The 66,561-nt window shown below is 40.6% G+C and overlaps 1 protein-coding gene across 1 annotated transcript; it reads right to left on the bottom strand.

Moving 5' to 3' along the window:
* Window positions 1-43,007: 43,007 nt before the first annotated feature.
* Window positions 43,008-64,143, bottom strand: LOC142860334 (sulfotransferase 2A1-like). Its single transcript, XM_075991441.1, has 6 exons — window positions 63,967-64,143; window positions 62,535-62,743; window positions 60,747-60,873; window positions 51,041-51,135; window positions 45,931-46,108; window positions 43,008-43,196 (listed from the first exon to the last, which is right to left on the bottom strand). The coding sequence occupies exons 1-6, from the start codon at window positions 64,097-64,099 to the stop codon at window positions 43,084-43,086; spliced, it is 855 nt and encodes a 284-aa protein (XP_075847556.1). The 5' UTR covers window positions 64,100-64,143; the 3' UTR covers window positions 43,008-43,083.
* Window positions 64,144-66,561: the final 2,418 nt, after the last annotated feature.

Below are 66,561 nucleotides of genomic sequence, written 5' to 3'. Positions count from 1 at the left end.
TGTTTAAATGAATACAGTGTGTGTGTTGTTATTTCTGGTGTAAAGCTAGCCGTGAGGGAGCCAGGCGGGATGAAAAGCAGGCCCGCAGCTCCTCTCAACACCATCTTTCTTTCATGAGTAGAAAGTGCTGATTAGTTTGGAAGCTGAGAAATTAGCAGGGACTGGGACCTGGTTTATTTGTGATACAGCATGAAATAAATTTGAGAATTATGGTCGGAGACCATCTCAGATAACAGTTTTCTATACAGCAAGCGGCACATGGGTAATGCTCATTGCTTCGTATTACTTTGGACTCCTTTCTTTCTGTTGTTTAAATGAGAGTGTGTCTCTATCCATAGTTCTGGCTGCCGTGGACTCACTATATAGACTAAGCTAGCCTCAATCTCAGTGCCTCCTGCGTATGGATTCTTTCTGCTGGAATTAAAAGTTTAGGCCACCCTGCTTAGCTCAGTCAACCCTTTGAGAAAGCCAAGGGCCTGTTCAGTATTCCACCTCTTTCATTGTGGGGATGAATGCAGTATATGAACATGGCACTGGAGGTACGTGTGTCATAGCCCTGTCGTGTAAGCACAGGGCCACAGAACAGAGATGTTGGGAAATGAAGTGTTTCCAGAGTCCTTTAGATCTAAGCCATCTCAAGTGCCCAATATTTTAATTTTTTGATTGTGGTAACACAATATGAAATAGTAAGAGAGACATAAAATTCACTAAAATCAATTTATTGATTTAAAGATAAGGTATGAATAAAACAATAGATTAATACAATCTGCTAATTCAGGAGAGATGCTCATAGGCCAGGTGTATTAGCTCACACTGAGAAACTCACAATTCTATGTGCAGAAAGAGGATAACCAGAATGTCTAGGCATCCTGAGCCATGCAAAGAAATGCTCTTTCACAATATTTGCACAACTTTTACATATTGCATATGCATTATAAACAGTTAACCCCGAACAGAAACAAAAACACTGAACAATTAATACCCTGTGTCCTAATTCTCAGCCTCAAATCGCAGTAACAGAATTGTGGGAACGAAATCAAGCAGTTCTCTGAATATTAAAGGTCAACCTGGGATACATAGAGTTAGAATGTTGTCTCAGCAAAGAGAACTGAACTGGGTGTTGGAAGCTGTGTGTGATCTCCATTCTGTGGTAGTTGAAGGCACTGGTGTAAGCACCATCAGGATCAGGAGTTCTTAGAAGAAGTCAAGCACTGGAAGGTCGTCACATAAGTCAGGTTGTGGCACATGGCCTAGGAGGGCATCCAGTTTACAGAGATTTTCAATAAAGAGTTGATCTGCGTTCTCCTTGTAGCCTTGATCATTCTCGGGGACTGGAGTGGGGTCAGCTGATTCTGTCTCACTTTCTGTTCCAGTGGTCTTTGTGCCTGCCTCTGCAGCTGCTGTGCTGGAAACTGGGGGACAGACTGGGTCTGGATCTTGGGCGGGTGTCAGGTGGGGAGATGTCGCACAATTGGCAGACTGACCGGGGATTCTGCCTTCAGCTGCCGGGGATTGGCCAGCTGGTGCGTACTTCAATGTTTCAGGTAAGAGGCATTCCTTGGTCTGATTGATGGAAAAGGTGCAATCTGGGTCTGGGAAAATACTTGGGCTGAGGGGAGGAGGAAAGCTATCATGGAATGGGCTCCCACACATGGAGAACATGGATTCTGAGTCTGGAGAAATAATGGAGGGGCTGACTTGAGGAGGAAAATCGACACCCATTTGTCTCTGGGATGAGGAATCCTCAAAAACAGAGGCCATGAGGACAGTGCCATCGGGGCTGGCACATTCAGCATGAGAATCCTGGCCTCCCAGCTGTGGGAGTTCTCTAGCCTTCTTCCTCTGCGGCCTCTGCTCCCTGGATCTCTTATTCTTTTTCAAGATCTCCTCACAGGCCCTGTCGATCTTGGAGAAAATGGATACCTGGTCTAGTGAATGGTTCAAAGAACTCAACTGAGGAGGAGGGGTCCCAGGTGATGGTGTCTGGCACATGGAGAAGGTAGGTTCTGAGTGTGGGGCAATATTCAAATGGCTGAGGACAGGAGGAGCACTGACACTCGATTGTGTCTCAGGCCTAGAATCTGAGGGGGCTGATGCATCAGGAAGGATACAATATTCGAGAAGTCCATACCTCCCATGTGATTGGTGGCCTCCCTTCTCAGCTAGTTCTATATCCTTCTGCCTCTGCTGCCTCTCCCTAACTGGGCTCTTCGCGAAGCATTCCTCCTCAAACATCTGATCAGCAGTGGAGAAGTTGGGTTCATGGTCTGAGGAGTTAATTGAGGAGCTAAGGTGAGGAGTAGAGCTGATTCTGCAAGGGCTCTGAGACCGGGAATCTGCACTGGCAGATGGAACAAGAGGAACAAGGCCTGTGGGGCAATCTGTTCTGTCATGAGATCCATAGCCAGGTTTTCCAGGTGGTTCTCGAGCCTTTTTGAGATTCTCTTTAGCTCGCCTGTTCTTAAACCAGATCTGCAGAGACAAAATTAAAAGGAGATCATTAGAGACCAGGTGTCCCATTTAAATCATAAATTTGAAGATGCTGGAAGAAAAGGCTGGACCTCCATCGGAGAACTGTAAGAGTTACAGACACAAAAAAAAATGAAGGCAGGATGAGCTGGACCTAAAACCCAGAGACGAAGAAAGCCTCTAATAGAAGGTGGATTTTTAAAGGGGATACCTGAGGTTAAGGCAACTAAGCCACTATGGGCACAATTATCCTTCTACATCAATTCATGTTACTGTACTAGGGATTTAAAGAGAATGAGAATCCAACCTCGGAAACAGTTTCATCAGCTTTCGACAACATTTTACTCTGCCAAGTAGTCACAGTAATGGAGGGGCACAAGACATGCAGGCATCTGGGGAATTGTGCAGATGGCTTCTGGGGGAGAGACCATCAAACTAGAGAAAAGAGTGTCAGGAGAGAAGTCATACTCTTTCAAGCCTAACATTTCAGAGAGTTCCCTGCATTCCTTTTGGTCCAGGTACATTCCCCTATCAAAGTGTGCTTCTAAGACCAGCTTTTTGCTCCTTGGTGAACACTGTGCGCTTCTGTTGCCTCCTCGCATCATTGGGAGAAATGTGTGTCCTTGGAGGGGCGTGAGAATCTTGTGGATATGGTGAACCTGTGGTACTTGAAGAACCTTGGATGACGGGGTTCACTGCCGTGCTAGAGGATTTGTAACTCTGATGCACATTGGGCTTCCAATCATTTTTAGACCAGGTGCCAATGGAAAATCCTGGGGAACTTGAGATCCTGGGATCATATGAGAATTTGTTTCCAGTGTGAGATCTTTGTAGATTGGAGAACTTGGGACAAAAATCAGAAATCAGAGAAGCCATAGAGTCCCCAGCTTCCACACTCAAGTCTCACCATCAAATGTTCCAGGCTTGTTATACTGCACCGTGCACAGGCCCGTGTTTTGACTGGAGAACACTGCACAAAAGCATTGTGGCTGGGACAGCACTCAGGGTCTCAACTGCACTTGACCCTCACTGCACCAATCTTTGCACTCACTCTTCTGGCTCTCAGTGTTCACATCCACAAGGTAAACAAGCAAACATCTCCTGAATTTTCACAGGTCCTTCAAGCCATCAAACTGGGAATGTGGTGAATTTCAAACTCCAAACAGTCATACAATCTCCAGAGTGTTACCAATGATCTTGCTTCTTCAGCACCCTCTCACCCCATCAAGGCAGCTCTGAACTGACCTATAAACACCCAATTCACCAGGAAATCTATACGTTTTCCACATTGTTCAGATCCCTCTGTTTGAACACCAACTATTCCAAGGACCAGGGCTTCAATAACTTCTCCAAACTCAAGAAGCTCCACCCACTCTATGACTCTTCCACTACCAATGCTCAAGTCCTTTACCTACACCCAGGCTTTGGTGCCACTCAGATTTCATCCACACACCTGAGAACCCTATTGACTCAATCATAATTGTCCTGTTTGTTGTTGTTTCAGGATTACTCTAGTAACCCAGGCTAATCAGGAATCCATTGCGTTAACAAGGCTGTCAGTCCTCAGTCTCATAGAGATTGCATTGCCTTACCCTCCTGAGTGGTACCATTAAAGTTGTGGATAACCTGGACCACGAAGTGTTTAATCATTGTTTTCTGAAAGCTTATCAGTGACAGGTTTGTGTAGAAAATGAAAACTAATACTAAGGCCATGCCCTCTTGGTGCTAAAACAGAAGAAATTGGGGCTTGACATGTTGTTCAGCTTGTTTGCCATTGCAATTAAATGCTGATTCTTTGAAAGGTTATTTATTTTAAGGGCATTTCTTATTTCTACATGCCAGGTTGGGATAACAGGGCTATTTGATCTTGGAGGAGCACAAAGGCAGATCAGGGGTTTAGGACCAGACAAGACAAATTACACAGAATCTCCAAATCCTGCTTATACTACTGGAGATTGTGGCTCACAAGGAAAACAAGCACTAAACAACAACATATTTTCTCCAAGGGTTTCTAGGGATTAAAAGCCAGAATAATCACTAACACTTAATGCTGTCAAGATTACATAAAAGATAGCCTCATCCCACCCCCAACCAACCTATCCTTCTGCAACCTTGGTGAACTCTGAAACACAGCTTGCTCCAATACTGAGGGGACTTAAGAGGTGAGTGAAGAACCACACATCAGGACACTCCACACACTAGGACATCCACAGTGGGACAAAACCCCAGGCCTTCTCCCCCAACTCCTTTGGCTTTTCTAGCCAGCCAGCAGGGAGGTTCCTATGGGTAGGATCCCTCATAACTCAATCCCATCCTCTGGACACCACAAGCTATTATCAACAGCCTGCCTAAGAGCTCAGAGTTTGCTACAATACTGAGGGGTCCAAGGGCTCTCAACAACACCAAGCGGACAAGGAAAAGCACCAAGAGCATTAACCAGGAGAGAAGACCAAGAGAGTAGACGTATAGAGACTTCAGAGGTTTTTTGAGACAGACATTGACAGTATAGTGTAGACCAAGAAAAATTGCCAAACACTAAGCCACTGCAAGGACCAAGATGCAACATACTGCAAGCATCATTTGAAGGAAGAGACGGGTAGGTGCCAATGTAAGAATTCCTCCAACAACCTAAAAAGCAGCATGGGAGATCCTTCCATTTTCTGGTGTCCTCTTCAATTTCTTTCTTCGAAGCCTTAAAGTTCTTGTCAAACAGATCTTTCACTTCCTTGGTTAGTGTTACCCCAAGATACTTTAGGCTATTTGTGGCTATCGTGCCCAGGTTGGCAGCATTTACAATTCATTGACACTGGTGAAGTTTTGTTTTTGTTTTAATAAATAAAGCTTGCCTGAATATCAGAAGGGCAAAGCTAAATCAAAAACGTCAGGAAGTGGTGGCACACACCTTTAATCCCAGGATTTGAGGGACAGACCCAGATGGACCTCTGTGAGTTCAAGACCATGGTGGGCTATACAAGATCAATGCAGAAACAAATCCAGGTGGTTTTGGCTCACACCTTTAATCCCAGTCCCTAGGGAGTCACACACCTTTAATCCCAGCACTAGTGGGAATATAAAATAGGAGGAGAGATTGGCTGTGTCTGTTTAGTTAACATAGTCTACTTAGACTTTTAGACAGCAGTTGCCACAACTTGGTAGAGGTAAGACCTACCTCTACCAAGTGGCTTGGCTGCTTTACTTTTTCTGTTTTAATGTTGAACCTCAATATCTGTCTCTGGGTTTTCATTATTCATGCAGAAATTGCCAGATCTTGAAACAGTTATGGAAATTAAAACCACTATTGCTTCTACATGCCAAGTTGTGACAGAAGCCCTGTTTGTAGTGGCAATGAAGAAAGTAGAATCTGGGTTTGAAACCAGCCTAGACTACATAGTAGCTTCAAAACCAGCCTGGGCTACAGGAGACCTTGTATCAAAAGGAAGAAACTATCAAGCACCAGCAGACAAAATCTCTCCATGAGCTTCCAGGTGTTCAAAGGGGAAGAATTAATCATACACTCTTGATGTCAAGAACTACATAAGAGTAAAAGCCAGATCTGGGGCCATAGATGTGTAATCCCATCTACTTAGGAAACTGCACCAGGAGAAATGCAAGTTCAAGGACAGTATGATCTACAGAGTGACATTGAGATCAGCCACGGATACGTGAAAAGAACTTTTCATTAGAATTAAAAAAACAAAACGGAAAAAAAAACGAAAACAGGTAGCTGGGTAGTGATTGCACATGCCTTTAACCCCAGCATTTGAGAGGCAGAGGCAAGCAGATCTCTGTGAATTCAAGGCCAGCCTGGTTTACAAGAGCTAATTCCAGCAAAGGTTCCCAGGCTACAGAAAAAACCCTGTCTCAAAAAAACAAAAAAGAGCAAAACAAAAGGAATAAACACTGGAAGTTTGTCTGAGTGGGACCGATGCCTCTTTCTGTTTTTACTATGCATAGGATCCTCGTTCAATCTCCAGTTTTTATATTGGAGGAAAGGCAGGAGGAGAGCAGACAGGATATGACTAGGGAAGCTTCAACTACATTGTCTGGGGTTTTACAAGGTTCCCTTATTTCTAGGTCACTGAGACGCTGCCAAAGTGATAGCATGGCTCTGTAGCAGTAACTTTGATTGATAAACAACATAATAAAAAGTTATAGCCATGGCTGCAAAAGGGTTCACCTTACATAACTGTCCCATGCTGCCCTAATCATTGAGGAATCACTGAATGAGCGGATTTTGATAAGTGCACAGCTACCAAAGCTATTCTGACTGCAAGGAACAGAAACAGGAGCAATACAAACCTTAATCTCATACTCAGTCACACCAATCATCTGTGCCAGCTCCATGAGTTTCTGTATGCTTGGGTGCTTGTCCTGATCGAAATGTCTTTGGAGGAGAAACTTTTGTTCCTTGGAATATACGGTGCGCTCTTTCCGTTGCTTCCTTGGAGCTTCATGGTGAAATTGCTGGTCATCACATTTATCTGAAGAAGCAATAGGGACTTGGGAACCCTTACAACCTGAACTCACTGAGGATCTTAAGGGAATCTGGTGTCTAGGGTATGCTGTTCCCGTTTCCAGCAATTGGGGACTCGGTTTCGTTGATGGGTCTGGGGACACATGGGGACGTGGAATTCTTTCATGATCTGAGTGCCTCTGGAGTCTTGATTGCATGAGCACTCCTGGTGGAATTAGGAGACTTTGAGACATTTGCTGACTCAGTTCGCTTACAGTGGATGGGTGGTTTTGGAGCTCAGGGCTCTGGCGCAAGGAATCTGCACTGGCAGAGGTTCCAAGAGGGACAGAACCTTGAGGGCAGGCAAGCCTATCATGAGATCCAGAGCCAGGCTCCCCAGGAAGTTCTTGAGAATTCTTCAGATTCTGTTTAGCTCGTCTGTTCTTGAACCAAATCTGGAGAGACAAAGGAAAGAAAAGGTCAGGATAGGCCAGGTGCTCCATTTATGTCTCAAATCTGTAATTGATGGGTGAAGAGCCTGGACCTTGGTCTCTACCCAGCACCTATTATAGATCTTGAAGGTTCCTAGACCCCAGAAGGAAGGCAGGATAAGCTGGACCAGAAACACACAGACTAAAGGAGCTTCTACTAGAAGGTGGGAGTTTAGAGGGGAAGCCAAATGTCTAGGCAGATAACACATTTATGGATAACATTATCCCTCTGCATCACTCCAGGGTTCTGCATATATAGATTAGGGGCAGTTTGAATCCAACCTTGAATGCACCATTGTTACCCTTCTACAACCTGCTACTGGGCTAAGGACCTCTAATCGTGGAGGGCACTAGAAGTCCAGGAGTCAGGAAAAGTGTACAGGTGTGTTCTGGGGGAGAGGCTGTCTGACTAGAGGAAGAGAGGCATGAAAGGGGACATACCTTGATATGGGACTCCTTCAGGCCAAGTCTTTGAGCCAGTGCCGTGCATTGCTCTTGGCTTGGGTGCATGCATTCATCGAAATGTTCTTGAAGGACCAGCTTTTGTTCCTGGCTAAATACCGTGCGTTTTCTCAGTTGCTTCCTCAGGTCACTGATAGAAGCTTGTGACCTTGGAGGGCCTTGAGAAGTCAGGAGACCTTGTGGACATGGTGGACCTGAGGTACTAGAAGAACCTTGAAAGTCTGGGTTCACTGGAGAACTAGAGCTCTCGTTACTTGGAAGGACACTGTAGTCTCCCATCATTTTCATACCAGGTACCAATGGTAATCACTGGGAAACTTGAGATTCTGCAGTCAGCAGAGGGATTTGTTCTGATTTTTAGATCTCTCCCCACGGGAGAAATTGGGACTAAAAACAGACATAGATCAGAGAATCCCCACAGTCCCTAACTCCATCACTATTTCAGGCTTGTTATCCATCACTGTGCTCTGGCCTGTACCTTTGCTGGAGGACACTGCTAAAAGCATAGTAGCTGGCCCAGCACCCTGTGGTCTCACCAGCACTCTTCCCCTGGCTTCCCCAATCTGTGCACTCATCTGGTTCTCAGTGGTCACATCTATGAGGTAAACTTGTAAGCAGCTCCTGAATTTTCAAAGAAGCCTCTCTCTACCCTTTATGCTGTAAATGTGAGGAACTTCAAACTCTAAGCATATATACCAGCTCTCGGGTGTTACCAAGGCTCTTCCATCTTTAACCCCTTCTCTCCCTCACCAAGGCGGCCCCCAAACCTACAAATCATATACACACTTCCTTGTGACCTCAACTCACCAAGAAATCTGTAGGTGTTGCACCTTGTCAATTCCTGTCTTTGTGTGATCACTACTCCAGAGACCAGTGCTTAAATACCTTCTCCAAGGTCAAAACTTAATAAGCTCCACCCACTCCTTGGGTCCTCCTACCCTGCAGGCCCTCTAATCCCTTACCCACACCCAACGTTTTACATTCCTCAGTATTAGAGCCACCCCATTGGGCCTAATCCTGCTAATTCAATCATAATTGTTTTTGTTTGTTTGTTTGTTTTAAGTCAGTGTCTTTCTATTAGCCCAAGTTATTCTAAAATTCACTATGTTCATCAGGATGTACTCAAACTCACAGACATTACCTTGCTTCATTCTCCTGAGTACTAGCATTAAGGAGTGGGCCAAAAGGTCATTGGTTGGTTTAATGATTGTTTTCCAAATTATTATGGCATGGTAGAGTTCTTTGAAAATTGGAAACTAAGAGGACCTTGCCCTCTTGGTGCTGAAGGCCAGAAAGAATTCAGACTCCCTATGTTGCTTAGTTTGGCAGCATTTATGATTAATTGCAAATAGTGATATTTTCTTTTGTTTTAATACATAAGGCTTGTCTGAATATCAGAAGGGAAAAAATAAGCCAAAAGAGGTCAGGGAGTGACACATGCCTGAAATCCCAAGATTTCGGAGACAGAGGCAGAAGGATCTCTGTCACTTCTTCTTTTTCTGTTTAAACAAAAAAAAGGAAGGCTTTAACTTTAACATAGCAAAATTACATATAACAAAACAGTTATCAAGAAAAAGTTACAATATTTACATCTATTTTATCTTTTTTCATAACTAAGGAAAACTATAACTATCGATCTATTCTTTATCTCCATCAAAGACTCCAGGAGGATATAATATTACCCAAGCAAACAAGAAATCCAAAACTCTAGAAATGACAGAGACATCTCACTGCCTGGACAGTCATCCAAAGTTTCTCTATGCCGTTGGGGCATCCATCTTCCGCCTACAGGCCCATAGTTTTCAGCAGACATTTCCATGAAGCAGGAAATTTCAAAGGCAGTCACTCTCTGCTTGTCCTGAAGAATGTCTTGCAGACTCTTTGATGAATCAGGAACCCCGAAAGATCATCTCACCTTTAGGCAAGTTCAGTAGTCCTCTCTCTGTGCGTTTTCTGTGTCCAGTTTATGCAATAGTCCAGGCAAGAGCAGTTTCTTGCCCAAATGGCTATCAAACTCCATAAGGTGCCTCTTCGATGCCCATCTTCCTCTTGAAGTAGATTGGTGCTTCCAGGAGCAGACATGTCTCATTGTCATGAAAAACCCTAAGTTATTGAAACATTTAAAATGCCGTATTCTATAGTCTTTGAAATATATGAAGACTGTCTATCTAAAATATGTCTATGTACATCTAAAACATCTAACTAACATGACTACAAACTTGACTATTATAGATGATTATCTATTAACAAACTATATACATTACATTATTAAATGAACTACACAACCACAATGCCTTAATCAATATCAGAAATACATATACATATAATAAAATTTACCTTAAATCTCTATCAATAAAGCAAAATCTATACTAATGCAAATTATTCATATCTATATCATATCCCCCTTTAAATGTAAAAGAACATTTATAAACCATATTTGGGAACATGGGCGCAGTTTTTTCTCTCCAAACTGCTTCCTGCTGAATGGGGGCACTGTTAATCATATCTTTCATGGGGTAACCTGTGTGCTAGTTTCATCTCAGTTGGCAGTTGAGTGAAGCAATTTTCTGAAGATGTTCACACCAACCCTTCAGGAAAGCGTGGTCCATCATACCAAATCGGAATAGAAGAAATGAACAGGGTCTCATCCTCTGTGAAAACAAAATAAGAAACTCCTTTCCAAAGCATCATGTCCTTAGATTCAAATTTCAAAGTCAAGGCATTTTCAAAATATCTATGTTGGATTAGTTCAGCAGCATTTATAAACAAATATCTTTTGGCATCCGTTGCTCCTTCCTCAGCATTCAAACAATTCAAAGAGAGCATAATAGCATACAGTATAAAAATTCTCTGTCTATTTTCCATCTTTGTTTTAACCTCTATTTCGTTTATTTTTACCTTTAACTTTTTGCTTTTTGAGACAGGTTCTCTGTATCTTTGACCTAGAATAACTCTGTAGACCAGGCTGTCCTTGAACTCTCAGAGATCCGCCTGTCTCTGCTTCACAGGTATTGGGATTAAAGGTGTACTACCACACATTGAACTCACAGAGATCTGTTTGCCTCTGCCTTCTAGGCACTGGGATTAAAGGCCTATGCCACCACACCTTGAAGTCACATAGGTCAATCTCCCTCTGCCTCCCAAATGGTGGGATTAAAGGTGTGTACTCCCATACCCAACAACTCTCTTTCATTTTTTACTTTTAAGAACTTTTAACTTTTAGCTTGCATATATTTTCACACACTGTAAACCATTTAGAAATTTTCTTTGTCTTTGAATCTCTCTTTACTGTATATCTCTCTTTTTCTGACCACATGAGTCTTTAATTTACCAAGCAATCTCAGTAGGACTAAAGCCGTGGCTTTGCCAACTAGATCCAGCCCATTCCTTAGCTTTCCAGCCTCATGGCTGAGGTACTGGCTGTAGACATGTTTACTGCCATAACTCTATGGCATTTCAAGGTCCCTGCCAGCAAGTAAGTTGCAGCATTATGTCCACAGACAACACACAAGTTCTCTCTCTGTAGTTGGCCCTCCTGCCTCAAACAGTCAGAGTTTGCCCTGGCAGGATGGCCCAGAAAGCCAGCATTTTTAAATGGAGCAGCTTTTTTCCTGCTATGGCTGAAAACCGAAAAGCATGCATTCAGGTTTTTGTCAACACCATTTAAGTGTTTCGTGGCAGGACCTCTTAATGAGCTGCAGGGTTTTGCAGCTAAAGCTGAGTCAGGAAGCCTCTCGTAGATAAGAGTGCTTGCTTGCCTCTAGCAAGCAGAGTAGAGCAGAGAAATTGCCACAAGAAACATGCTTTCCTCTATTCTTTTCCAAGCTTTCTCAGGCTTTCTGTGGACTCAGTTATCCACACGTCTGGGCGCCATTTGTAGTAATTGGAGCAGCGGGTCTGCGTCCCTGGCTGCCCACATGGCTAGCTTATGCTCCGAAATAACAACACACAAACTGTATTCATTTACACACTGCTTGGCCCGTTTCTATATAGCCTCTTCTAGGATAATTCTCACATATTAATTTAGACCATTTCTAATCATCTGTGTGTAGCACCCCAAGGTGCGCTTACCATGAAGATTCTAGCCTGTGTCCATCCCGGGTCAGAGCTGAATCGTGTCTGCCCAGGAGAGAGGAGCCTGGCATCTCTGAGCTCACTTCCTCTTCCTCCCAGCGTTCTGTTCTGTTTACTCCACCCACCTGTGTTTTAACCTATGAGGGCCAGCCAAGCAGTTTATTTATTTAACCAATGACCTTCCTCCATCAGGTGATATGCAAGATATTCATCAGTATTGCTATAGGATAGGGTCATTTCAGGTTCCCTATCCTCAGCTGCCCAAGGAACTAACTGGGGACATCACCTTGGGCTCCTGGGAGCCACTCAGGGTTCAAGTGTCTAGCCAACCCTAAGGTGGCTCCCTTAACTAAGATTGTGCTTCCGTGATCCCCTATCCAACCTTCCTTTATCCCAATCATCCTTTTTCCCCAAGTTCCCCCCATCCTCCTAATCTCCCTTTTCTCTCCCCATCTCCCCTTGCCCTCATCCCACCCCACCCCCAAGATCCCAATTTTCTCCCCGGCAATTTTGTCCACTTCCCATAGCCAAGAGGATAACTATAAGTTTTTCCTTGGGTTCACCTTCTTATTTAGCTTTAGGTTCACCAATTATAGACTCCGTGAACGTTATCAATGGCTAAAAACCAATTATGAGTGAGTACATTAAATGTTCATCTTTTTGGGTCTGGGTTACCTCACTCAGGATAGTATTTTCTATTTTCATCCATTTGCATGCAAAATTTGAGAAGTCATTGTTTTTTACCGCAGCGTAGTACTCTAATATGTATATATTCCACACTTTCTTCATCCATTCTTCCATTGAAGGGCATCTAGGTTGTTTCCAGGTTCTGGCTATTACAAATAATACTGCTATGAACATAGTTGAACAAATGCTTTTGACAAATGATAGGGCATCTCTTGGGTATATTCCCAAGAGTGGTATTGCTGGGTCCAGGGGTAGGTTGATCCCGAATTTCCTGAGAAACCACCACACTGCTTTCCAAAGTGGTTGCACAAGATTACATTCCCACCAGCAATGGATGAATGTACCACTTCCTCCACAGCCTCTCCAGCAAAGGCTATCATTGATGTTTTTGATTTATCCATTCAGACAGGTATAAGATGATATCTCAAACATGTTTTGATTTGAATTTCCCTGATCACTAAGGAGGTTGAGCATGACCTTAAGTGTTTTGGCCATTTGAACTTCTGTTGACAATTCTCTGTTCAGTTCAGTGCCCTAGTCTTTAATTGGGTTAATTAGCATTTTAAAGTCCAGTTTCTTCAGTTCCCTATATATTTTGGATATCAGACCTTTGTCTGTGGCCGGGTTGGTGAAGATCATCTCCCAGTTAGTAGGTTGCATTTTTGTCTTAGTGACAGTGTCCTTTGCTTTACAGAAGCTTCTCAGTTTTAGTAGGTCCCATTTATTCAATATTGCTCTTAATGTCTGTGCTGCTGGGGTTATACGTAGGAAGCGATTTCCTGTGCCCATGTGTTGTAGAGTACTTCCCACTTTCTCTTCTATCAGGTTCAGTGTGTTCAGACTGATATTGAGGTGTTGGATCCATTTGGACTTGAGTTTTGTGCGTGGTGATGGATATGGGTCTAATTTCATTCTTCTACAGGTTGACATCCAGTTATGACAGCACCATTTGTTGAAGATGCTTTCCTTCTTCCATTGTATACTTTTGCCTCCTTTATCAAAAATGATGTGATCATAGTTTGTGGATTAAAATTCGGGTCTTCTATATGATTCCATTGGTTGACTTCTCTGTTTTTATGCCAATACCACACTGTTTTCATTACTGTAGCTCTGTAATAGAGCTTGAAGTCAGGAATGGTAATGCCTCCAGACGATCTATTATTATATAAGATTGTTTTGGCTATCCTGGATTTTTTGTTTTTCCATATAAAGTTGATTATTGTCCTCTCAAGATCTGTGAAGAATTTTGATGGAACCTTGATGGGGATTGCATTCAATCTATGAATTGCCTTTGTAGAGTTGCCATTTTTACTATGTTGATCCTCCCAATCCAAGAGCAAGGGAGGTCCATCCATTTTTTGGTATCCTCTTCAATTTCTTTCTTCAATGACTTAAACTTCTTGGCAAATAGATCTTTCACTTCCTTTGTTAGAGTTACCCCAAGATATTTTATGCTGTTTGTGGCTGTCCTGAAAGGCAAAGCTTCTCTGATTTCCCTCTCTGCTTCCATATCCTTTGTGTATAAGAGGGCGACTGATTTTTTGGAGTTGATCTTGCCACATTACTAAAGTTGTTTATCAACTGTAGAAGTTCTCTGATGGAGTTTTGGGGGTCACTTAGGTACACTATCATATCATCTGCAAATGACAAAAGTTTAACTTTTCCTTTCCAATTCGAATCCTCTTGATCCCCTTATGTTTTCTTATTGCTATTCCTAGAACTTCAAGCACTATATTGAAGAGTATGGTGAGAGTGGACAGCATTGTCGTGTTCCTGATTTTAGTGTGATGGCTTTGAGTTTCTCTCCGTTTAATTTGATGTTAGGTATCGGCTGGTGTATATAGCTTTTATTATATTTAGGTATGACCCTTGTACCTTAATCTCTCCAAGACTTTTATCATAAAGGGATGTTGAATTTTGTCAAATGCTTTTTCAGCATCTTATGAAAATATCATATTTTTTACAGTTTATTTATATGATGGATTACATTGATAGATTTTCGTATGTTGAACCAGCCCTGCATCTCTGGGATGAAGCCTACTTGATCACAATGGATAATTTTTCTAATGTGTTCTTGGGTTCGGTTTGCCAGTATTTTGTTGAGGATTTTTGTGTCAATGTTCATGAGTGAGATTGGCCTGTAATTCTCTTTCCTGGTTGAGTCTTTGTGTGGTTTTGGTATCAGAGTAACTGTAGCTTCATAAAAGGAATTTGGCAATGACTCTTCTGTTTCTATATTGTGAAATACATTGAGGAGTGTCGGTATTAGGTCTTCTTGGAAGTTCTGGTAGAATTCTTCATTGAAAACATCTGGTCCTGGGCTTTTTTTGGTAGGGAGGTTTTTGATAACAGCTTCTAATTCTTCGCGACTAACAAGTCTAGCTAGATTGTTCACCTGGTCCTGGTTTAACTTTGGTATATGGTATTTATCTAAAAAAGTGTCCATTTCTTTTGCATTTTCCAGTTTTGTGTCATATAGGCTTTTGTAGTAAGATCTAATGATTCTCTGAATTTCCTCTGTGTCTGTGGTTTTGTCCAACTTTTCATTTCTGATCTTATTAATTTGCATATTCTCTCTGCCGTTTGATTAGTTTGGATAGGGGTTTATCAATCTTGTTGATTTTCTCCAGGAACCAGCTTTTTGTTTCATTGATTCTTTGGATTGTTTTCTGTGTTTCTATTTTGTTGATTTCAGCCCTCAGTTTGATTATTTCCAGTCTTCTTCTCCTTCTGGATGAGTCTGCTTCTTTTTTTTTTCCTAGAGCTTTCAGGTGGGCTGTTAAGTCTCCAATATGTGCTTTCTCTGTTTTCTTTAAGTGGGCACTTAGTGCTATGAACTTTCCTCTTAGGACTGATTTCATAGTGTCCCATAAGTTTAAGTATGTTGTTTCTTTATTTTCATTGAATTCCAGGAAGACTTTAATTTCTTTCTTTATTTCTTCCTTGACCCAGGTATGGTTCAGTAGTTGACTGTTCAGTTTCCATGAGTTTGTAGGCTTTCTGGGGGTAGCATTGTTGTTGAATTCTAACTTTAATCCATGGTGATCTAATAAGACACAGGTGGTTAATAATATATTTTTGTAACGATGGAAGTTTGCATTGTTACCTAGTATGTGGTCAATTTTCGAGAAGGTTCCAGGAGCTGCAAAGAAGAAGGTATATTCTTTCCTATTTGGGTGGAATATTCTATAGATGTCTGTTAAGTACAATTGATTCATTACCTCCATTAATTCTCTAATTTCTCTCTTAGGCTTCTGTCTGATTGACCTGTCCATTGGTGAGAGAGGAGTGTGGAAGTCTCCTACTATTAGTGTGTGCGGTTTGATGGCTGCCTTGAATTTTAGTAATGTTTCTTTTACGTATGTGGGTGCTTTTATATTAGGGGCATAGATGTTCAGGATTGAGACTTCATTCTGATGAATTGTTTCTGTTATGAGTATAAAATGTACCTCTGCATCTCTTCTGATTGATATTAGTTTGACGTCAACTTTGTTAGTAATTAGTGGCCACACCTGCTTGTTTCTTAGGTCCATTTGCTTGATAAACCTTTTCCCAGCCCTTTACTCTGAGTAGGTGCCTGTCTTTGTGGTTGACGTGTGTTTCTTGTAAACAGCAGAATGTTGGATCCTGTTTTCTTTTATAGGTGAGTTGTGTCCATTGACATTAAGTGATATCAATGACCAGTGGTTGTTAACTCCAGTCACTTTTTTAATAATAGAGTTTGTGTGTTTCCCTTCTTTGAGTTGCTCTGGTGAAGGGTCTCTAGATGTCTGAGTTATTGTGGTCATTGTTGGACTCCTTGGTTAGTGATTTTCCTTCTATTACTTTCTGTAAGGCTAGATTTGTGGGTACGTATTGTTTAAATTTGTTTTTATCCTGGAAAATTGTGTTTTCTCCATTTATGGTGAACAAAAGCTTGGCTGGGTATAATAGTCTGGGCTTGCATCCACAGTCTCTTAGTTTTTGCAGTACATCTATCCAGGACCTTCTGGCTTTCATGGTTTCCATAGAGAAGTCAGGTGTAAGTTTGATAGGTTTACCTTTATAAGTAACTTGGCCTTTTTCCTTTGCGGCTCTTAATATTCTTTCTTTATTCTGTATGCTTTGTGTTTTGATTATTATATGGAGAGGGGATTTTTTTTTGATCCAACCTATTCGGTGTTCTGTATGCTCCTTGAACCTTCATAGGTATATCTTTCTTTAGGTTGGGAAAGTTTTCTTCTATAATTTTATTAAATATATTTTCTGGACTGTTGAGCTGCACTTCTCCTTCTTCTACTCCAATTATTCTTAGGTTTGGTCTTTTTATTGTGTCCCATATATCCTGAATGTTTTGTGGTGAGAGTTTGTTGGACTTGCTGTTTTCTTTGATCAGTGCGTTTATTTTCTCTATGTTATCTTCAGAATCTGTGATTCTTTCTTCTATCTCTTGTTTTCTGCTGGTTATGCTTGTTTCTGTAGTCTCTATTCGTTTACCTAGATTTTCCATGTCCAGCCGGCCCTCTGTTTGTGTTTTCTTCTTTGCCTCCATTTCAATTTTCAAGTCTTGAACTGTTTCCATTATCTGTTTGATTGTTTTTCCTTGGTTTTCTAGGGTATCATTCACTGATTTATTCTATACTTCAAACTTTCTTTTATACTTCTCATCCATTTCTATAAGGGCATTTTTTACATGCTGTTTAAAGCCTCAATTACTTTCATAAAGTCAATTTTTTCTACTTCTTCTTGATTAAGGTGTTCCTGTCCTCCTGTGTGAGGTCGCTGGGTTCTGGTGGTTTCATGTTGTTCTTCAGATTGTTGGATGAATTCTTGCATTGGTGCCTACCCATCTCTTCCTCTGAATGCTTCCCTATGTATCTTCTTTTACAGGATCAGGACTCCTTGCCTACCGATGTACTTTCCCTGTGATGGCACTCCCCAGTGATGGCTCTCCTGGTACCGAGATCAGATCTCTGTGTCCAATGATGGCTCTCCTGGTGCCGAGATCAGATCTCTGTGCTGGTTGGGTAGCTCATAAACAGAGCGCCTTCCTTGCTTGTTGCAGGCAGGCTATTGAAACAAAGGAGCTCCTGCCTGCTAGGTTGCCCTTGGGATTCGGCCCCAGAGCCCCAAGAGGGAAGGGAGGCAGAAAGGGGGGAGGGTTTTGGATGCAAGCTGGGTGGGGTAGGAAGAGAGAGACAGTATGCTGGGAGTATAGGCCCTGCAGGAAGCCCAGGAAGTATAGGGAGGATGAGGAAAGTCTGAGTTCCCTGTACCTGGCTGCTGCCATGGGTCCCAAACTCACCCCAATGATGGCTCTCCTGGAGCCGAGATCAGATCTCTGTGCTGGTTAGGTAGCTCGTAAACAAAGTGCCTACCTTGCTTGCTGTAGGCAGGCTATTTAAACAAAGGAGCTCCTGCCTGCTAGGTTGCCCTCTGGATTTGGCCCCAGAGCCCCAAGAGGGAAGGGAGGCAGAAAGGGGAGAGGGTTCTGAATGCAAGCTGTTTGGGATAGGAAGAGAGAGGCAGTATGCTGGGAGTATAGGCCCTGCAGGAAGCCCAGGAAGTATAGGGAGGATGAGGAAAGTCTGAGTTCCCTGTCCCTGGCTGCTGCCGCGGGTCCCAAACTCACCCCAATCAAGCAGTACTTATTTTAAACCTTACTTGGGAGATGAGTAAGCCTAGTAAATTCGGTCAGTTTTAGGGATTAGGGAGCTATTGATATGTATATCTACTGAGCTTAAGGAACTTTCCTACAGGCTGGGAACTTCATCTCTCCTTCAAATATCCTAGTATTCCATTTCCTCTCCCCGCTCCTTTTTTGAGACAAGGTCTCATTATATAGCTTTGACTGGCCGTTAACTGATTATATTCACGTCCAAAGTCAATAAAATCTGTCTTGGGTGTAGGAATTAAAGTCATGCGCCACAACTCTGGTCATTTCCACTGTTTGAATCCTGTTGTCTCTCCTTTCTTTTAGCATTCTCTGTCACGAGTTTTCCTCAAGACAAAAGGTTTTCATCTGAAGCAATGCTACTCAAACTTTCTAATGCTGTGAACCTTTAATATTGTTCCTCATGCTGTCCTGACCCCCAAACATAAAATTATTTTCATTGGTAATTACTCTTATCGTTTATAATGCAAAGATCTTTTGTTGGACCCTGGAATCCAGTCACCGAGAAGGTGCCACCCTCACTCCACAGTTGATGTAAAAGCATGAGGATTTAATTAATTCTGTTGCAACAGGACCTTTCAGCATTTGAGAAGCCAGAAAGAACCCGAATAGCTGGTACAGGCTACTTTTAATGCAAAAAGCAACAGAAACAAGCGGGGAGTCCGGGGGTTGTTCTTCAACTATTATGATTGGCTTATTCAAAGGGCTATTACCAATAATTGGCTGGAGAGCAGTTGCCAGATCAGGTGAGGTAAGAGGGAACTTCTGAGGGCCACTTTGCCCCCACCCAGGACTGAGTAAAATCATCTGTGGGTTATCATTTCCCAATTCCAGGAACGGAACTCTATTTGGAGAACACTCACAAGGACTCTGGGAGATGGAAAGTTCCCAACATGTCAGTATGTGCATGTATAGTTGTTAGGTCCTTGGTTCCCAGGGGTGGGGGAGGAACACTAAGGCACTGAGGCTGAGAGGGCCCAGAAATGGCCTCAGAATTGTCTTAAAGTTCTACGCTGTGTTTTCTTATGGTCTTAGTTAACCCCTGTGAAATTGTCATTTGAACCTCCCACAGGTGGTCACAACCCACAGGTGAGAACCCTGGTAGAGGACACTGGTACCCAACAGTTGAACTTTGCTGTGCTCACTGTCTTCACAGCTGGCTAGGACTGTTGTTGCCTGTTTTCCTCCCTTGGCAGCTTGCACAGCACTTTTCAACTTTGCAAAGCAGTTCTTAGGGAGGAGGCTTCCAGGTCAGTCCCGGATCCAATCCTGTGTGAGATTGGGCAGTAGGCCAGAATATCAGAAATTCAAGGTTCATCCTCCCCATATAGTGAGTTTGGCATGAGTTTACATGAGAATTCTCTAAGATCCACCCAAATCATTACTTTTTTAAATATCTTCTTTAAAAAATTTCTTTTCTCTGGAGAGATGACTAAGGACGTTTTTAGACAAAAAAATAAATAAAAAGAAAAAGAGAAATTAAAAAAAAACAAACACTATTTTTATGAGATGTATTGTTTTATTAGAGTATTTGAATTTCCTTTTAAAAAGTTACCCGTGGGACTGAAGAGATGTTTCAGCAGTTAAGAGCACTGACTGCCTTTCCAGAGGACCCGCATTCAATCATTGCTAGCATTCACAGGCAACTCACACCTGTGGGAAGCTCAGTTTCAGGAAATCTGATACCTTCATACCAATGCACATAAAATTAAAATAAATTATTTTTTTTTAAAAAAGTTAAATGTTTCTCATTGTCTTTTCCTAGAAAAGGTCTCAGGCAGCCCAGACTTGCCACCCTCAAACTGAGGATGACCTTCATTTCATCTTCCTCCTGTTTTGGCAGGCCTCTATTTTCCAAGTCATTGGATGACAGTAGCAGGCCACAGGAAACTACATTAGGTTTTACAGAGTTTTGTGTGATTGGTGTCTTATATCCTTCAAGGTCCTACACTTCCCCTATGGATTTATTTTACCTTTAATCTTTGTTTTTAGTAATTTATTGTTTACTATTAACACAGAGACAGCACTGACTGGACTTACTTACTGGGAAAAAAAGGATCTGGGTGTGGCCTCATACTTGCCTTTAATTTTAGCATCTGGGAGGCAGAGGCAGGGGATTCTCTGTGAGTTCAAGGATGACCTGGTCTACACAGCTAGTTCCAGACCAGTCAGGGCAATGTTATAGGAGATTGTATCAATACAAGAAAACCAAATTTCAAAGTAATATTTTCATTATGGTCTTCACTTTTATTTATTCTTTTATTTACTTAAATGTATTTTTTGTGCATTGGTGCAAAGGTATCAGATTCCCTGGAAATGGAGTTACAGACAACTATGATCTTCCATACTGGGAATTAAACCCAGGTCTTCTGGAAGCACATCCTCTACAGCCCCAGTGTACAGAAATTTCATAGTTAGTCACTATTGACTCTTTCCATGAGCCCCAACCTCCACCTCTGGGTCCTTCTTCACCATAGACCTCTTCCTGACTGCCCTGAGCACATCTTTCTACAGTCACTTCTAATGCTTCACTTTCATTATGCTCACTTCCAGATGGCATTTTTATTGATTTATCTGTGATTACTGAGGCTTTAACACTGTGTCTTATGTATTTGACCCTAATGTCATACCTCTGTACTATGGCTCCAATTCTGAATACTTTTCCCCTTATTTTTTAGATTATAATATTATTACATTGTCTCCCCAGTTCCTACTTCTCACAAAACCTTCCAATATACCACTCCTTGATCTTTTCCAAATCCATATATGTGTATGTTATATATATATGTGTGTGTTATATATATATATATATATGTGTGTGTGTGTGTGTGTGTGTGTATATACACATAAATGTGTATAAATTAATATTTTATTGCACAGTGACACTCCGATACTGTTAATAAAAGATAAACCTTGTGGACCTGCAACCCAAGTCCTGGTTTGTCAGCTTTTGAGGAATATCCACATTGGTTATATGGTGGTTGTACCAGTAAGCTCTCCCTCTAGCAAGAAATAGGTGTTGTTTTTAGGCCATATCTTCACCAGCATGAGCTATCATTATTTTATTGATCTTGGCCACTCTGACTAGGTAAAATAAACTCTCAAAGTAGTTTTAGTTTGTATTGACCTTATTGCTCAATATGTTGTATGCATATTTTGGGGGGCTACAGTATCTGTATGTAGTCTTGGCTGTCTGGTAAACTAGGTAGAACCGGCTGCAATGAACTCTGAGATGTGCCTGCCTCTGCTTGCTGAGTGATGGGATTAAAGGAGTAAGCTACCACACAAGGCTGTTTAACAGAGTCCAAAATATTTGCTCAGGCATTTGTGTTCTATTTCTTGACAATTTCTCTTAGTTTTATACTCCATTTTTAACTACTAGTTTTCTATAATGTATTCATTTCTAAATCAAGTTTCTTTTAGTATCCCTGGCTTTCCTGGAACTCTTTATGTAGACCAGACTGGCCCAGACCGCAGAGGTTCACTTGCCTTCTTGTCCCTAATGTTAGCATTAAAGGTATGCATGTCACCACACCTTGTAAGGTATGTTTGTACTTACAATTGATTTAAATTTTTTGTTGTATATTCTAAGTATTACCCCAATGTTGCATATCTTACTCTCTGACAAACATTTTCCTGTAGAGATGCAGTACACAAATATCTACTCATCCTAGAGGACCAGTGACAGAAATAAAGAACAGATATCCCAAAATACAATTTCTTCAGTTTCCTTACAGCTTCTTAAAAACTATTTTAAAAATTATTTGATTATTTTCACGGGTGTATTTCTTGTGTCTATGTCTGAGTGTTGGTGTTAGGTCCCCCAAACCAATATTTGTGAAGTGTATTGTGAGTTTTGTGAATTGAGTTCAGGTTCTCTGTAAGAGCAGCCCAAATAATGTTTTTCCCCTGAGACAGGGTTTCTCTGCATATCCCTATATCTCCTGACACTCACTCTTTATAATTGAGTGGCCTGCAATTCTGAGGTCCACCTACCTCTGCCTTCAGAGTCCTGGTACTAAAGGTGTGCATCGACCCCACCTGACACTTTTTTTTTAATATTTATTCATTCATTACGCATACAATGTTCTGTTGGTGTGTATGCCCGAAGGCCAGAAGAGGGCACCAGACCTCACTACAGATGGTTGTGAGCCACCATATGGTTGCTGGGAATTGAACTCAGGACCTTTGGAAGAGCAGGCAATGCTCTTAACCACTGAGCCATCTCTCCAGCCCCCCACCTGACACTTTTAGGTTGTTAAAACTGAGTAAAATAATCACAACATAGCATAGGCCTCAAGTTCAGGTCATGAATAAATGGATTAAATGGACGCCATAACAATTCATTTGTGTATGTATGTGACATTTATTAGTATTTATCTATTTCCATGAAACAGAAAAACCCGAGTTTGCATGGCTACCACCTGGGGAAAAGATGAAAAGATGAGTGAGTGAATAGAAGGAGAATGTATATATATATATATATATATATATATATATATATATATATATATCCATGAGTGCTCATATAAGTATTTAGGAACGTTTATTTCTGTGTAGCTCAGTTTTCTTGAAAAGTATTATGTAGACAAGGGTAACCACAAAGTCCAAGAGATTCCATTATCCTTACCTTTTGAGTATTAGGCTTAATAGTAGACCCCATGCAAAAGTGATTAAAATATTATGTATAAAATATTTTTCTCAAAAGCAAGTAATCACTTTTCAGTGTATCAGAAAATTTGGCTGACCAGGTAAATGTGTTTGTAGAACAAGAACTATAACTTTTCCACTCTCATTCACTTGTGACACCACAACCCTTACATGATATAAGATGTAATTTAAAATGTTTAAAGTAATCTTCTTGTACTGGAAGTTTCTCTGAAGCTCATAGTGAATTTCCGAGAGCAAGGTGGAGGCCTGAAGATTCATCTGCTCACTTTCCAGACATTTGCCCTGATTTACCTCTAGCCATGACTTCCTCACGTAACTGAATCCTGCGTTGTTTCCTCCCCTCTTTTTATTTTGTCTCCTCAAGACTTGAGATTCAGTCAGAGACCTGTTCATAGTAAAAATGGGAAGAGGTGCCCTACTCATATAAATTTCTTGTCTCCATCCCCTTTTTTTGAATGAAAAATTCTATTCACGTATTGGTTGACCTCAAAGTCACTGTGTAGCCCAGGCTGTCCTTCAATTTGCAGTTCTTGTGGTATAACTTACTTAGGAGCTGGGATTATAGGTCTGTGTCTCCCATGTCTGGTTCTTATGTAACCCTGGATAAAGGTAAGTGTGACTATTATTCTTCACATTTGAACACTGAAGTGGGAGTGTCATATATCAATCTGTTGATTTTATTGGTTAAGCAATAAAGAAACTGCTTGGCTGGCCCTCATAGGTTAAAACATAGGTGGGAGGAGTAAACAGAACAGAACACTAGAAGAGGAAGTGAGCTCAGACTCACCTCCTCTCGGGGGCAGATGCCTCAGAGAGACTCCATGGCCCGCTCCCAGGCAGACACAGGCGATGAAGCTCCGACCCAGGATGGACGTAGGCTAGAATCTTCCCGGTAAGACCGGTGCTCACAGATTATTAGAGATGGGTTGATCCGGATATCAGAATTAGCCAGTAAGGGCTAGAGCTAAAGGGCCAAGCAGTGTTTAAAAGAATAGAGTTTCCATGTAATTATTTCGGGTAAAGCTAGCCCTGCAGGCAGACGGGTGCGGGGACTCAGCCCCGCTGCTCTTATTACTACAGAACACCTAGATACTCTCATGCAAATTTTTTGAATCTCCCTCCCTTCAGAGGCAGGATCTCCTGTAACTGACACAGTCACTAGAGCTGCTGTGTAGTCAGAGCTGCCTTTTAGTCCTGATTCTTTTTTTCTCCACCCCTGGCAATACAGGCATGCTGTATCAAGCTGGTGTTTAGAGGCATTAAATGGGACCAACTACTAAAACGATGCAAAGTGCTAGTTATTAATTGTAAAGAACATTTAGTTGGAAGTGCCTACAGCCCACGTTTTATGTTTTTAGTTCAAATGAGATGCTTGGTGTTAGCCTCTACTCTTTCTGGAGATGGAATCCTTCAAGATCACAGAAACTTGGATTATAGAACATCCAAGGCCTTTGTCACAAAGCCTGAGAACATGATTTTTGTTTCTATGGTTCACATGGCAGAAGGGGAAAATTATTTCCCAAATACTTTCTTTTACCTCTGCATGTGGACACTAGAAGTCTTGTGACCAATTACACATGCAACAAAAGATATATAATAACATTATTTTCAATCTACTTTTTATTTTTTCTTCTTTATCACCTGGTGTTGGTGGTTGATGCCAGGATCTTTCAAAAAGCTGGGCAAGTAACCCAACAATGAGGTTCACCTGGGCTTGCCTGGCTAAATTTGCATTTGATTGAATAGTTAATTTAAAATTACCTTTAGGAAAAAAACCATATGATCATTTCATTAGATGCTGAAAAAGCATTTGACAAAATTCAACACCCCTTTATGATAAAAGTCTTGGAGAGATTAGGGATACAAGGGTCATACCTAAATATAATAAAAGCTATTTACAGCAAGCCGTCAGCTAACATTAAATTAAATGGAGAAAAACTCAAAGCCATCCCACTAAAATCAGGAACACGACAAGGCTGTCCACTCTCTCCATACCTCTTCAATATAGTGCTTGAAGTTCTAGCAATAGCAATAAGACAACATACGGGGATCAAGGGGATTCGTATCGGAAAAGAAGTTAAGCTCTCGTTATTTGCAGATGATATGATAGTATACATAAGCGACCCCAAAAACTCTACCAAAGAACTCCTACAGCTGATAAACACCTTTAGTAATGTGGCAGGATACAAGATCAACTCCAAAAAATCAGTGGCCTTCCTATACACTAAGGATAAGGAAACAGAGAGGGAAATTAGAGAAGCATCACCTTTCACGATAGCCACAAATAGCATAAAATATCTTGGGGTAACTCTGACCAAGGATGTGAAAGATCTATTTGACAAGAACTTTAAGTCTTTGAAGAAAGAAATTGAAGAGGACACCAGAAAATGGAAAGATCTTCCTTGCTCCTGGATTGGGAGGATCAACATAGTAAAAATGGCAATTCTACCAAAAGCAATCTATAGATTCAATGCAATCCCCATCAAAATCCCATCAAAATTCTTCACAGATCTGGAGAGGACAATAATCAACTTTATATGGAAAAACAAAAAACCCAGGATAGCCAAAACAATCCTATACAATAAAGGATCTTCTGGAGGCATTACCATCCCTGACTTCAAACTCTACTACAGAACTACAGTATTGAAAACAGCTTGGTATTGGCATAAAAACAGAGAAGTCGACCAATGGAATCGAATAGAAGACCCTGACATTAACCCACAAATCTATGAACACCTGATTTTCGATAAAGGAGCTAAAAGTATACAATGGAAAAAAGAGAGCATCTTCAACAAATTGTGCTGGCAAAACAGGATGTCAACCTGTAGAAGAATGAAAATAGATCCATATCTATCACCATGCACAAAACTCAAGTCCAAATGGATTAAAGACCTCAATATCAGTTTGAACACAGTGAACCTGATAGAAGAGAAAGTGGGAAGTACTCTACAACACATGGGCACAGGAGACCACTTCTTACGTATAACCCCAGCAGCACAGACATTAAGGACCTCATTGAATAAATGGGACCTCCTGAGACTGAGAAGCTTCTGTAAAGCAAAGGACACTGTCACTAAGACACAAAGGCAACCCACCAACTGGGAGAAGATCTTCACCAACCCCGCAACTGACAAAGGTCTGATCTCCAAAATATATAAAGAACTCAAGAAACTAGACCGTAAAAGGCTAATCAACCCAATTATAAAATGGGGCATTGAGCTGAACAGAGAATTCTCAACAGAAGAACTTCAAATGGCCAAAAGACACTTAAGGTCATGCTCAACTTCCTTAGCGATCAGGGAAATGCAAATCAAGACAACTTTAAGATACCATCTTACACCTGTCAGAATGGCTAAAATCAAAAATACCAATGATAGCCTTTGTTGGAGAGGTTGTGGAGAAAGGGGTACACTCATCCATTGCTGGTGGGAATGCAAACTTGTGCAACCACTTTGGAAGGCAGTGTGGCGGTTTCTCAGGAAATTCGGGATCAACTTACCCCTGGACCCAGCAATACCACTCTTGGGAATATACCCAAGAGAGGCCTTATCATACAACAAAAGTATATGCTCTACAATGTTCATAGCAGCATTGTTTGTGATAGCCAGAACCTGGAAACAACCTAGATGCCCTTCAATGGAAGAATGGATGAAGAAAGTATGGAATTTATACATACTAGAGTCCTACTCAGCAAAAAAAAACAAGGACTTCATGAATTTTGCATACAAATGGATGGAAATAGAAAACACTATCCTGAGTGAGGTAAGCCAGACGCAAAAAGAGGAACATGGGATGTACTCACTCATATTTGGTTTCTAGCCATAAACCAAGGACATTGAGCTTATAATTAGTGATCCTAGACAAGCTAAATAAGGAGAACCCAAAGAAAAACATATAGGCATCATCCTGAATATTAACCTTCAGCAAGCGATGAAAGGAGACAGAGACAGAGACCCAAATTGGAGCACAGGACTGAAATCTCAAGGTCCAAATCAGGAGCAGAAGGAGAGAGAGCACGAGCATGGAACTCAGGACTGCGAGGGGTGCACCCACACACTGAGACAATGGGGATGTTCTATTGGGAACTCACCAAGGCCAGCTGGCCTGGGTCTGGAAAAGCCTGGGATAAAACCGGACTCTCTGAACATAGCGGACAATGAGGACTACTGAGAACTCAAGAACAATGGCAATGGGTTTCTGATCCTACTGCACGCACTGGCTTTGTGGGAGCCTAGGCAGTTTGGATGCTCAACTTACTAGACCTGGATGGAGGTGGGGGTTCCTTGGACTTCCCACAGGACAGGGAACCCTGATTGCTTTTCGGGCTGGGGGGAGACTTAATTGGGGGAGGGGGAGGGAAATGGGAGGCGGTGGCGGGGAAGAGACAGAAATCTTTAATAAATAAATAAATTTAAAAAAAAGAAATAAAAAAAAATAAAATAAAATAAAATTACCTTTAGGTGTCAAGAAATCTTCCTGGGTCTTGGCCCAGTAAACAGATGTCTTCCCTGACACAGACTTTCTGTACAACTAAAAGGTCAGTTGGAATTTCTGTGTTTCTATAGATGGAAGTGTCTGTAGCCCGGGAAGTAAACTGAGATATCCTTGCTGCTGATTAAATGCAGTTTAGTTCCTTACACAAAGACACCAGCCCTGTCTAATGAGTACACATTTAGCCTAGGGCCAATCTGTGAATGGAACTAAGCCACTGTCAGACCTATGCATTAAGCTCTTTGCAGGAGATTTGGGGCAATTCTTGGTAGGTGGAAATCTGTGGTGTTAGGGGACCAGACTGAGGCCCTAGATGACCCAGGTAGATGACTGGGTGGTGTCACCATTGCTGAAATAGTGACAGCCAGGAAGGTCTAAGGCTGAACAGGCCCTTCCCTATCAAAATTTGGTGATCAGTCTCAGAACAAAGGAGGCAGAGGCAGTGGGTTCTCTCACTTGTAGTGCAGCCCAGTCTATAGAGTGAGATCTAGGGCGGCATGGGCTATGTAGAGGAATCTAGTATCAATTAGACAAGGAAAAAGAAGGAGGGTGAAAGTAGGTAAGCCAGGAAGCAAGCGAGCACATAGAGAGAAATAAAGAAAGAAGTAAGGAAATAAGGAAGCAATCAAGATGTAAAGAATGAATGGTTGGATGACAGCAATAGGAAGGAAAGTGGAGGACTCCTAAGTAAAAACGCATCTCCTGAACAGGACAGCAGTAAGTGGAGGCCAGTTAATTTCTGGACTGGATCCTCAAGAGAGCTCCATTCCCATGGTTTGGCCAAGGCCCTGTAGTTTGTAGGCTCCCTGGGAATCTATCATATAGTTTATCTGTCCACCTGATGAAAGATGTCCTCAATTGGATCCTTAGGTTTGGCCATAGTGTGGGATGTCTGCTGGCTGTGATGGGATAAAGGGTGGTGGAGGAGCTGTGATGGAGAAGACATTTAATGTCAGGTTCATGGAGTAGAGGTTCAAACGCCTGGAGGGATCTGGTCATAATGGGAGAGCCTGCTGATGTCCAGGGTGAACTGGCCAAAATCGATCCTATGTTAATTATGAGTGTTAGGGAAGTCTGTGATTGCATGCCCCTGGGTCACTTCACTCTGGTTGGAGACAGAAGGCATCAGGAAAAACACAGAGGACATGAGGTTTTTTTTATTGTTGAAACAATTTCCACCTCGTCCCACCTCCCATTTTCCTCCCCCTTTCCCCACTCCTTTCTCCCTCCCTATCCAGTCCAAAGAGGAGTCAGGATTCCCTGCCCTGTGGGTAGTCAAGGTCATCTGCCCTCAAACCAGGTCTAGGAAGATGAGCATCCAAACAGGTGAGGCTCCCATAGTCAGTTCATGCAGTAGGATCAAAACCCAGTGCCATTGTCGTTGGCTTCTCAGCAGCCCTTATTGTCAGCAATGTTCAGAGAGTCCGGTCTGATCACATGATCCATCAGTCCCAATCCAGCTGGCTTTGGTGAGCTCCCAGTAGATCAGCCCCACTGTCTCAGTGGGTGGGTGCCCCTCTCGCGGTCTTGACTTCCTTGCTCATGGTCTCCCTCCTTCTGTTCCTCATTTGGACCTTGGGAGCTCAGGCCGGTGCTCCAATGTGGGTCTCTGTCTCTATCTCCAACCATTGCCAGATGAAGTTTCTATGGTGATATGCAAGATATTCATGAGTATGGCTATAGGATAGAACCATTACAGGTTCCCTCTCTTCAGTTGCCCAAGGAACTAACTGGGGACATCTCCCTGGACACCTGGGGACCTGAGTTTTTATACTCTGGGTAAGTATCCTCTTCATTGCCAGCCTACTTGGACTGACAGTTATGCATTAACACAGTAGTTTTTTGTGTATTTATTTCACTGTTTAGAAAACTAGAGACTCGAGAAACAGAATGACAGGTAGAGAGAAAGTATAAGGCACTATTTCTGCTGCACTGGAAGTTCGGAACAAATTTGCAAATGCTGGCAAGATTTGATGACTAAACCCTAGGAACTGTGGAGCTATGTTATCCATTTTCTTTTTCCTAGGATCTCCAGTAGAGGTCAGTATTCAATAGGTTAACATAGGTATGATTCCACATTCATCAGTGCCTGGAGTTCTTCAAAAAGATCCAGAGAAACCAAGAAATGTAAGTCTCTGTATTCCCCAGTTCCACAAATTTCATTCAGATTTCCAATTGCATTCGTATACGCCTTTGGAAACAGTTTTCCAGATGCCTCATGATCCTGTAAGGAAATTAAGTCTGCATATGTCTTCTAGTCCTCTAGTGCACTTATAAATTCCAATGCAATCAAGCCTCTAAAATCAACCATCCTATGTAAGCAAAATTAGTTTTCAAATGTCTCAATGTCCTCTACTTCCTCCAGGAAAGCTAATGCAGTCAAGTCTCCAACTGCACCCAGACACTGAAAGGAGCCTATGTCCCCAGGTGACCCCAGGACCATCACCGGAACCAAATCTCCCATTTCATCCATGTCCCCCAACATTGAGAACTGTTTCAGTGTACCCTATTCAACAAATACCCTCAGTCTTCTCAGTGAGTTCTGGCTGTGAAGGTTTCCTAGGCTCTATGTTACTTCAAATAAATATAGTTATCAGCAATTTTGTCTTGAAGGTCCTAGGAGGCAACGGAAGGAACACACAGTTTACAGTAAGGAACAGAAGCTCCTCCTCCAAGAACATTTTGATCAGTGCATATACCCCAGACTGAAGGAATGTGTGGAGCTGGCACTGGAGATTGGTGTGACCAAGTATGACATCAAGGTCTGTCTCCTCTCTCGTCTCTGTCTCCTGACCCAGAATAGCCATGGTATCTCTACCCTCACCAGAATCCCACACATACCACAATTCCTCAATGATTGGGGCAGTTTGGGAGAGTTGTGTAAGGTGGATCTATTGCATTCATGCCTGAACCTGTTTATTCTGCTTCAATCAGGGGTACTACTATGGAGCCATGTTATCTGTCACCTTGGCAGGGTCTCAGGGACACAGACAAAAGGAACCTTTGTACAACCCGAGATATTCTGTGATGGGGCTCAAAAAGATGCCACAAAGAGCTAAAGTGGGTCAAAATATCTAAGGGTAAAGGGTTCTACTTACAATGGGAATCGTCTGTCCATGTCTATTTCTTCTCTCTTCAATCCATCATTACTCATTGTTCCACTCATAGCTTGTTCTCCTTGTTTTAGAATATTCTTAGTTCTACATCCTTCTACGTTGTTCTTAGTTCTATTTGTTCTTCCTTGTCCTATACATTACAAATATTCCCAGTCATAAACCAGCTATTCCCCAGCCCTAACATGTCCCAAGGAAGGAATTCTTTTGCGCCCTGGAAAACAGATAAGGGATTTCACACACACACACACACACACACACACACACACACACACACACACCAGATCCATGGGAGTGGCTAGTACATACCCTGTGAACTCCTTAATGGGGAAAGTTATAGTTAAGAAAAGAAATAAATCACTGGGATTCTTAATGGGGAAGGTTAGTGTGCTACTTCATAAGGTCCTAGATAAAAGACCTAAAAGATTTATTTTCATTAAAATCATAAATAGGGCATGGATTTTTCTTTAAATCAGTGCACCACTTCTCTTCTACGAGGCATAGTAGCTACCAGGTAACCAGGTACCTTAAGGAGAGCTGATGGCTCTTGATCAGATAGCACCAGATGATAGTTTCTAGGGACCTAGGTCTGGAGGTAGACTTACTGCTCGAAGTGAAGAAGAGACCCAGGCCTTTAAATTATCACTTCTGGGCTATGCTCTTATCAGCCATTCTGATCGTGGGTGTTGGGAGTCTTTTTCTGCGTTACAGTTAATGATCTCTTCTGCGGTCCTTGAGAGTCCTGAACTAAAATCACCAGTAAACTGAGGTGAGAGTGAGCAAAAGGTGTGGGTTAAAATCAGAGCAGCAGCTTGGGCAGGTAGTAATTCTATGTCCTTGGAGATCTCTGACTATCTTAGATGGGGTGCTCTACACCTGGATGCTAAGAATTGATAAAGATAATTGTGGAAAGGCAGATCTTTGTGTTTACCTAGGAGAGAGGAACAAGGCCTACCAGTGGGAAGCTGTTCTCACTAAATAGTTCTGAACTGTGGGAATTAATTCCCAAATATGTAACAGAAATGGGAGTTAGCCACAGTGAAAAATGTACAGCAAAGGACAGCCACTTTATTCCCAAAGCAATAATGCACAAAAGTCTTGCCTTTTGGTTTAGCCTTTACCGGATCCCTTGGTGCTCATGAAAAGATGGCTGAACAATTACTGTATAATGTTGTGGCTTCTAGCAATTCTAGCTGAAGCTTCCCTAGTCCTTTTGTGTCAAGTGGTAAACCTTCCTACCTTCCTATCGTCTTTTAGAGCCCCAGACCTTCGTGTTGATGTGCATAGTTGCTAGAGACAAGATTTCCACACAGCATTTCCACCTAGACATACAGGTCTTCTGACATCTTTTGTGTCTTTCCAGATATGGTTCAAGAACCACCATGCCAAATACAAACAGAAAAATATGCAGAAAATTCAAGAAGGACTGTGGGAATCTAGCGGAAGATCTAAGGTTGCTCCTGGGTCAACCTATTCCCGTGGTAACTTACCTGTTCTTGCCTCTGCCAATACAGAGTCCATGTCTCCATGCACAGCCACTGTGGGCTCCATTCCCCAAGTTAACCCCAGCTGGATTCTTCATATCTGGTCATAGACTAGTGTGTGATGCAGCTTTTCCTGAACTCTCCAATTCTTCTTTTTCTCTCCAGGTGTGGTTCAGGGACCAGAGGATAGCATACTCTCACGAACATCCCCAAGATCATCTAGAATGCCAGGGAATTGAGGAGAAGTCAGATGTAAGTGCATCAGAACAAATATTCATGTCCCCATCAATGCCCTTGTTATTGTTTATTGAATATTTTATTTTGTTGGATTTTATTAATCACATATATGTGTAATTAAACTTAATTTTTTTAAACTTCTTTTTTTTATTGATAAAAGGAGGATAAAGAAAAGAAAAAAACAAATTTCCACCTCCTCCCACCAGCCTCCCATTTCCCTCCCCCTCCTCCCACTCTTCTCCCCCTCCTCCCACTCTTCTCCCCCTCCTCCCACCCCTCTCCCCTTCCCCCCACTCCTCTCCCCCTCCCTTTCCAGTACAAAGAGCTGTCAGGGTTCCCTGCCCTGTGGTAAGTCCTAGGTCCTCCCCCCTCCATCCATATCTAGGAAGGTGAACATCCAGACTGGCTAGGCTCCCACCAAGCCAGCACATTGCATAGGATCAAAACCGCGTGCCAATGTCCTTGGCGTCTCATCAGCCCTCATTGTTCGCCATGTTCCGAGAGTCCAGTTTTATCCCATGCTTTTTCTGGTAACAGTCCAGCTGGCCTTGGTGAGCTCACAGTAGATCATCTCCACTGTCTCAGTGGGTGGGTGCACTCCTCGTGGTCCCGACATCTTTGCTCATGTCTCACTCTTTCTGCTCCTCATTGGGACCTTGGGAGCTCAGTCCAGTGCTCCAGTGTGGGTCTCTGTCTCTATCTCCATCCATCGCCAGATGCGAGTTCTAGGATGATATGCAATATATTCGTCAGTATTGCTCTAGGGTAGGGACATTTCAGGTTCCCTATCCTCAGCTGCCCAGGGAACTAACTGGGGACCTCAGCTTGGGCACCTGGGAGCCCCTCTAGAGTCAAGTCTCCTGCCCACCCTAAAGTGGGTCCCTTAACTCAGAATTGTGGTTCCGTGCTCCCCTATCCAACCTTCCTTTATCCCGATCCTCCTGTTTCCCCAAGTCCCCCCTCCTTCCCTTCTACCTTTTCTCTCCCCATCTCCCCTAACCCTCATCCCACCCCACCCCCAAGATCCCACTTTTCTCCCCGGCAGTTTTGTATACTTCCCTTATCCAAGAGGATAACTATATGTTTTTCCTTGGGTTCACCTTCTTACTTAGCTTCTTTAGATTCGCCTATTGTAGACTCAGTGGCCCCTATTTATGACTAGAAACCAATTATGAGTGAGTACATCCCATGTTCATCTTTTTAGGTCTGGGATACCTCACTCAGGATAGTGTTTTCTATTTCCATCCATTTGCATGCAAAATTCGAGAAGTCATTGTTTTTTACCGCAGCGTAGTACTCTAGTGTGTATATATTCCATGCTTTCTTCATCCATTCTTCCATTGAAGGGCATCTAGGTTGTTTCCAGGTTCTGGCTATTACAAATAATACTGCTATGAACATAGTTGAACAAATGCTTTTGACATGTGATAGAACATCTCTTGGGTAAATTCCCAAGAGTGGTATTGCTGGGTCCAGGGGTAGGTTGATTCCGAATTTCCTGAGAAACCGAAACACTGACTTCCATAGTGGTTGCACAAGATTGCATTCCCACCAGCAATGGATGAGGGTACCCCTTCCTCCACAGCCTCTCCAGCAAAGGCTATCCTTGGTGTTTTTGACTTTAGCCAATCTTACAGGTGTAAGATGATATCTCAAAGTTGTTTTGATTTGCATTTCCCTGATCGCTAAGGAGGTTGAGCATGACCTTAAGTGTCTTTTGGCCATTTGAACTTCTTCTGTTGAGAATTCTCTGTTCAGTTCAGCGCCCCATTTTTTAATTGGGTTAATTAGCATTTTAAAGTCTAGTTTCTTGAGTTCTCTATATATTTTGGAGATCAGACCTTTGTCTGTTGCGGGGTTGGTGAAGATCTTCTCCCAGTCAGTAGGTTGCCTTTGTGTCTTAGTGACAGTGTCCTTTGCTTTACAGAAGCTTCTCAGTTTTAGTAGGTCCCATTTATTCAATGTTGCCCTTAATGTCTGTGCTTCTGGGGTTATACCTAAGAAGCGATCGCCTGTGCCCATCTGTTGTAGGGTATTGCCCACTTTCTCTTCTATCAGATTCAGTGTTTTCGGGCTGATATTGAGGTCTTTAATCCATTTGGACTTGAGTTTTGTGCACGGTGATAGATATGGGTCTATTTTCATTCTTCTACAGGTTGACATCCAGTTGTGCCAGCACCATTTGTTGAAGATGCTTCCTTTCTTCCAATGTATACTTTTAGCTCCTTTATCAAAAATGAGGTATTCATAGGTTTGTGGGATAAAGTCCGGGTCTTCTATACGATTCCATTGGTCGACTTCTCTGTTTTTATGCCAGTACCACCCTGTTTTCATTACTGTAGCTCGGTAATAGAGTTTGAAGTCAGGGATGGTAATGCCTCCAGAAGATCCTTTATTGTATAGGATTGTTTTGGCTATCCTGGGTTTTTTGTTTTTCATTATAAAGTTGATTATTGTCCTCTTCAGATCTGTGAAGAATTTTGATGGGATCTTGATGGGGATTGCATTGAATCTATAAATTGCCTTTGGTAGAATTGCCATTTTTACTATGTTGATCCTCCCAATCCAAGAGCAATGGATGTCCATCCATTTTTTGGTATCCTCTTCAATTTCTTTCTTCAATGCCTTAAAGTTCTTGACAAATAGATCTTTCACTTCCTTGGTTAGATTTACCCCAAGATATTTTATGCTGTTTGTGGCTATCGTGAATGGAGAAGCTTCTCTGATTTCCCTCTCTGCTTCCATATCCTTTGAGTATAGGAGGGCGACTGATTTTTTGGAGTTGATCTTGTATCCTGCCACATTACTAAAGCTGTTTATCAGCTGTAAAAGTTCTTTGGTGGAATTTTGGGGGTCGCTTATGTACACTATCATATCATCTGCGAATAACGAAAGTTTAACTTCTTCCTTTCCAATTCGAATCCCCTTGATCCCATTATGCTGTCTTATTGCTATTGCTAGAACTTCCAGCACTATATTGAAGAGGTATGGCGAAAGTGGGCAGCCTTGTCGTGTTCCTGAGTTAAGCGGGATGGCTTTGAGTTTCTCTCCATTTAATTTGATGTTACCTGTCGGCTTGCTGTATATAGCTTTTATTATATTTAGGTATGACCCTTGTATCCCTAATCTCTCCAAGACTTTTATCATAAAGGGATGTTGAATTTTGTCAAATGCTTTTTCAGCATCTAATGAAATGATCATATGGTTTTTTTCTTTCAGTTTATTTATATGATGGATTACATTGATAGATTTTCGTATGTTGAACCAGCCCTGCATCTCAGGAATGAAGCCTACTTGATCATAATGGATAATTTTTCGGATGTGTTCTTGGATTCGGTTTGCCAGTATTTTATTGAGGATTTTTGCATCGATATTCATGAGTGAGATCGGCCTGTAATTCTCTTTCCTGGTTGAGTCTTTGTGTGGTTTTGGTATCAGAGTAACTGTAGCTTCATAAAAGGAATTTGGTAATGACCCTTCTGTTTCTATATTGTGGAATACATTGAGGATTATAAGTATTAGGTCTTCTTGGAAGTTCTGGTAGAATTCCGCATTGAAACCATCTGGCCCTGGGCTTTTTTTGGTAGGGAGGTTTTTGATAACAACTTCTAGTTCTTCGCGACTGACAGGTCTGTTTAGATTGTTCACCTGGTCCTGATTTAATTTTGGTAAATCGTATTTATCTAAAAAAGCGTCCATTTCTTTTACATTTTCCAGTTTAGTGGCATACAAGCTTTTGTAGTAAGATCTAATGACTCTCTGAATTTCCTCTGTGTTTGTGGTTATGTCCCCCTTTTCATTTCTGATCTTATTAATTTGCAAATTTTCTCTCTGCCGTTTGACTAGATTGGATAGGGGTTTGTCAATCTTGTTGATTTTCTCCAGGAACCAGCTTCTTGATTCATTGATTCTTTGGATTGTTTTCTGTGTTTCTATTTTGTTGATTTCAGCCCTCAGTTTGATTATTTCCAGTCTTCTACTCCTCCTAGGTGAGTCTGCTTCTTTTTTTTCTAGAGCTTTCAGGTGGGCTGTTAAGTCTCCAATATGTGCTTTCTCTGTTTTCTTTAAGTGGGCACTTAGTGCTATGAACTTTCCTCTTAGGACTGATTTCATAGTGTCCCATAAGTTCGAGTATGTTGTTTCCTTATTTTCATTGAATTCAAGGAAGACTTTAATTTCTTTCTTTATTTCTTCCTTAATCCAGGTATGGTTCAGTAGTTGACTGTTCAGATTCCATGAGTTTGTAGGCTTTCTGGGGGTAGCATTGTTGTTGAATTCTAACTTTAATCCATGGTGGTCTGATAAGACACAGGTGGTTAGTAATATTTTTTTGTAGCTGTGTAAGTTAGCTTTGTTACCTAGTATGTGGTCAATTTTCGAGAAGGTTCCATGAGCTGCAGAGAAAAAGGTATATTCTTTCCTCTTTGGGTGGAATATTCTATAGATGTCTGTTAAGTCCATTTGCTTCATTACCTCCATCAATTCTCTAATTTCTCTGTTAGGTTTCTGTCTGATTGACCTGTCCATTGGTGAGAGAGGAGTGTTGAAGTCTCCTACTATTAGTGTGTGCGGTTTGATGGCTGCCTTGAATTTTAGCAATGTTTCTTTTACATACATGGGTGCTTTTATATTAGGGGCATAGATATTCAGGATTGAGACTTCTTCCTGATTAATTTTTCCTGTTATGAGTATAAAATGTCCCTCTCCATCTCTTCTGATTGATTTAAGTTTGAAGTCAACTTTGTTAGAAATTAGTATGGCCACACCTGCTTGTTTCTTAGGTCCATTTGCTTGATAAGCCTTTTCCCAGCCCTTTACTCTGAGTAGGTGCCTGTCTTTGTGGCTGAGGTGTGTTTCTTGTAGACAGCAGAATGTTGGATCCTGTTTTCGTATCCAGTCTATTAGCCTGTGCCTTTTTATAGGTGAGTTGAGCCCATTGACATTAAGTGTTATTAATGACCAGTGGTTGTTAACTCCGGTCACTTTTTTAGTAGTAGGGTTTGTGTGTTTCCCTTCTTTGAGTTGCGCTGGTGAATGGTCTCTAGATGTCTGAGTTATTGAGGCCTTTGTTGGACTCCTTGGTTAGTGATTTTCCTTCTATTATTTTCTGTAAGGCTGGATTTGTGGCAACGTATTGCTTAAATTTGTTTTTATCCTGGAAAATTTTGTTTTCTCCATTTATGGTGAACGAAAGCTTGGCTGGATATAGTAGTCTGGGCTTGCATCCATGGTCTCTTAGTTTTTGAAGTACATCTATCCAGGACCTTCTGGCTTTCATGGTTTCCATAGAGAAGTCAGGTGTAAGTCTGATAGGTTTACCTTTATAAGTAAGTTGGCCTTTTTCCTTTGCAGCTCTTAATATTCTTTCTTTATTCTGTATATTTTGTGTTTTGATTATTATATGGCGAGGGGATGTATTTTTTTTGATCCAGCCTATTTGGGGTTCTGTATGCCTCTTGACCCTTCATAGGTACATCCTTCTTCAGGTTGGGAAAGTTTTCTTCTATAATTTTGTTAAGTATATTTTCTGGACCGTTGAGCTGCACTTCTTCTCCTTCTTCTACTCCAATTATTCTTAGGTTTGGTCTTTTTATTGTGTCCCATATTTCCTGAATGTTTTGTGATGAGAGTTTGTTGGACTTGCTGTTTTCTTTGATCAGTGCGTTTATTTTCTCTATGTTATCCTCAGACTCTGAGATTCTTTCTTCTATCTCTTGTATTCTGCTGGTTATGCTTGTTTCTGTAGTCTCTATTCGTTTACCTAGATTTTCCATGTCCAGCCGGCCCTCTGTTTGTGTTTTCTTCTTCGCCTCCATTTCATTTTTCAAATCATGAACTGTTTCCATTATCTGCTTGATTGTTTTTCCTTGCTTTCCTAGGGTATCATTCACTGATTTACTCAATTCCTCGAACTTTCTGTTATACTTCTCCTCCATTTCTATAAGGGCGTTTTTTATATGCTGTTTAAGGGTGTCAATCCCTGTCATGAAGTCAGCTTTTTCTCCTTCTTCTTGATTAAGGTGTTCATGTCTTCCTGTTGTGAGGTCGCTGGCTTCTGGTGGTTTCGTGTTGTTTTTCAGATTGTTGGGTGAATTCTTGCATTGGCGTCTCCCCATCTCTTCCTCCCAATATTCTCCTATGGATCTTCTTTTACAGGATCAGGTCTTCTTGCCAACTTATGTACCTTCCCAGTGATGTCACTCCCCCGTGATGTTTCTCCTGGAGTCCAGATCGGATCTCCTTGCTGCTTGGTTAGCTCGCAAACAAAGGGCCCACCCTGCTTGCTGCAGGCAGGTTATGGAGACAAAGGAGCTACCACCTTCCCCTTTGCACTCACCTTCGGGTTCAGTCCCAGCGCCCAGGCAGGCTGAGCAAGGAGGCGCTCTGCCCCAAGAAGGGAGGGATGGAGGGAGACAGGGGGTAGGGGGTTCTGGATGTAAGCTGGATGGGATAGGAATAGCGAGGAGGTACCGGGCAGTGTAGCCCTGTAAGCTGGATGGGATAGGAATAGCGAGGAGGTACCGGGCAGTGTAGCCCTGTAGGTTGATCACGAAGTGTAGGCAGGCTGTTCCCCGGTGCCGCAGCACTCACTCACCACAATGATGTCTCACTAGGTGCCCTGATCGAAACTCCTTGCTGCTTGGTTCGCTCGCAGACAAAGGGCCCACCCTGCTTGCTGCAGGCGGGCTCTGGGGACAAAGAAGCCCCCGAGCTCCCCTTTGCCCTACGCTTTGGGTTAGGACCCAGCGCCCAAGCAGGCCGAGCAGGGAGGCGCTCTGCCACCAAGGAAGGGAGGGGGGAAAGAAACGGGGTGGGGGGATCTGGATGTTAGCTGGATGGGATAGGAATAGAGAGGAGGTACCTGGCAGTGTAGCCCTATAGGTTGATCAGGAAGTGTAGGCAGGCTGTTCCCCGGTGCTGCAGCACTCACTCACCACAATGATGTCTCACTAGGTGCCCTGATCGAAACTCCTTGCTGCTTGGTTCGCTCGCAGACAAAGGGCACACCCTGCTTGCTGCAGGCGGGCTCTGGGGACAAAGAAGCCCCCGAGCTCCCCTTTGCCCTACGCTTTGGGTTAGGACCCAGCGCCCAAGCAGGCCGAGCAGGGAGGCGCTCTGCCACCGAGGAAGGGAGGGGGGAGAGAAACAGGGGGTGGGGGGATCTGGATGTAAGCTGGATGGGATAGGAATCCTGAGCTGCTATTGTTGAGATGGTGAAATGATCCCCTGGTTTTCAAACTTAATTTTTTTATATATGTGTTATATGTACATTGAGCTGGACGCCCCATGGTCAACTGCTTTTTGTCCAACAAGGCCTTTCATTAATGGTCACATACGCAATATTCCCAGAAGCTTCTTAGTTTCAGGAGGTCCTATTTATTTATTGTTGCTCTCAGTGCCTGTGCTACTAGGGTTATATTTAGACAGTGCCCATGTATTGCCTATGCATTAAAGGCTACTTTCCACTTTCTCTTCTATTAGCTTCAATGTGGTTGGATTTATATTGTGGTCTTTAATCCATTTGGACTTGAATCTTGTGCATGGGAAAATATATGGGTCTATTCTCATTCTTCTACGTGCAGACATCCAGTTATGCCAGAACCATTTGTTGAAGATGCTATCTTTTTTTACATTTGAGAATTAACTTGGTTTGTGTTTTTATGTTGTTGTCTATATTTCAGTTATCGAATCTTGATCTATTTCCTTCAGCTTTTTGATAGATCTTTCTTGACTTTCTTTTAAAGATCTATTGTTTTCTTTGAATTTTTTTGTTTGTCTTTTCCTCTTATTTCTACTTTTTTAAAGGGAACTTTTCATTTCTCTTTAAGGGTATCAATCATTTTCGTGAAGATTTATTTTAGCTCATTTTGTTTGGCTTTCTCTGCATTGGGATGCTCGGCTCTTGCTGGTGTAGAGCCACTAGTTTGTTTCTGTGCCATATAACTCTTTATATTGCTGAATGTATTTTTACACTGTTGTCTACCCATTTCTTCTTCCAACGGCTACAGCTGAGGTCTGTGGATTAGGGGACTGCTGTTCCTCCAGGTTAATTTACGGCCTTGCTGGTGGTCACCAGTGCAGCTTTTGCTCTTCCCAACGTGTACCCTCTGCCAAGGCTCCGGTGGTCACTCACCCATGTGTATGCAGGGCCAAGGCCCCAGGGTTGCTCCTCCAAGTGTAGGAGCCAGCCTAGAGTCAAGTGATCACAGATGTGGTGAGGGATTGTTGAAAGTGTGTTTTGATTGTTCTCAGGTCTCTGGGACTTTGGTGAGTGAGAGTAGGGCTTGGAATGTGCCTCCAATGGCTAGAGCCTAGAGAAGATGGCCCTCCAACTGGGAACCCAGACACTCACCTCTCCAGGTGCAGTCAGGGTCAATTCTCTTGTGTTCACAATTGTAGTGGGGGATGTTTGGGGCATCGGGAGGCAGAACCCATGTTTCTGGGGTGTCTGTGGGTAGGGGTGGGGGATGGCATGTGGCTTTAGGGTCTAGACCGTAGAAAGTAGGGGCATCAAATCTCTGTAAATCACAGATGTGGTGGCAATGGTTCAGGTCATGGGGAGGCTGATGGTCTCTGGGGTTTTGGTGGGAGGGAGTGGGGTGCAGAAGGTGCTAGGGCATAGAGAGGAGGGCTCTTTATCCAGGAACCCAGACACTCAATTTTCCAGGTATAGTCAAGGTCAAGGCTCTGGTGGTTGCAGATAACAATGGGGGAGGTGTTTGGGGGAGGCTGCTAGCAGGTCTCTTGGTCTTCAGAGTTTGGAATTGGGTTTCGGATCTGCTTTGGGGGCTAGGGATTAATGAGCTGGACCCTCCAGCCAAGAGCCCAGTCACTCGTCTCTCCAGGTGAACTCAGGACCCAGGTTTTCAGTACAAACTATAAACCGTATTATTGCTAACATATCTAAAACCTTTACCTCTTTTTGGAAACTTAAAAAGATTCATAGAAGCTTCAAGGAGTCATGACTCGGATTCACCTGTCACAGGTCAAACAAATTCCAAAGTTTCCTGGTATAGACAACATCCTAATTTCTGCAAGTTACAGAATAGATTACATTGGCCCTTATCATCAACAATAAACTGGTACATGAGGCCAAAATACATACAGGACAAATAAGGAATTGTAGTACCTATTAGCATACCACAGTGCATGCTGACCTCCAAGCTCTCTGGCCAAGTGCCTGTTGGAGAGTCGACAGAGATACTCAGTGTCCTGGCTCATTTCAGGTCTTCTTACTCTATCCTCTACCCCAAATTTCTCCAGGTTATACATTTCTTTCCCCAGATTCTGATGCCTATATAACTCTGTTATTCTCTTGACTCTCTCTGTCTTCTTGGTGATTCTTTCTCTCTCGGCTTTCTCTCTGTTGATCCTGCTTTCTTGCTCCCCAAATCATGGTCTGGAAAATTCTGCTGGTCATGTTTAGTCTACTCCAATCTCTCTCTCTGTTCTAGACATTCCCAGATTCCTCTTTCTGTATTCTCCATTTTACCTATCAGGAAAATCTTCCCCTTAACCATAAAAATATAAAAAAAATGTATTCTTTCTCCCATTTTCACATTCTGATTTAAATATAGGTGTCTTTATGACATGCAAGTAGAAGGGTACTGTGTGAGAAGAGAATGTAATAATAGGAACAAAAGTATGGGACTTGACAGTGGAGGAGCAATACTGGATAAATTACAATGTTGTACATGTATATATCAGAGTTTCATAATAAAGTCAATAATTTTATATGCCCACTAAACATTTTCATCAAAAAGAAGAAAAAGTGAAATTCAAATATGATATTCCAAGTAAATGTAAGTTTATAAAAGTCTTATACCATACACTATTTGAATGTGGTTTGAAAATCTCTATAGATACAATTTATTTATTCCTTTTGTCTACATGTCACAAAGTAAAATGTACAGTTTATTGTAGGTTTTCTATTTTTAAAATATTACAAGGATTGTTTTGAAGCTAATTACATGAAGCACATTGGAGTTAGCTGACAATGTATAACAGACCAGTAATAAATGAAGAAAAACAGCTATTTGATGACTCAAGACACCAAGATTCTTGGCTGCATAGATGATTCAGAGGTCAAGAGCATTGTATTACCCTTGTATAGGATCTGATTTCAGTAGCTAGGTCACAAAGCTGGTGGCTAACAGCATCATGTAACTGCAATTCCATGAGAATCCATGCACTCTTTTTGCCTCGGAAGGCACTACATACAGAAATGTGTAAATGGTGCAGGAGAATTGTCTGTATTCTGTCAATCATGTTATAAATAAATGCTGATTGGCCAGGCAGGAAGTATAGGTGGGAAAACAAGACAGGAAGTAGAGGTGATGCAATCAGAGTAGGAGAATTCTGAGAAGGAGGAAATTGATCCATCCCACTCCTGCCCAGACCACCGAAGCAACAGGATGTGATCTGCCCCACTGAAAAGAGTTGACCCACATGGATAACATAGATCTGAAATAATGGGGTAACATAAGCTACAAGAGCAATTAAGTAGCATGACCTAATTGGCCAATCAGCTTTATAACATATAGAGATCTCTGTGTAATTTTCTTTGGGGTTTCCTGTCTGTGGGCTACCAGGCGGGACAAAAACCCCAACAAGTAGGCCTCGATCATGTTACATGTAAGCACACACACACAATAAAGCTAGCACTACTTTACTCTTACTATTATCACTACTGCTACTACTAATTATTAAAGAACTACACAATTCAATTATAGGATTTATTTTTTGACCACACCTAGTCATTTACAGTACAAATACATGATTTAAAAGTTTTAAGAATTTATTGCCATGGGAACAGTTCTGGTGGGAAACCAATCATTTTCTCCTGGAACACTTTATCAAAGGCTTCAGCTTGGGCTACAGTAAAGTGATTCTTCCAGTCTCCAGTCGTGCCTGGAAAATGTGAAGCAGACACAAAGATGGGTTAATGATGATCTTAACACTATCACTCCTTAACTTAAAATGCTTAACATATCCCTCAATCCACTCTTCACATACTTGACAAAGAACAAACAGTATATAAAGTGAAACTACCTGTGACTCCCTATATAATTCTTCTTATGCCTTGCAATAATATGCAAACAGACTTCTACCTCTGTGGAAATATTGACCCACCTTATTCTGTCCCATCCTGTCAACTACAAAATCTAACAGCATCAACACTAGCTCAAACTCTAGATGGCCAGATTATTTCTGCTCCCCACTATACCTGATTGCACCACATTGTTCATCCCAATAGAGTTTTTTATCTTAATTATCAAAGCTAACTTCAATTGTTCTTTCTACATTTTAGTGTTTACTTAGAGAAGTTCTGAAAAGCATGCAAACAACTTTTAAAACATCTTTTAAAGTTAATTTTAATTATGTGTATAGGTGCACATGAAAGCAGGTACCTTCAGAAGTTAGAGGCAGTGTATCTCTTGGAGCTGGAGATACACACAGCTGTGAACTACATAACAGTAACAATGTAAGAGACACAGAAACAGTCAGCAGTGAATGTCCCAGGACTCCTGTTTCAATCAGTATGGTGTTTGGTAATGTATGCACATCTACATTATTTCATCCTCTGTCCTTTTTATAATCTTTGGTTTTGATAACTGCATTATAAGATGTCTCTAGTTGTAATGTTAAATTGTCCAACTGTTCACACTGTATAGTCTGTACCTTCACACTGGTGTGCTCATATATTCCATACAATAATGTCTTGTTCTTTTGTTTTTTTAGTAATGACACTGTAATCATTTCTTCCTTTCTTCCAAGCAGAACTCTGAATCCCCTATCCTTGTTGTATTTTATTTTATAGTTGTGATACTTTGACCTGCTCTACTCATTTCTATTTTGTATGTATGCACAAAATCTAATATATTTGAACTGTAAAATGATTTGTAAATTGTAAAATCTTTCCTTTAATCAAGCACATCAGGCAAAGGGAGCATTATCAACATGGGTTTGTTGAAAGCATTCCTGAATGAGTGAAGAAGCTATTGGCTTTGTTCCATTTTTCTGATGCAGAAAAATGAGTCCTTGAGATTTTACCCAACATAATATAGATGAATTCTTGTGAAGTGAAAAAGATTTGCAATAAAGGTCAGCCTTTTCCTTATCATATTGCATTCTTTATTAAAGGTTTGTTTCTTAGTTATGTATATATCATTCTGCCTGCATGTATCTGTGCAAGCCAGAAGAGGTCACCAGATCTTACTACTCATGGTTGCAAGCCACCATGTGGTTGCTAGGAATTGAACTCAGGACCTCTAGAAGAACAGTCATTGTTCTTAACTTCTGAGTCATATCTCCAGAACATCACATTATTTTCTGGAAGAATCATGTAAGTTTTTAAGCCTCTAGTAGTATTTATTAAAGAATATATGAAGAATTCATAATTAAATGGTAATTATTGATATACCATATTCAAATAATATACCACTATAGTATATGGATATAATACTGCCATCTGTTACGGTAGAAACTTATAAGTATCCTTTTCTACTCTTAGCTTGTTTGTTATCATCACTTTTAGAACAAGCTTTTGTTCTAAAAGTACTTTTCCTTTGTTCTTGTAGGTCTTTTTCTGTCTCTGTCTAAGATTAATGTCTTAGACATTCGTACACAAACTCACATATACATACATACAATCACACTCATATATGTGTATGTAAATGAATATAAATATATCCTACTGAGACATATGATACAGGAGCCATACTATATTTTGGAAGAGTTAAAACCCTATTTTGGTCTCATGCTCCACCACTCTATGATGGAGGAAGCCTGAAGGTAAAGGCTGAAGTATCTAAATTATTGGTAGAAGAAAATGAAATCCATTGTTCTCTGCTTCCTGCATCTATACCCTAGTTCTTTACTCATCTCCAGAGACCTGACATCTGACCCATTTCTTCTTCAACACTGACTCCCATCTCACCAATTATTTGCTAGAAAGGTGTAGGTGAGTTTCCAGGTGTTATTCACTCTGGCAAAGTTACTCCTTAATTTTAAAGCAATGAAACCATGCCCACAATCTCTTTCCAGCATAGAGAGGTAACACAGACATAGAGAAGATGGATATTACTATTCCAAGAGAGATAATTCAGAACCAACTGAGTAGCCCTGAGTCTGAAACAATTCAAATTTAAGTTGAATAAAACCATTATATTGTAGCAGTGGTGAATAATTTGCATTGTCTTTATGGGGTCTGGAGTCAGCCTGCTATGAGTCAGCAATCTTGACATATTCAACCGCTTTTCAAATCATTTTGAAGGAAGTGATTTCAGTGTTTATCATCCCAGGTATATGTTTGTCCCATGCATTGAAATTTTTTTTAGAGTTGAGTTCTAAGATACAGGGAGCCTTACAGAGCCTCATTGCAACATGTCTGCACTTCATTTTATATTGAGGGTACTGGACATATGCAATGCCAAGATACTCTCCCACAACAAGTCAATTCTTTTTCAGAGTTCCTGAAAGCCACATCATCAACATGGAAAGATTCCATTGCAAGGTCTTTATGAAACTATGTTGTAATGAGCAATGACTTTTGAAACATTCCCAACTTTCTTATAGTCTCATTGAAACAACAAGCTCTCCACATATTCTGACATATATTGAAGTTAGATGTATTTTTCTTCACCTTTCCTCATGAGTTTCAAACTATTAGGAATCATAACTTCTGGGAGTATACTAAAATTCGACATTTTATTTTCTTTCATGACTTGGAAGGAACTGTACTTGAGGACCAGATCCAGCTCATCTTTCTCTAATTTCTTTCCTAGGAAGTCACAGATCTTCTCTATAGTTCCTCTTGTGTCCTAAAATAGAAGAAACAAAAAAAGATGCTAATGAGCAGAGAGATCTGAGAGAACAGATGCAGAGAAGTTAACTGTGGATGGACACTGGAAAGGGGGCATGGAGAAAGAAATGACACCATGAAATGAAAAGAGCATTGAAAGATTTGAGGAAAGAAACAGGGCATTTACAGATGGCAGAAGTCACACACACAGCATTTTATAATGAGTGGGGCTGGCAATGTGTCTGATGTCTGGACCTAAAAGACAGAGACTGATTTCTTTTAGGGAGGAGAGGATACTAGAGACAGCATCTCACATAACAAGGCTGTTCTTAAACTTACTTTGTAGTAGATGAAGACCTGGAACATGTGATTCTCCAGTTTGTTATTTCTGTAAAGTTGTGTTCACAGATGCATGCCAACACGCCCACTAAATGCACTGGGATATTTTTTCCTTTAGATAGGTTCTCACTATGCAGCTTTGTTTGGTGGGATGGAACTTGATATGGAGACTGGACTGACCTCAAGCTCAAATAGGTAAGGGATCCACCACCTGAATTTGCTTTCTAAGTGCTGGCATTTAAGGTGTTGATCACCATACCCCATTTGCCTGAGCATTTAAAGAGACTTCAAGAGATACTTTCAGATAGTGATACATGGGAATGTAGGCAGTGTGCACAAAGATTTTGAGAAAAGTTAATGTTTACACCATGTAATACTGTTTCCTATGGGTAACTAAAATAATATAGTTTTGTAGCACTTTCATAAGAATGATGTCAATATTCATTACTTGGGTTTATTTCAGGGAGCTTTTATTCTGTATTGAGTTAGGTTATCATGCTATAACTCATATATCCATCACATACATAATCTTCTTGCTTCAGATACCCTTAAGCTGGAATCACAAATTCACCTTTCACGAGAGCCACAAATCGCATAAAGTATCCTGGGGGTAACTCTAACAAAGGATGTGAAAGATCTATTTGAGAAGAACTTTAAGGCTTTGAAGTAAGAAATTGAAGAGGACACCATAAAATGGAAAGATCTCCCATGCTCTTGGATGGGTAGGATCAACATAGTAAAAATGGCAATTCTACCAAAGGCAATCTATAAATTCAACACAATCCCCATCAACATCCAAACAAAATTCTTCACAGATCTTGAGAGAACAATAATCAACTTTATATGGAAACACAAAGAACCCAGGATAGCCAAAACAATCCTATACAATACAGGAGCTTCTGGAGGTCTTCCGATCACTGACTTCAAACTCTATTACAGAGCTACAGAATTGAAAACAGCTTGGTATTGGCATAAAAATAGAGATGTTGACCAATGGAATCAATTCATCTGTCAGAATGGCTAAAGTCAAAAACACCAAGGATAGCCTTTGCTGGAGAGGCTGTGGAGGAAGGGGTACCCTCATCCATTGCTGGTGGGAATGCAAATACACAGACATTTCATTGTACAGGCTGATAAGCTAAATTAGCATATATTATTAAGGTATCTTGACTTCACAATTTGGGTCTAAGGATATGTTGCTTTGGAAAAGAGATTTTTCTTTTGTTTCCACAGAGGATGAGAACTTTTGAATTCATTCCAGGCTAATGTTGTCTAATGAACCAAGACCCCGTCAAAGGTTTCCCTAAACACCCCTCAAAAATTACTTCACCCAAAAAACAGCAGGAAGAAGTTTAGGCAGAACTATGCCCATATTCCCAACATTGCCTATAAATGTGTCTTTACATTTAAAAGTGAATATGCTATAGAGATTTGCATTGGTATAGATCTTAGTTTGTTGATACAAAAATTCTGAATTAAATCAGCTGGTATATTTTAAGCATATGCTGACCTCAAATGGAAACCAGGAGAGGAGCTACGTTGGGGAAGTGCTTTCGCACCTGTTTCTGCAGGAGAGGAAAAGCTATGGATATCATCAAAATTGATAAAGATTTGATTTGAAAAAGAGAAACCTCTTGAGAAAGAGAAATGACAGCTCATTCACAGAGGTGACAATCATAAGAAAACCTCATAAGGGTTGGGGCACAGTTCTGTTCTTGTCTTTAAGGAAAATACTCATCTTCAAAGAATCAAGAGAACTTGGACATTTAGATGCCTAAAGATGAAAAGATATCTATGCTGAAAGATTCACCAAGCTAAGAGAAATCTGACATCATTTGCATGGTAAAATTTAATTATCCAGACATGTGTACACCTCTAATTAAAAATAACAGCTGGCTTTGGAGTTGGACAATGACTATCCTTCTCTAAATCCAAGCATGTTGCTAAAACAAAAAAATTCAGAATTTTTGTCTCATGTCAGGAGCCATCTGGTATGGGACAGAAAGAAGATAGATTTGAAGGAAATATTTTACTTTTCTTCATGCCCATTTTGTGTATATCATATCTTTCATTGAATACATGTCTATTATGAATAATGTTTAAGTTTTCAACAATGAACACTAGATTTTCTTGCAGTAACCTTTGAAACTTCCAGGTAGAAGATGGTGCCGACAACAATCACTCCACCTGGTTAATTAAGACATCATGATGCTGATAGTGCTACTATGAGACCAGTTTTTGGGAACCAGCTCCAGAAATGATGAGCCTTCTTACAATGCTTTGGTCAGAACTTCAAATAAGAACTTTAAAAAAAAAAAAACCTATCGACTACTCAAAGACCTTACACAAGTATATAAAACAGTAATTTTAAACTTAACTGTCATTTTACATTTACAGGATCCCATAGAAAGAACATTGCCCCCATGAAAGCTGAAAGCAACTCTAGAAGATGACATCTCCTTTCCCCAAGAAACTTTGTCCTTAGGGTTAGGGACACCATTTTGGGAAAGATTATAATTCATATAGGGTTGGGAGTTGGGGTGGAAATTATGTAGCCTCAGAGATTTAAAAAAAAAATCCAGAAAAAAATAAAGAAGGAAAACTGAATGGGATGATAGGTAGATTAGTGTGAATTTACTCACACTAATAATAATAATAATAGTGAGCAATAGAGTGAATACTTGAGAGCTATTATTTACCGACAATTTACATTGGTATAAATTTTTGTATATTGATGTAAGTTCAAATTCTATTTGTTATATTGAATATGCTCTGATTTCCGCTTAACTGTATATTTATCTGTATGTTTGTATACCTATGCAAAGTTATTTTGTTAGATTGTATACACGCATGCTTCTACCTGTGTTTAAGACATTTTGTATATTGATACAATTTTAGGATATATTTATCATATTACATAATATATTTCTACCTGTGATCAAGATACTTATACATTGTTTACATTTTGAGGTTAATGTACTCATTTGTTGTACAGTTGTTTAAAGATTGTTTAATATTCTAATATGAAGTCTTAGTCTTTAAGTTATACAGGTGTTAAGTATTATATGTCAATAGTCATCCATGTTTGTCTACATACAGTTAAACTAATCAGGTTCTTTAGATACATAGAGATAGATTGTATCTATCCACATAGCTAGGTAAAGTTTAACTCCTTCAAAGATCTGTAGAACATGGCATTTAAATAACTTGGGATTTTGTTAATGTGAGACACGATTGCTCTTGGCAATCATTGATCTATTCCTGAGAGAGTGTTGAGCACCAAAGACACTCCACTTGGAGTTTGTTTTTTTCTTGGCAAAACTGGCTTTTTGCCTATGCCTTGACCAATGACAAAGTGCACAATCACCAGACTTGACCCAGCATGATACAAGAAAAAATGCTGCCGAACATCTTACAAGACATTGTAAGATGGTTCTGAAAAATTTCCTGCCTCTGAAAATGGTCTGTCAGTTACTCGAGGTGTTAGCCAAAGTTGGCAGATTCAACATTGCAAATGAGACTTTGAGTGATTGCCTAGGCAGCCAGTTGTCTCTGTCATCTACTGTACATTTTGGAAGCTGCTTGATTGTGCTTCCTGCCTACTCAAGTTAATATTATCTCCCTTCTCCGGTCTTCAATGGGGCTGAAGACTAGGTAGTCATCATTACCATCCTCTTATGATCTAGTCAAGCCATTTTTACTACAATCTTAGACTCCTTAGGATAGAACGTTTATTAAAACATTAGGATGTGTTCCTTGCTTAATATTGTCTATGCAGGTTGTAATTCTAACTTTATACTTAATATCTGTTCCTATTGTACTTAGTTTTGTATTAGGTTTGGAACTCTTTTATTTAAACAAAAGGGGGAGGTTCTTTGGGAGCTCCTTCATCAAATAACCTTTAATATACCAGCTCACTAGGGCATGGTCTCATAGTATAAATGCAAATGTAAGGAGTGCTCTGCATCTCTCTCTTTGGACTCTCATTTTTGTCTCCTATCTTCAGTTCCTGTTTCCCATTAGTGCAGAGGACTGTGATCTGTGATCCTACCCCTAAATAAATAAACATTTATAATACATAATCCTGAACTAGTGTGGGATTATTTTGTAACTTCCATCATCAAGAGGGAGTATTTTTAACTAAGTGAACATTAGCCCAAGGCGAACACACCTCCCATTGGGTGGAGTTTCCCCTATACTCCAGCACTTGTATTATCCCAGAACTCACTGATGGTTTTCTTCTTTGCAGTCAAGGGTAGATGACATACATTTTGGCACAACAGTAGAATAACATTACTGTCCCCACTAACCATTGACCACTGCATTATCAGATGTATCAAATGTGCTGCCTAGACAGAATTAAAAACCTGTAGTGCAAGTGTGAGCTACCCCTCCCTTTCTCAAGGTAAAGTAGGATAAAGAAGACATGGAAAATGGACTAGGAGGCTGGAGAGGAAATGTCAGATGCAGGTCAATAAAGAACATAAGCAATAATCTAACTTTTATTGAGTGTTCATGAGCCTAACACTGACATGGCAACACTGAGGAATGTGAGGTGCTCCATGGGTGGGTTTGTGAGAGGGTTTGTGGTTGAAATAAGAATGTTGGTTACCTGTTTCAGGTCTTCATAGCTCAAAAGCAGGAAGTTGTCCCTTTCTCTCATGGACAGCCAGGCACGGGTGTGCTCAAACCATGATCCATATACAACTGTGTGAAGGGAGGAAGAAAGTGTTGATTACAAAGAATAAAAGTGAGCACTGCCTGATATTCTTCACTTTTGTGCAAATGGTAGATACCTTTATTAAGAAAAATCAAACTGACATTTACAATATTCAATGTAACAAATGATACATACACTACAATGAGCTGATTAAATAAAAAACACTAGTCAGCTCATCACCCCACTGCTTTACCACTGATGCCATGAGGAGACATCCTCCTGTTGGGTATCAATGACTGAGGCATGTGTTGGGGAAAGCAATCACACCAATACAGTAAGCCAGAGGTTTCTGGACATGGTTAGGCTTGGACTATTTTAATTCCATCATGTCTGAAGAACTATCTTGATAATTATGAGGGAGACCACCTTCTATTGGCTTCCCCCTCTACGTTACCCCCACTACTCAACATCACTCTTCAACACCCAAGCCTCCAAAACACAGACAAGTAGAGACCTTCCAAGCATAGACATCCACCTTTACATCCAAACTTCATTTACGTTCTTAAGGCTATTGTGATGTGTTCACAATAGATCCTGGTCTAGTGCACTCTCTTCTTGTCTCAGCCTCCATTTCACACTTGCACTGTTACCCATTATCTGAAGAAATAACTGAATCAAATCAGGAAAGAAGGTAAGAGTTAAGTCAGGGTAAGAGCAGTAGAATATATGAATTCAAGGATTCTAAGATTTAATTGAAAGCTGAGGGTAAATGACCTACCGAGAAGTTGTAAAGAGAAAGTGAATTCCACAAGAATTGGCAGAATTAAGTCACTTAAAGAGATTGAAAGCTGGTCTCAGGTGATGGCTCAGTGGAATGCATTTGCCTTGTAAGTGTGAGCACCTCAGTTTGAATACTTAGGAACTATTGAACATAATAGAAATTAAGGTTCAACACCTAATGTTGTTGCTTGTCTTCCACATTCAAGCTTTGGATCAAGAACAGATAAAGTCACACATTTGTTTCCATACAATCATGGATACACACACCTATGCCCATCAAAAAAGGTTAAAAGCCAAGCCAGAAGTGGTGGCATACATTTGAAATACTAAATCTCAGGAGTTAGAGCCAAGGGAAGACTAGAGCTTCAATGTCATTTTCCATTACATTGTGAATTAGTGGCCAACTTGAGATACACATGATCATGTCTGTAAATAAGCAAAAAACCAAAAGCATGTTAGTGAGAGCATCAAAAATAAGCCAATAACATATACGTTGCTGATAATTAACATTTGGTTTGCTTTAGAGGTCATTTTTGAAGATAATTTGTTTATTTGGAGGCTGGGATTACAAAGTAAATGTCAAGAAGGCTGTCTCTGTCTGTTTTGTAGAAAAGGATTACTTGAACTATTGATCCACTGTACCCATCCTATAAATGTCATGAGTGAAGGCTTTTACCATGTTACTCAGCCTGGATATATTATTTTCTAACACTTTAGTTTATATATATCAAGTTATGAGACCTAGTGGCTGTGTTCAACTAGGTTCTCTCTGCCTACCAGCCCTGGCTATCCTTTTTTCCTGCCTCAATATTGCCTGCTTAGCTCTCTATTAGATCATCATGTGTTTTAGACAGGCAAAGTTTCACAGCTTCACAGAGTTAAACAAATTAAACATAAATGAATGCAACACATCTTTGAAACATTAAAATAAATGTTTTACAACATAAATGACTGTAACACATCTTAAAATAATATTCCACAACATCTCTATAAGTTGCTTTCTGTTGGAACAGAAGCCAACTCAGATACAGTTGGAAATTGGGGCACCACAAAGACCAAAAAAGAATCTTCCCTCAGAATTGTATAAGTAAACAAAGAAAGCACATTGAAATTGTCAAGAGAAAAACACCAAATCTAACGTAATAGAAGGTCTGTTAGAACTGAGATTTCAACAGAGTTTAAAATCTGTGTGATGCAATGTAAACAAACCTAAGAGAGATGTTTAAAGGTCAATGTACCTACATTAAGAAATCAGTTAGATATCTAATAAATGGGTTAATGGTTCACCTTAGGGCTCTCTGGAAAAAGAAAAAGTCAAATGCCAAAATCAGCAGCTGTAAAGTGAGCACAGACATTAATGAAAAAAAAATTTGAAAGCATCCCAACAGCAAAACAAACCAGAGAGTCAATGAAACAGATGTGATTCCTTCAAAATGTAAACAATGTTGACAAACCTTAGGTAAACTAACCAAAGGGAAGAACAATTTCCAAAACTAATACAATAAGACATGAAAATGGAGCACTATGACAATCACCAGTGAAATTCAGAAAATTATGAGAATTTACCTTAAGAAATTCCACCAAACTTGAAAATCTAAAGCATATGGAAATATTTTATTTCTTTTTTTTATTGAAAAAATTTCTGCCTCCTCCCACTTCCCATTTTCCACTCCCTCCCCCAACTTCTCCCCCCTTGCCCCACTCCCCCCCCCCAATTTTCTGCCCTCTCCCCATTCTTTTCTCCCTCCCTCTCCAGTCAAAAGAGCAGTCAGGGTTTCCTGACCTGTGGGAAGTCCAGTGTCCTCCCCACTCCATCCAGGTCTAGGAAGGTGAGCATCCAAACAGGCTAGGTTCCCACAAAGCCAGTTCATGCAGTAGGATCAAAACCCAGTACCACTGTCTTGTGTTTTTCATCAGCCTTTTTTGTCTGCCATGTTCAGAGAGTCCAGTTTTATCCAATGCTTTTTCAGTCCCAGTCCAGCTGGCCTTGGTGAGTTCCCAATAGATCAGCCCCACTGTCACAGTGGGTGAAGACTCCCCTGGTGGTCCTGACTTCCTTGCTCATGTTCTCCCTCCTTCTGCTTCTCATTTGGACCTTGGGAGCTCAGTCCTGTGCTCCAATGTTTAAAATGTTTAAAAAATAAACAGGTATACGTGGGGAGAAGGCTCAGCATTTAAAAGCATTAATTGTTCCTCTACAGGACCAGGATTCAGTTTTCAGTATCTACATGATAGCTGTCAGTATACTCTGTCAGTCTTTGTGGGTATCAGACACATATGCAGCAAGACAAATATATGCAAGCAAAATACATCTACACATAAAATAAAATGAACCTTAAAATTAATCAGGCCTGACCCTGCCCCTTGCCTGCCATTTTTGGATTAGGAAAAGGAACAGCAAAGACCAGGTCTGAACAACTCAGCTACCATTGAGGTCAAGATCCAGGGCACTGAGTGGTTTACCTCAACATAGACACTATCAGTAAGCTCTGGAGAAGGTGGAAAGGACAAGCCCTGTGGAACAATAGCCACTGGATAATCATGCGTCTGAGCAATAATAGAATATCCAAGATATCCAATAATATCCTCATCCACGTCTAGATGAGGGTCCAGTATTGATGGTGTAGCAGAAGCCAGAGACCCTGAATGCGAACACAGCTCATTGCAATGAATATTTATAGGTAAAGCTGTTTATGCAAAAGGGTATACTTCATGGCATATCTTAGCTCACAATGCTATTTATTATGATGAGCAAATATGGAAAGGTGAGAATGATGGAGTAGCAAAGTACTTAATGTATAATGACCCTGGACATAGCAGATGTGATGGGTATGAGGGAGGACTGGCTTTGAGAGAGGAGCAGGTGATTTGCCCAGAGGGATGGGTGGAATAGTTTGATTTTTTGTTTGCTTTTCCTTTGTTTTTAAAATAAATTTACATTGCTTTTACATTCCAGCCTTAGTTTTTCCTAACTCATTTCCTCCCAGTCCCTCACCCACATATCTCCTCTATTAACATCCCCAAACATTCCTCATCCATTTCTGTTTAGGAAAGGGAGGGTCTCCCATGAATATTAACAAAAGGTTGCATATCCGCCAGGCACATGCCTTTAATCCCAGCACTCAGGAGGCAGAGGCAGGCAGAGCTCTGTGAGTTCGAGACCAGCCTGGTCTACAGAGCTAGTTCCAGGACAGGCTCCAAAGCCACAGAGAAACCCTGTCTCGAAAAACCAAAAAAAAAAAAAAACCTAAACAAACAAAAAAAAAAACCCCAAAACACTGCATATCAAGTTGTAGTAGACTATGCATCTCCTCATGTATTAAAGATGAACAAGTTGGCCCAGTACAAGGAGGAGGGCCCCAAGAACCAGTAAAAGAATCAGAGACATTCTATAAGAAGTTAGCAGTTCCATAAGAGAGCCACTCTACGCAACTGTAACATATATGAAGAGGGCCTTTGTCAATCCCCTCTAGGCACCCTGGTTTTCAGTTCAGTGTCTGTGAGCTCTATGAGACTAGGTTGATTCTATGAGTTTTCTTCTGGTGTCCTTGACCGTTCTGGCACCTACAATCCCTTCTCATCATTTTCTGCAGGATTCTCTGAACTCCACCTAATGGTTGGCTATGGATCTGCATCTGTTCCCATCTGTTATTGATGATGTCACTCTGATTACTGTCGGGCTAGGAACCAGTGTGGTCATAGGAGATGGCCAGTTCAGGCTACATATCTGATATGCTAGGAGTGTAAGCTGGAGCTTCCTTATAGATTCCTGTGAGATTCTCTTGTGCAAGGATTTACCTGACCCAGAAATGCCCCACCTTTTCAATCCTCTCCCCAGTATTCATAACAGCATTTTTCATAATGGCCAGAAACTGGAAACAACCTAGGGGCCCCTCAACCAAAGAATGGATAAAGAACATTTGGTCCATTTTCTCAATGGAATGCTACTCACCTGGTAAAAAAAAAAAAAAAACTGGCATCGGACAACTTGAAAGAAAATGGATGGAATTAAAAAAATCATCCTGAGTGAGGAAGCCCAGACTCAGAAAGGCAAATATGGTATGTATGTACTCATAAGTGAATATTATCTGTAAAGTAAAGGATAACCATGCAACAATCAACAGCCCAGAGAGGCAATGTAGCAAGGATTGAAAAGGGGGATATGTCCCTAAAATGGGGAAAATAGAAGAAATTTCCTGAGTTAACTGGGTGCTGGCAGGGGTGGGAACATGATGGATTTTAATGGGAGAATGTATGGAATGGGAGAGTATTTGAGATACATCTTGATGGGGGTATTTTAGGGTTAGATAGAAACCTACTGCTAGGGAAACTCCCATGCTTCTACAAGGATGTTCAAATCAAGGACTAGCTACAGTGGATAGACAGCCTGAACTGGCCATCTCTTGTAATCAGGACAATAACAGCACACCTTGTCATCAGAGTCATCATCCAGTGATGAATGGAAACAGATGCAGAGACCTACAGCAAAGCACTGGGCTTCACTATAGGAATTCACCTGAAGAGAATGAGATGGATTAGATGAGTCAGGTGGGTCAAGGTTATCACAAGAAAATTCACAGAAATGACTTATATGGGTCTATAGGCTTATGGACTGACAGAGAGACTGCATGGAACTGACTTATGGCCTCTTATGTTTGACACTGTGTAGCTTGATTTACTTGGATTCCTAGTTGTAGAAGTTGGGCCTGTCATTATTGCTTTGGCTGACATTTAGGAACCTATTCCTCATAGTGGGTTGCCTTGCTCAGCCTTAATATAAGGTGAGAAGTTTAGTCCTACCTCAACATGCCATGTCATTCTATGTTGACACCCATGCTGAGGCCTGTCACTTTCTGAACAGAGGAGAAGTGGATTGGGAGGTAGAGTTGGTAGATAGATAGGAAGAGGGAATGGGATGAGAAGAGAGAGGGGAAACTGAGGTCATGATATAAAGTAAATGAGCAAATTAAAAAAGAATTTACTTCCTCTCAAATCCCACACTCAGTGATGTATTACTTCCTAGAAGGTTGTGTCTCATAAATTTGAAACTGCCATCAACTGGAAAACAAGTGTTCAAATGCCATTATATATGTGGTTCATTTCTAATTCATTCACCACATAAGATAATACCTGCTGGAAAGACCAGACTCTCCAAATGATGCCAGAATGGGTTTTCATGGGACAAGCTCTTCCTGAACCCTGTTATGCAGTGGTGAGTGAGAACAGAAATTCTACATCACCAGGATAAACATGGTTATGAGTCTGGAAGCCACAGATTGTTTGTGTTTTGAGGAATAAGATGGAGCCATCTGAATATTAAATAATATACTAAAGGCTGGGGATGTAGCCAAGTTTGATAACATGCATGACACTGTGGTTTTGAGTCACAGTATTCAATAAACAGAACATGGTTGTAGTTGCTTGTAGTCCTAGAACTCAAGAGGTAGATGCAGGAGGAACAGAGCTTCAAGGTCACCCCTGACTATATAGAGAGTTCAAGACCATCCAAAACTATATCTCATCTTGTCTTTAAAATATCTTTGAGCCCTGGGCTATTAGAAGAGCTAATACCTATACTCCTCAATGTGTTCCACTTAATAGAAAGAGAAGGGTCATTCCCAAACTCATTTTATGAAGAATGCATTTATCCTGATACAAAAACTGCACAAAGATTCAACCAATAGAGAATTACAGACCAATTTCACTCATGAACATGCAAAAGTTCTTAGTAAAAATATTGGCAAACCGAATCCAAGTACACAAAAAAAAAATAATCCATTATGATCAAGTAAGCTTCACTCCAGAGATATAGTGCTGGTACAACATATGAAAATCTAGCAATGTAATCCATCATATAAATAAACTAAAAGAAAAAAACACATACCATCATTTTATTGGATGCCAAAAAAGCATTTGACTAAATTTAACACCTCTTCATGATAAAGGTATTGGAGAGATTAGAGATACAAGGATCATATCTAAATATAATAAATGTAATTACAGCAAGCTGATTACTAACATCTAATTAAATGGAGAGAACCTCAAAGCAATTCCATTCAAATCAGGACCAAGTAAGGGCTGTCCATGTTCTCCATATCTCTTGTAGTTCTTGCAAGTGCAATTAGACAACATAAGGGGACCAAGGGGACTCAAATTGGAAAGGAGGAAGTCAAACATTTGTTATTTGCAAATGATATGATAGTGACCCCAAACATTCTGCCAGAGAACTCCTACAGCTGATAAATACCTTCAGTGATGTGGCAGGATACAAGACCAACTCAAAAATATCAGTAGCCCTCCTATACACAAAGGCTGACGATGCTGAGAGGGAAATCAGAGAAACTTCACCCTTCCCAATAGCCACATATACCATAAAGTATCCTGGGTTAACACTAACCAAGGAAGTGAAAAACCTATTTCACAAGAACTTTAAGTCTTTGAAGAAAGACAGTGAAGAAGATACCAGAAAATGGAAAAATCTCCCATGCTCTTGGATAGGAAGGATAAACATAGTAAAAATGGCAATGCTACCAAAGGCAATCTATAGATTCAATGCAATCCCCATCAAAATCCCAACATAGTTTTTCACAGACCTTGAGAGAACAATAATCAACTTCATATGGAAAAACAAAAAGCCCAAGATAACAAAAACAATCCTATACAATAAAGAAACTTCCAGAGGCATTACCATCCCTGACTTTATTACACTATTACACTATTACAGAGGTACAGTAATCAAAACAGCTTGGTATTGGCATAAAAACAGAGACGTTTACCATAGGGATAAAATTCAAGACCTGGATATTAATCCATACACCTATGAACACCCAATTTTTGACAAAGGAGTTAAAAGTATACAGTGGAAGAAAGAATGCATCTTCAAGAGTTGGTTCAGGCAGAACTGGGTGTCAACCTGTAGAAGACTGAAATTAGATCCATATCTATCACAATGCACAAAACTCAAGTTCAAATAGGTTAAAGACCTCAATAAAAATCTGACCACCCTGTATCTGATAGACGAGTAATTGGGAAGTAGCTTTCAATGCATGGGTACAGGAGAGCACTTACTAAGTATGACCCCAGTAGCACAATAAGAACAACAATGAATAAATGGGCCGTCCTGAAACTGAGAAGTTTCTGTACAGCAAAGGACACAGTCAATAAGACAAAAAGGCAACCTAATAAATGGGAGAAGATCTTCACCAACCCCTTATCAGACAAAGGACTGAGCTCCAAAATATATAAAGAACTCAAGAAATTAGATATTAAAAATTTAAATAACCCAGTTAACAATGGGGTACTGAATTAAACAGAATTCTCAATAGAAGAATTTCAAATGGTCCAAAAATACTTAAGGGCATGTTCAACTTCCTTAGCTATCAGGGAAATGCAAATCAAAACAACTCTGAGATACCATCTTACATCTGTCAGAATGGCAAAATAAAAAAAAACAATAATGATAGCTTATGCTGGAGAGGATTTGGAGTAACGGGGACACTCATTCTTTGATGGTGGGAATGTTAACTTGTACAACCACTTTGGAAATCAGTGTGCTGTTTTCTCAGAAAATTGGGAGTCAACCTACCTCATGATCCAGCAATACCACTCTTGGGAATGTAACCAAAAGTTGCTCAATTCTACGACAAAATCATTTGTTGAACTATGTTCATAGCAACACTATATGTAATAGCCAGAACCTGGAAACAACCTAGATGTTCCTCAATGAAAGAACAGATAAAGAAAGTGTGGCAATCTATACATTAATGTACTACTCAGCGTTAAAAAAAAACAATGACATCTTGAATTTTGTGTGCAAATGGATGGAAATAGAAAACACTATCCCGAGTGAGCTAACTCAGATCAAAAATATGAGTATGGTATATATTCACTCATGAGCGGATACTAGCCATAAACAAAAGGACTTTGAGCCTATTGTTCATGATCCTAGAGAAGCTAAGTAATAAGGTGAATCCAAAGACAAACATATATAGATCCACCTGGAAATTGGAAGCAGACAATATTGCGTGACAACATTTGGGAGCATGAGGGAAAGAAGTAGAAGGAAGGAAAAAAGGGGAAGAGGAGCGGAGAAGGGGGGCTTTGGGGAGAGCTTGAGGGAATGGCATAGTTGAGATGGAGGAAGGAAAGATAAGAGATATCTTGATTGAGGGAGCCATGTTGGGGTCAGCAAGAAACCTGGCTCTAGAAAATTTCCCAGGAATCAACAAGGATGACCCCAACTAAGACTGAAGCAATAAAGAGGATGTCTCTACTGTCCTTGCCCTGTAGTCAGAGTGATGATTATCTTTAATATCACCATAGAACTTTTGTCCAACAACAGATGAAAACAGAGAGAGACCCGCATCAGGGCACTGGACTGAGCACCCAAGGTCCAGTTGAAGAGTGGAATGAGGGAGAGTATGAGCAAGGAAGTCAAGACCACGAGGAGTTCACACACCAAGACAATGTGCCTGAGCTAATGAGGCCTCACCAACTTCAACTGACCGGTTAACGAATGAGCATGGGATCAACCTAGTCTCTCTGAATGTGGTTGACAGTTGTGGCAGACTGAGGGGACAATGACAATGGCACTGGGATTTGTCTCTACTGCATGTACTGGCTTTTGGGGATTTTTTTCTCTTTGGATGTATACTGCGATCAAGCTGGATGTAGTGGGGAGGGACTTGGACCTTCCACAGGTCAGGGTGCCTTGTCCTCTCTTAATATTGGAGAAGGTGAGAGAAGGATGTGTGGAAGACTGGAAGGGAAGTGGGAGGAGGAGAGGAAGTGGAAATTTGGATTGGTAATTTTTAAAGTAATAAAATGAAAGAAATGCCTTTGAGCCAATAGCAACTCCTATATTTAATAGGACACTCACCATTTCCTTTGAGGAACCATTCAAAATACTCTATCAGGGAACCTGGATTCTTAACAAGGTTTGTCTTATGAAAGAAAAAATAACCAGACACAAGAACATCTCTGGGATTTCTGATGACATAGATCATCTAAAATGGAAAAACATGTATATGAGGGACAATACAGTCATTCTTCACTTTTACCTGTTACAATTTATATGAAATGTCAATCAAATATCATGACATTTCTAAAGTCATTTATTAATTTTATTTGGAAAAACCATACTTAAGTACGATACAGTCAAGATCCTCTTTCAGACTTTAATTTGATTTACAAATACATAACAGCCAAATGACTGAGGTCACTATTATTGTAAAAAACAAAAACAATAATAAAAATCCAACACTGATTCTATAGTTGTCAAAAACAATATCTCACAGTGTGAAATATCATCCATCTGCTGTGAAAGAGTAACTTATCTACACAGAATATTGAGTACTGTGCTCAATCAATCTGCGATATGACAAACTTTTTGGTTTCTGTAACTATAACTACCAAATATAACCCTCAAAACAGTCATGGTGCAGAGCTTAAAGCCAATGTGCAATTAACCAGTGGTGAAAACAAAGACCTACAGGAAACTAAGTAAGGAAGAGTCAGAGAAAACAATTTCCTTTGGGAAAAGCATAACTATTTGTCACATAATGCTGAACGCTCATCCCAGAAAACATACAGACAAGGAATATTGTACAGACAGAGCTGATTGATAATACTTAAGTATTTATACATATGTAGATATGTATAAATATACATATATAATAAAAATCAATGAAAAAGTTACCATAAATCTGGAAAATGAGAGCTATATAAATGAGTGTGGAGGAAGGGGTTGGGAGAGTGTTGTATCCAATTAAATTGTAATCTCAAAAATAAAATAAATAAGTTAAAAGTGAATAAATTTAATAAAAGGATACTTATATTTTGAACCAATGCATTTGTGGAATTATTCTAGAATATATCTCTTTATGCCTCAATTTCTCCAGACAAGAGTTTGCCAAATTCAGATAAGACACAAACACATATTTTTGAATGGTCACAACTCAATTGTGGTATTTTTAGGAGAGATAGTTCCTCTAAGAGTGTCTTTGCAGTTTAAGCATAAAATAATATTAAGTTCTGTGGTGGAAAGACTACCAGTAAACATTCTTACTAACAAGAAGCTATGAATATTTCTGAACCTTTCTCTAGTTCTTCTATCCGGAACATGGGTGATTCCTGTGGTTACGGATCTCAATGGACAGCTAGACCCAGCAAGACACAGTGGAGTGGATAGAGATGAGCCATAACTGTTGAACATCTACATGTTTCGATGCCTGTTCATGTTGTTTCACCTATGAGGTAGTATGTGTTGGGTGTTTCACCCACTGTGCATGGGGTATTTATAGAATCAAGATTAGCTAATTAATTAATTAATTAATTACTTTGGTGACAGACAAACAGTAATATCTACTGTACACTATAATTTTAACTGTATTTGACCTGTATATATAGTTCCTTGATGCTCTAATGTGTTGTTCCACTTTCTGTCATATATCTGCCATGATCACTGTATGGTGATTGACATCATGGGACTTTGATTTAGTCTGAGAAGGGAACACATCAATATCACCTAGTGCATGAGAATCCCAGCTTTCCTACCTCAACCTAAAAAAAAATCAGAGTCCATTTAAACAAGAGCTCCAGGGTCTGTCATGGTAGAATAAATTCAATGAGCATTTGACCAAGCATTTCTCAACCACTGGATACTGACCTTAGCCTTGGAACTGAAGAAAGACTTGGGGAAAAGATGGAAGGGAAGATGAGAGGTAATGAGGCGTGGTCCTTCCTGATTGATTAAAATTGAATATCCTATTTGAGACTCTACCCAGGGTGAGCGTTCCCAGAGAGGCACAGATTGAATCCACTTCTGATTCCCCTTGGACTTAATTAAGCAGACAATCTCAATCAGCCAGTTAGTTCCTGAACAAGAAGAAAAATTGATGGTCAGTAATTTCAACATATTTGTTAAAAAAGCCTCAAGTAGAATTTACAGTCACACTTTTTACAGTGCAGCTGTTTCCAAGTACACAGACCTGTGGTGTTCACAATGTCTACATGGTGTTAGCACAAAGTATATTGATGTAGCTCATCCCCAATGCTTCACTTGGAAAAACAGAGATTATTCTCAGTATACTTCACCTGCCTCCTAAATATACCCAGCAGTCCTGGACCGTCATCAGTCTACATTCTGGTGCAGTGAATTTGACTATCCCAGATATTTCACAGGGATGAAGTTATAAAATCTGTTCTAGCTTGCACGAAAAAATCTAGACGAGTTCCCTTCTTATAATACAATGCCCTTGAGATGCATCCATTCTGCAGTGTGTCTGTGAGTACTGCTTGTCCTTAAGGTAAATAAATGCCCTCTTGTCTATTTAACACACACACTCTATCCATGTTTGCATGCACATTTATCAGTGGATATTTATCTACCTTTCTTCCCTGGGCGATTGTCTGAATCTTTATCCTGAATTCTACTGTCCTTCACTTTCCAAGTTATTGCACATTCCTTGTCAGCAACCTATTACTTTCCTAATGGTCAATGCTTCCTCCACCCAGTAAACATCCCTTCCCCAAAAGTCTTGATGCTTCTTTTTGGTTCCTTGAGTTTGAGACTCTTTCTACAACCTGAACAAGAACCATGGTAATTCTCTCCATGACATTTTACTCTCCATCACATATTCTTATGTCCATGCCTTTTTTTCTATTGATGTTATTTCCTTTCCTTATTCTCATGATTCTCCCTCTTTCACTCACTCTTCTACACAGAGACACAACAATGCCAGGGTCTGCCTTAGGATCCATAGACATTGCTCTCTTTCTTTCTTTTTTTTAAAAAAAATAATTTTTAGATGTTTTAGAAAAATACCAACCAAAATTCCCACTCCCTCCCCTCCTACCATTTCCTTCACACACACTCCCACTCCACCCCCAAATAATCCTGCCTTAACTGATCTTTGAATTCAAAGATAAGGCTAAAGTCTTTCTCTGAGTGTAAATGTGCTGACAGAAAGCTCTCCTTACCCACAAAGCATTTTAAACAACTGATATACAGGACACTCTACTCATTGCCTAAATTAATGATGATCAATGTCCCAACCTTCCTCATACAGTTCAAGATCATTCTCACTAACATTCCTTACCTGATTTGGGGTAAGTCAATATGATTGTGTCTTCATCTCTAACCACAAACTTATCACCGATGTCTTCAAGTATTTCTTTTTCAAACCCGAATGCAGGAAAAGGTATTCCTTCATACCAAAAGTAGTCTGACATGGCCAAGAGCTCTTTGTGGGTGCTGTTAGGATTCCACCTTTAGCCACCTGTACATCTTCTAGCTAATGTTGAGAGCTAATATTTATAGTACAGCGAAAAGAAATCATTAACAGCCCATGGTTCATTCCAAAACTAACTACTGAGAGGATGAAAGAGATATTGTAACCGTAAGTCAAATGTTGTTGTATTAAGCAATTGTGAACTCATACAGAGATCATTCTCCAGCATTTCTGAGCCTGAGTTCATGACTCCAAACCAGAAACTCAATAATAAGTGCTAGGTCATGGAAATGGGACTCACTTATCATGCTTTCTAATTCAATTTAGCTTTCAGGGTGGTTTCAAATGTGCAAAAAATTACAGAGATCATATAAAATGTTGCAACAAGCAATTTCTTTTTTAAATAGTGGTTGTTTCCTCAGCTGCATATATGACTCCAACCCTCGCCCTTTCCCCATACAACCATCCCTTTATATCCCATATTTTTGTGTTCTTTAATATTTATTTATAACATACGGAGTCCATTTAGTTTTGTTTGTATGTGAATGTATTCTGAGTTGAGCACTTGGAAAGTTTTTTCAAAAGTCCCAGTAAATAGTAAAAGTAGCATAGTGTGTACAACTAAGAACAAAAGCTCCTGCTGCAAAAATATTTCAATTCTTGCATGTACTCTAGTCTGGAGAAACATGTGAAAATTGTATGAAAGTTTGAGTGATGGAGTACCAGACCCTGGTCTGTCTCTAGTCCCTTTCTCCTGTTGCTGGAATAGATATCCTCCATAAGTCATCTGAACATTTATAATGTCCCACCCTGAACATATCTACTGTGCTTGAGGCAGCTTGGGACAGTTGGGGATGGTGAATAAATGTGCATCTGAGGCTGTAGTAATTTTCTTCTTCAATGGGGAAACAAATGGATCCACATTAATGTCTCAATAGAGTATTAAGGACCTAGACATCAGAGATACAAGTGAAACCCCCAAATTTTCTAGCTGAAGCTTCCCTAGTCTTTTGGTGTCAAGTCCTACTCAACTTTCCTTTCTACCTCCTTCTTGGCATCAAGAGCTCCAGACGTGTGTGTGTGTGTGTGTGTGTGTGTGTGTGTGTGTGTGTGTGTGTGTGTGTAGGTATTGATGTAACCATGTTTTTTCCATTCAGTATTCAACTTTTGGCCAAGTTTGGGACACTCAAGTCTTCCACTGTCTTTTTTTGTTTTCCATTGTTTTTTTGTTTTACATTGTTGAAGACTTAAACATTATTTATATAGACATATATTAAACAAAAGATATGACAGAGACAAAAATAGGTATGGAGAAACGTAAAAATTTTCTCAAATTCTTTCTTCTTTATATCCCATAACAGATGACACCTGACATGAGAGAAACTCTTAGTATTTCTTTTAACAACATGTTTGGATTTAGAGAAGGATAGAGCCATCATCCAACTCCAAAGCCAACTTGATTTTTTTTAATTAATTTATTTATTAAATATTTATGTGTCTACACCGCCACCGCCTCCAATTTCCCTCCCCTCCCCCAATTAAGTCCCCCCTTCTCAGCCCGAAAAGCAATCAGGGTTCTCTGTCCTGTGGGAAGTCCAAGGAACCCCCACCTCCATCCAGGTGTAGCAAGTTGAGCATCCAAACTGCCTAGGCTCCCACAAAGCCAGTGCGTGCAGTAGGATCAGTAACCCATTGCCATTGTTGTTGAGTTCTCAGTTGTCCTCATTGTCCGCTATGTTCAGAGAGTCCGGTTTTATCCCAGGCTTTACCAGACCCAGACCAGCTGGCCTTGGTGAGTTCCCAGTAGAACATCCCCATTGTCTCAGTGTGTGGGTGCACCCCTCGCAGTCCTGAGTTCCTTGCTCGTGCTTCGTCTCCTTCTGCACCTGATTTGGACCTTGAGATTTCTGTCCAGTGCTCCAATGTGGGTCTCTGTCTCTGTCTCCTTTCGTCGCCTGATGAAGGTTAATATTCAGGAGGATGCCTATATGTTTTTCTTTGGGTTCACCTTCTTATTTAGCTTCTCTAGGAACATAAATTATAAGCTCAATGTCCTTTATTTATGGCTAGAAACAAAATATGAGTGAATACATTCCATGTTCTTCATTTTGGGTCTGGCTTACCTCACTCAGGATAGTGTTTTCTCTTTCCATCCATTTGTATGCAAAATTCAAGAAGTCCTTGTTTTTTACTGCTGAGTAATACTCTAATATGTATATATTCCATACTTTCTTCATCCATTCTTCCATTGAAGGGCATCTAGGTTGTTTCCAGGTTCTGGCTATTACAAACAATGCTGCTATGAACATTGTTGAGCATATACTTTTGTTGTATGATAAGGCCTCTCTTGATTATATTCCCAATAGTGGTATTGCTGGGTCCAGGGGTAAGTTGATCCCGAATTTCCTGAGAAACTACCACACTGCTTTCCAAAGTGCTTGCACAAGTTTGCATTCCCACCAG

This window comes from Microtus pennsylvanicus, chromosome 1, assembly GCF_037038515.1.
Source record: "Microtus pennsylvanicus isolate mMicPen1 chromosome 1, mMicPen1.hap1, whole genome shotgun sequence".
Lineage (NCBI taxonomy): Eukaryota > Metazoa > Chordata > Mammalia > Rodentia > Cricetidae > Microtus > Microtus pennsylvanicus.
Note: the sequence above shows the minus strand (reverse complement) of the source record. Positions and strands in the feature narration are given on the sequence as shown.

Excerpts from the sequence above, each read along its gene's own strand:
- LOC142860334 (XM_075991441.1), bottom strand. The coding sequence starts at position 64,099 with ATGTCAGACTACTTTTGGTATGAAGGAATACCTTTTCCTGCATTCGGG. Across the intron at positions 62,744-63,966 it reads ATTGACTTACCCCAAATCAG|GAACTAACTGGCTGATTGAG; the intron begins GTAAGGAATGTT and ends CTTCTTGTTCAG. Across the intron at positions 60,874-62,534 it reads TCTTCAGTTCCAAGGCTAAG|ATGATCTATGTCATCAGAAA; the intron begins GTCAGTATCCAG and ends TTTCCATTTTAG.